This window comes from Ursus arctos, unplaced genomic scaffold (genome assembly GCF_023065955.2).
Source record: "Ursus arctos isolate Adak ecotype North America unplaced genomic scaffold, UrsArc2.0 scaffold_7, whole genome shotgun sequence".
NCBI classification, from domain to species: Eukaryota; Metazoa; Chordata; class Mammalia; order Carnivora; family Ursidae; genus Ursus; species Ursus arctos.
This window is the reverse complement of record NW_026623089.1, coordinates 80,478,964-80,551,052: the sequence shown is the minus strand read 5'-3', so window position 1 is coordinate 80,551,052 and position 72,089 is coordinate 80,478,964. Positions and strand designations below refer to the sequence as shown.

Sequence of the window (72,089 nt, the reverse complement as noted above, 5' to 3'; positions counted from 1 at the left end):
TCAACCGAAAGCAAAAGACTGAAATTATTCCCTGCATATTCTCAGACCACAATGCTTTGAAATTGGAACTCAATCACAAGGAAAAATTTGGAAGAAACTCAAACACTTGTAGACTAAGAACCATCCTGCTCAAGAATGATGCAATAAACCAGGAAATCAAAAAATCAATTTAAACAATTTATGGAAGACCAACGAGAATGAAAACACAATGGTCCAAAACCTATGGGACCGTGCAAAGGCAGACCTAAGGGAAAAATACATAGCCATCCAAACCTCACTCAAAAGAATAGAAAAATCTAAATTGCAGTTTTTATATTCTCACCTCAACAAGCTGGAACAGCAAGAGAGGGACAGGTCTAATCCACGCACAAGAAAGCAGTTGATCAAGATTAGAGCAGAGATCAATGAATTAGAAACCAAGAGCACAGTAGAACAGATCAACAGAGCTAGAAGCTGGTTCTTTGAAAGAATAAATAAAATAGATAAGCCACTGGCAAGACTTATCCAAAAGAATAGAGAAATGATCCAAATTAATAAAATTATGAATGAAAAGGGAGAGGTCACAACCCACACCAATGAAATAGGAAGGATCATTAGAAACTTTTATCAACAGCATTATGCCAATAATTTAAGCAACCGGGAAGAGATGGAGGCCTTCCTGGAAACCTATAAATTACAAAGACTGAAACAGGAAGAAACTGATTTTTTAAACAGGCCAATTAATTTTGAAGAGATTGAAGCAGTGATTAAAAACCTTCCAAAAAACAAAACTCCAGGGCCTGACGGATTCCCTGGGGAATACTACTAAACATTCAAAGAAGAAATAATACCTACTTTCCTAACGCTGTTCCAAAAAATAGAAACAGAAGGAGAACTACCAAACTCATTCTATGAGGCCAATATTACCTCGATCCCCAATCCAGGCAAAGACCCCATGAAAAGGGAGAATTACAGACTGATATCCCTGATGAATATGGATGCCAAAATTCTCAACAAAATTCTAACTAATAGGTTCCAAAAGTACATAAAAAGGATTATCCATCATGACCAAGTGGGATTCATCCCTGGGATGCAAGGGTGCTTCAACATTCGCAAATCTATCAGCGTGATAGATTATATCAACAACAACAACAAAAAAGCCAAGAATCATATGATTCTCTCAATAGATGGAGAAAAAGCATTTGACAAAATACAGCATCCTTTCCTGATTAAAACACTTCAGAGTGTAGGAATAGAGGGCACATTCCTCAATCTCATAAAAACCATCTATGAAAAGACTACAGCAAATATTATTCTCAATGGGGAAAAGCTGGAAGCATTTCCCTTAAGATCAGGAACAAGACAAGGATGCCCACTCTCGCCACTATTATTCAACATGGTACTAGAAGTCCTTGCAACAGCAATCAGACAACAAAAAGGGATAAAAGATATCCAAATCAGCAAAGAAGTCAAACTGTCTCTCTTCGCAGATGACATGATACTCTATATGGAAAACCCAAAAGAAGCCACTTCCAAACTACAAAAACTTATAGAACAATTCAGTAATGTGGCAGGATACAAAATCAATGCTCAGAAATCAGTTGCATTTCTATACACGAGCAATGAGACTGAAGAAAGAGAACTTAGGGAATCCATTCCATTTACAATAGCACCAAAAATCATACTATATCTTGGAATTAACTTAACCAGAGATGTAAAGGATCTATATTCTAGAAACTACAAATCACTCTTGAAAGACATTGAAGAAGACACGAAAAGATGGAAAAATACTCCATGCTCATGGATCGGAAGAATTAACATAGTTAAAATGTCCATGCTACCCAGAGCAATCTACACTTTCAATGCTATCCCGATCAAAATACCGATGACATTTTTCAAAGAACTGGAACAAACAACCCTTAAATTTGTGTGGAACCAGAAAAAGCCCTGAATCACCAAGGAATTGTTGAAAAGGAAAAACAAAGCTGGGGGCATCACAATGCCGGATGTCGAGCTGTACTACAAAGCTGTGATCACAAAGACAGCATGGTACTGGCACAAAAACAGACACATAGACCAATGGAACAGAATAGAGAACCCAGAAATGGACCCTCGGCTCTTTGGGCAACTAATCTTTGATAAAGCAGGATAAAACATCCAGTGGAAAAAAGACAGTCTCTTCAATAAATGGTGCTGGGAAAATTGGACAGCTACATGCAAAAGAATGAAACTTGACCACTCTCTCACACCATACACAAAGATAAACTCCAAATGGATGAAAGACCTCAATGTGAGATAGGAATCCATCAAAATCCTAGAGGAGAACATAGGCAGCAACCTCTACGACATTGGCCAAAGCAAACTTTTTCATGACACATCTCCAAAGGCAAGAAAAACAAAAGATAACATGAACTTGTGGGACTTCATCAAGATAAAAAGCTTCTGCACAGCCAAGGAAACAGTCAAAAAAACTAAGAGGCAGTCCACAGAATGGGAGAATATATTTGCAAATGATACTACAGATCAAAGACTAGTATCCAAGATCTACAAAGAACTTCTCAAACTCAATACACGAGAAACAAATAAACAAATCATAAAATAGGCAGAAGATATGAACAGATACTTTTCCAATGAAGACATACAAATGGCTAACAGACAGATGAAAAAATGTTCAAAATCATTAGCCATCAGGGAAATTCAAATCAAAACCACACTGAGATACCACCTTACGCCAGTTAGAATGACAAAAATTGACAAGGCAAGATACAACAATTGTTGGAGAGGATGTGGAGAAAGGGGATCCCTCCTACATTGTTGGTGGGAATGCAAGCTGGTACAGCCACTCTGGAAAACAGTGTGGAGGTCCCTTAAAAAAGTTAAAAATTGAGCTACTCTATGACCCAGCAATTTCACTACTGGGTATTTACCCCAAAGATACAGATGTAGTGAAGAGAAGGGCCATATACACCCCAATGTTCATAGCAGCAATGTCCACAATAGCTAAATCATGGAAGGAGCCGAGATGCCCTTCAACAGATTACTGGATTAAGAAGTTGTGGTCCATATATACAATGGAATATTACTCAACTATCAGAAAGAACGAGTTCTCAACATTTGCTGCAACATGGACGGCACTGGAGAAGATAATGCTAAGTGAAATAGTGAAGCAGAGAAAGACAATTATCATATGGTTTCACTCATCTATGGAACATAAGAAGTAGGAAGATTGGTAGGAGAAGAAAGGGATAAAGAAAAGGGGGGTAATCAGAAGGGGGAATGAAGCATGAGAGACTATGGACTCTGAGAAACAAACTGAGGGCTTCAGAGGGGAGGAGGGTGGGGGAATGGGATAGGCTGGTAATAGGTAGTAAGGAGGGCATGTATTGCATGGTTCACTGGGTGTTATACACAACTATTGAATCATGGAACTTTAAGACAAAAACCAGGGATGTACTGTATGGTGACTAACATAATATAATAAAAAAAATATTAGTATAAAAAGAAAAAAGAAATCTCCACACCCAGTGTGGAGCCTGATGTGGGGCTTGAACTTATGACCATGAGATCACTACCTGTGCTGAGATCGAGTTGGACACTTAACCAACTGGGCCACCCAGGCACCCCACTTTTTTATAATTTTTTAACTGTGCATTAAGTTCTATTTCTTTTTGTTATGTGTGCTACAATGCAATAAAAGTTTAAATTTAATTATATGCATCATCCAATGATTCAGCAACTACAGTAATAAATCTATGTAGTTCTATGAAGTTCTATGACAGGCACAAAAATATTAGCATCTAAAACAAGAGACACTTACCTAATCCAAAGGGCAGAGGAGGCTGATTCCCTAAAGATTAACAAGATTAGAGAGGTTGAGTAGAAAGAGAGGGCAAGGGTGTAATTTAGAGACATGGTAATAAGAAGCATGACAAGTTGACTTACTTGCAGGGACACAGCTGAGGCATAAATTAGATAGACCCATCCACCAAGTGCTTGAGAAAGTCAGGGGCCAGATAATGCAAAATATTACAGAACATGGTCAAGTTATTTTTAGAAACCATATTTTAAGTTGAAAATCGGTGAGTTTTTACATTATCAGGTTTGCATCTTGAAAGATGATTGGCTGCTGTGTGTGAGCCATTAAAGTAAGGTGAGAATGCTGGTGGGAAGACCCACAGAGGCTATCCTGACCATCCAAAGACAGTGATGATCACTTTTGCTGGTGTGATGGCTGTGAACTTGGCAAGTATTAAGTTCTCTGAAATTAAGATGTACTTTAAAATTTAAGGTGTGCCATAGTTAGTTAGCAGGGTTTTTTTCTTTTTAATTTTAATCTCTTTTAAGGATACATATAATATTTGTGCTTCTTACATGAGGACATCTTATATTCAATGAAAATAACATTTCAGGGGTCATGGACCAGAACTTCAGATTAGATTGGATAGGAAAGATGATGGCAAGCCAGTTATCACAGATTCATCCCAGCCATGGGCAATTGTGACAATGGGGTGGCAGTTTTTGAGTGTGGAAAATTGAGGAGAAAAGCTTAAATAAAAAGTTAATTGGGGATCAGAAGTTACGTTTTGGATGTGCTATGTTTGAGATGCCAGTGCTTCACAAGAGGATGATACCACAGAATCCACTGAGACCCAATAGAACTCAAGAGAATGATCCACTTTACTATCTAAAAAAATTTAACTCTCTGGGCAACAATGAAGGCCTATCTGAGGTAACAATCTAGTTACATATTTGATATTTTGTTGAGGAATTCTCATAATCTGAATGCTGAAAGATATATTTTTATAAATCAATATCTCAGTATATACTAATATATGTTGTGGCATGGTATACAATCATTCCATGTGACCAGAAGTTCCATTTTGATACTTACTGATTGAATCTGTATTATTTTGGTGTTTATCATTTAATAGAGATTTTGAAAATTATTTATAAATTTCTAAATTGTTGCAACTCGAATTATATACCTAATCCTATTTCAGACTTTCTTTTTTGTCCAATGATATTGTTTGTTCTTGTCAATAACACAAATGTTGATAGTTTGGAGTTTGTAATTTTTTGCACTTTCTGTTTTAAAGATTTTATTTTTAAGTAATCTCTACACTCAACATGGGGCTTGAACTCACAACCTTAAGATCAAGAGTTGCATGTTCTACCAACTGAGCCAGCCAGGCGCCCCCTTTCTTGCACTTTTATATTGGCTAATATTGTTCTAATTTTCTTCCCATGTCTATTTTTTTTTAATTTTATTTAAAATTTTTTCTAGCTTTATTGAAGTATAATTGAAAATTAAAAATTGTATATATACATAAGTCACACAATGTGATTTTTTAAGCTGTGAAATGTGATGATTTAATATACATATTTACATCATAAATTAGCACATCCATCACCTCATACACATACCATTTCTTTGTGTGGTGAAACCACTTAAGATCAACTCTTTCAGCCAATTTCAAGTATGTAATACAGTATTATTAACCATAATCAACATTTTGTATATTAGTTCCCCAGAACTTATTTATCTTTGTAAAAGTTTATACTCTGACCAACATCTTCCCATTTCCTCCACCCCTCAGCCCCTGGTAACCACCACTCTACTTTTAAAAGTCCCTATTATAGTAGTCTTTTTATCACACAGCATAGTATATATTTTTTTCACAGGGTCCTACACACTTCTTGTTGACTTTTTTCTAGAAAATTTGAAATCTTTCTTGCTATCAAGGTCAAACATTTTTATTTTTGTCCTTTAAATTTATTTCTATAGGAATGTAGCTATTTATCAAATATGAGTTAAGAAGGAAATTCCTGAAATTTTATAATAAGATTTTAATAACTGTATAAAATGAATCTAAAATGATTTTCTGTGTTTATAAAATAGTTTATAAAAACCTGTTTCTGTTCTTTAAAATTGTGATGAATTTACCTACAATGTTTCTGGTTTGGATTCTGGAACTACTTATTAAGGTTATTCCTTAAAAACTTCTTGAATTTGTGTCAGATTCCAAGATTTGATTCTTCTGAGATTCTTGAATAAGTTTTAATGATACATCTTCCTCTAGAGTAGTAAAGCCCATACTTTGTTCTATAGTCAGCTGTTGAACTGGATGCATACTAATCACCTGGAAAACTCACAAAAAGTGCAGATTATCTGGGGCACCTGGGTGACTCAGTCGATTAAGCACCAGACTCTTGATTTCAGCTCAGGTCGTGATCTCAAGGTTGTGAGGTGAAGCCCCACATAGGGCTCCAGACTCAGTGTGGAATCTACTTGAGATTCTCTCTCTCCCTCTGCCCCCTCCCTGCTTGCTCTCTCTTTCTCAAATAAATAAATACATCTTTTAAAAAAATTACTGCATAGTTTGTCATGCATTAATCATTATTACGATGTGATACTATAAGTAAGGTGCTCCTAGGATGTACTTTTAGGGGCTCTAGGAAGATAAGCCAGGGGGCATGGTATAGAGGATAACTATAATAACTCACTCACCTATAGTCACTGCAAAAAAGTACTATGATGGGAAGCAATCTTTACTCTTTGGAAATATTTGGGAAAAATTCTTAGATGTCTTAACATATCTTAACATCACACACACACACACACACACACACACGTATACACAATATAACATAGATAGAGACATATAAATGTTAATAGACATACCTGTGCTTAGATACACTTCAGTGATAAAGTCACTAGCCCAACAGACATGGTTTTCTTTTTTCCACCATGAGCATAGCAACTCTTTATTTAGAACCTGATTTTAACTGGAGAACAGTTTATTTTTATTCTGGAAATCAAACAAGGAAATTCTAGAATAGTATTAGAAAGCCAACAACTTCAGGAAAATGAATCCAAATTGTCTGGTATGTGTGATTTTGCCTTCAAATCCTAATTTCCTCAGGCTTTTCTAAGAAATTGCATTACTTCCTTTAATCAATGATTTTAACTTAGAAAGGAAAATCAATACAAATTTAACCAATTAAAGTCAAATTAATTTACCTTCAGTTGCTGGTATATTTTAGTGGTTTATGTTTGGATGACCAAGTTTTCCATACGGTCATTTAAATATTCCAGTTTAGAATACAAAATTATTTAAAAAGCATTTAAAAAAACAAAATGTAAAATATTACATAAATAACTCATGTTTAATTTTCCTTGAAGAGTAAAAGATAATTTGGTTTTAGAACTTAGAAAAGTACTCCCAAGACATTTCAAGCCTTTTGGGTTTTTTTTACTGTGTCTCCCTGTCAGTTTTAACATAATCATTTTTAGTTGTCTTTGCCCTGTTGGATTGCTTTCCACGTCAGCTGACCCTAGCCTGAGTCTTTTAAGAACAAAAGCTTCAGAAAGTTCTGTGAATTGCATTTAGGTCAGAAATTAGGATTTCACTGTGGAAAGTATTTACATTTTTGTTTGAGCGAGACCTTATAGGAAACTTTTACTGAAGAGTTTAGCAGGGTAGTAACTCAAATTTGAGCTCTGTAAACTCAATGTTTTAGCTCTGACAGTAGCCAACTTTTCCCCATAAGGATTTATATCTTAAAGTGAGGAGTACTAAATGACATAGAGCAAAAAATGATATAAAGACAAATGCAATTTTAAAATCTGACTAGGCATAATGGTCTTATTCCCCACTTTTTTGCTGGGTCAAAACACTGAGATACTACCAGCTGTTACTTATTTCAGTTACTTAAAGCATGGGACTGATGAAGCCAAGGTGAAAGTATTTTTGGGATCCAGTTATTTTTCTACTTTGCTATAGTCTCCAATCTCAGCTGCCTACAGAGAAAATAGAATATTTAGTCATAAGGGACAGAGTGTTGTACAATTGCTCAAATATATTCTCTTTCCATCTATAAAAAAAGTAATCTTCCATGACTTATAAAAGCTGGGAGCATCACCTTTATTGAGAAGCACCATGCTACAATGGAAGGGGTCATTATTTCAGAGTCTAAAGACATTTGTTTGAGCACTAATGCTATCTCTAAACTAGCTGAGTTCCCTAGGATACATGCAATTTGAGCCTATCTTTTATCATCTGAAAAATAGAGTGTTAGTCATGGTTCTTCAGAGAAACAGGAATATATATATCATTTATAAATAGGGAGATATAGATATATAGATAAATAGGTGGATAGATAGATAGGTAGATAGATAGACAGACAGACATACCCATAGATACATAAAGAGATTTATTATAAGGAATTAGTTCATGTGCTCATGGAGGCTGAGAAGTCCCATGATCTATATCACCTGCAAATTGGAGACACAGGAAAGTTAGTAGTATATTTCTAGTCCAAGTCTGAAGACCTGAAAACCAGGAGCACCTATGTTGTAAGTAACTATCCAAGGGTACAACAATACCAATGCTCCAGCTCAGGCACTCAAGCAGAAAGACAGATTTCTACTTTCCCCCATCTATTTGTTTTACTCAGTCCCTCAGTGGATTGAAAGATGCCCATGCACAGTGGGGGACAGTCTGCTTAAACTCAGTCTACAGATTCAAATGTTAATCTCTTTCAGAAACACACTCACAGAGACACACAGAAATAATACCTAACCATATATCTGAGCAACCTATGACCAAGTCAAGTTCACCTATAAAATTAACCATCACAAACAGGGTTTGATAAAAATTGTAATAAGGGCCATTTTGTTTTTTTCAAGAGTAAGTCAAATGAGATAACATATGTAATTTTATTTCTGTATGTTAAATTTTATAAAAAGGTTACTTTTATTAAAGTATGCAAGTATTCCATAAGATGGTTTCTTTATGGCAGGTTCTAAGCCTGAGGCATGATGTCAATGTAACCACCCAGGGAATGTGATGATTTCTGCTATTCTGCTAAAATATTCCATGTAGGTGAATGAATTATGCTAGATATAATTATAGCAACTCATTATTTTCTGTTAACTAAATATAGATTCTGAAGTTTAATTGATATTTTGATAGATGTGTGGGAGAAAGGGTGATATGTTTAAGAAGCTTTGATTCATATCTCTTTATTTAATTGAGTACTATTGCATTATCAGTACACATTATCATGAAATATCATCATCTTCTTTTAGAATATACTTTTCATTTTACTTCATGGTTATAGCACATGTATTTATCCAGGTAATTTTTTCCCCTGAAGAACTAAGAAAGCATTTATGAAAATATTTAAAATATTTAGTTACAAGGGGAAATACAAATCAATATTTTCTGTGATATGTGCAAAAAATTATGTGAAAGTGGTCTGAATCCTACTATGTAATGCTTTGAAACAGAACGTAGTAAAATATGAGATGATTTCAAAAATAGAAAAATATAATGGAAGAAAATGACATACAATAAATATAGAGTAAAATCAATAGTGCCAAAATTTAGATCAATGATGAAGAGAACGGCATTGAAAAAAATCTCATACACAGAGAGGAAAGTAAGAAAGAGGTGGAAGCCATTATGGAGAAGACATTACTGAAGAATTATAGCCAGTGAAAGGCTAACATATAGATACAAGTTTTCCTGAAGAAGAGGGAAGACCAAATTCACAATATATTTATACTAGAAATATAAATCTTCCTGAACTATAAGTTTGAAGGAGTCCATTGTATAAAATTAATCATCAACAGGTAGCACCTAGATTATAACTTAATAATTAATAAAGTATTTGGTTTCAAAGGCTAATAGAATTAGTGAGGTATAGAGAAAATCTGTTAAATGTGGAAGTTAAAAATAATAAAAGTATTTTCAGATTTCTTTACAAGAGTAGATGCTAGTAGACCTATTCTAAGTCAAACAGATATGACCGGGATAGACATATGGTATAGTAATATATGTATGTAAAAACGTCTCCCAGTAGAAAGTGGGGTGTTCATCAGAAAGATCAGAGTAATGAAGAAGGGCTCAATTATCCCTAAAATAAATCTAAAAATTTAAGATAAATCCAGTTATAATATCAATTTAATTTTGATGAACCTTAAAAATACAGATTAAATTTATGCAAAAGAATAAACAAAAGACAGGAAATTTCTGAAAGTTCAGCTTAAATAATAGGGGATAAGCTCTATTGCTTATTTAAAGTAGAAAACAAATCTAAAGAGTATGTTTTTGGCTCATAATAGGAAAATAGATCAATAAAGTCAAGAAGCAGATTCAAGAATATAGAAATTTTATTCTATAGTAAGTCATCATTTTAGATTAAAAGGAATTGATAACTTGGTCAATATATTTAATTAATAGTGTTCAGTTATGCTATTTTATAAAATACATCTCCAACACCAAAATAATATCCAGATAGACTGATTATTTATATGTAAAATATGAAGACATAGAAGTAGAAGTAAATATATGCAGATTTTTAAATATTATGATAAAAAGGTCTTCTTGAGCATGATTAAAAAGCTAGAAATGAATAAATAAATTCATGGTGTAAAACCCCATGAATAAAACTGAAAGACGAGCTCCTGGTAAAAAGCATTTGTTACATATGTCACAGATAAAAGCTAATAAGTAAATATATGCAGATTTTTAAATATTATGATAAAAAGGTCTTCTTGAGCATGATTAAAAAGCTAGAAATGAATAAATAAATTCATGGTGTAAAACCCCATGAATAAAACTGAAAGACGAGCTCCTGGTAAAAAGCATTTGTTACATATGTCACAGATAAAAGCTAATAACCCTCATAAATCAAGAGATCATACGAATTTGTAAGGAAAGAACAAGTATCCTGTAGAAAAATAGGCAATTAGATAGATCTATCACAAAAGAATAATACAAGTGGTCAATAAACATAAAAAGGTATTTCCATAAACATGCATTGCAATGAATATAAAGAAGGAGGTCATATTTTCAGCCTTCATGTTAGTATAAAATAAACAATCTTAATGTATAAAGCTGGAATAGGTGTATATACATGAGCAAAGTATAACGTATTGACAAAGTTATCTTAGAGGGCCAACATTTCATGTTGTTTCTTTTTCCTTTCGGCTTACTTTATTATCTCTTTGTTTCTTAGATTTGTGTCCATTTAATAAAAATTAAAGGCCTTACTTCAAGTTTTCTATGTAATGGGAATTGTAAAATATTGAATATTAACCAGCAAGTTTTCCAAGAAGACTTGAAAGAATATTTGACATTTGTGATCTGGTATTTCCTATCCTGTCCTACTGTTAACTGAGGGTACTTGATTACACTCTTTACAACCTTTCATGACAATTTGCTTTATCTAATTTCCGTTTGCCCCCTCTTAACTAAGACAGTGTTATAATCACACTTAGAAATACTCTGCAAGCTTTGGAAATAATATAAGAAAAGTAGTATTGTCCCATTTCATCACAGGTCAGTGACAAGCTGTTTTGAGTGATTTATAGCCTAGATGATTCTGAAAGGCTCCCAATGATGTGCTAAGTGGCAGAGTTGCCCTCGGGGGTTAAAACATGAAAGTGGGTAGACTGTGTGTAGCATGTCAGAGGCATGCTTACTCTACCTGTTACATCATGGTCAAGTTTTACTTAGAAGGACAAATGGTAAGAAAAGAATATTAGCAGTTCCTACTGGATTATTTTCACATACACGATTCCCACCAAATCACAACATAAATTTATTGCCTAACTTTGATTCCCTTAAGACTGAACATTGTAGGGAGCACCTGGGAGGCTCAGTCGGTTAAGCTTCATGAGGGATTGAGCCCCAAGTTGGGTTCTCTGATTGGCCAGAGATCCTATTTCTCCCTCTCCCTCTGCTGCTCCCCCTGCATGTGCTCTCACACGTGATCTCTCTGTGTCAAATAAATAAATAAAATCTTTAAAAAAAAGAGAGAGAGACTGAACATTGTAAAAATCTGTAGATTGTTTATCATTTTTCTATATTCAAATACTGCTAAGTACTTTAAGTTACAACTTATGAAAAACATATTTAAAAAATGTAGATTATCGTTCCCTTCAGAGATCTTCAATCTTTTGTTTCTTTAGCAAAATTTGTCTCAAAGAGAGATTTGCCATACAATCCCATCTCTTCTCCAGAAACCCACAAGTTTCTCAGAAGAACTCATACCAGCTCTCAATGATGTGAATACAATCTATTGAGTCATAGGATGTTCTGGTCCTTACCTCCACATATTTTGGTGCCAGCTCTTTTTTTGGCTACGTCAGTGTTACCTTGTATTTCTCAAAAGAGCCAGTCAACACAAAGTGAGTCTCTGTGAACTACATTTTAGACTGATTCAATTCATCATGTAAAACTTATAATATTAAAATTTAATTATTGTTACTGAAAATAATTACATATGGATATAACTTATTGAAATTCTTGGTCTCATCATTAAAAATCTACAAATCTAGGGGCCCCTGAGAGGCTCAGTTGGTTACTGGTCTGGCTTCAGCTCAGATCATGATCCCAGGGTCCTGGGTTCTGCTTTTGCCCCTCCCCACTGACTCATGCTCTCTCTCTCTCTCTCTCTCTCTCTCTCAAATAAATAAATTTAAAAAAAACTTTTAAAAAATTATAAATCTAAGTACTTAAGTGGAGATGTTAATAAAATGATGGATTAAAGTTAAATATCTATTTCTCAAAAAAAATTAACTGATATAATTCGCTGGCTCAATCACCAGATCTCTCAAGCCCTAAGAGCGGTCGGATTGAGGTGAAGCTTTCTACTCCCATTCAAAAATCACAGATTATTTGGTAAGAAAAATGGCTGCCTGAAGATGTCCACACCTTAATCTCTGGAATCTGTAAATTGTTTCATTACAGTGCAAGAGGGGATTTGTAAATGTAATTAAGTATGTGGATCTTAAAATTGAGAGATCATCCTGGATTATTCAAGTGGGCCAAATCTAATCGCATGACCTCTTCAAAGCAGAGAACTTTCTCTAGCTGCAAACAAGATATATGTGACAGAAGGGAAGTCAGAGAGTTTCAAAGTGTGAGAGGAACTTGAACCACCATTGTAGGAGATATGGAAATTTTAAGAAGGAATATGGGCATCCTCCATAAGCAAAGCCTGGCTGACAGCCAGCAAGGAAATTGGACCTACAACTGCCAGAACCTGAGTTTGGCCAACACCCACAATGAGCTTGCAAATGAATTCTTCCCCAGCGCCTTCAGTAAGGAATGCCTGACAGCACCTCCATTTCAGCCTTCAGAGACCCTAAGCAGAGGACCCAGTCCAACCCACCAAGTCTCTTGACTTATATAAACTGTGAGATAATAAATGTGTTGTTTTAAGCCACTAAACCTGTGGTAATATGGCACCAACAGAAAAAAAATGCAAATTATCAAAAGAACATTCCATCCTGGCAAACAGATTTTTGTGCATTTGATCTAAAGCCACACGTTTTGTCCTATTCTATTTTCACTGCAAAATCAGAAACGACTATTTACAATCTCATCTTGCTTTCTAAGAGATTTGTTTTTAAATATGTCCGTTAGAATTCACTGATAAAGTGCGTTTGAATTTTTCAAGCAAGCTTTCATCCCACAGTTTCTGTCTTACACAAATATCTCATATGTCTTACCTTTCATCAAAATATAAACCTTAACTTATTTATCTAGGGGATACTATCAATAAAAATCATTTCTGAATTTGGTAAGTGTTCTTCCCTATTGAACAAAGAGAGTATGTGAGAAAAAGGTGTGACTTCAATGGTTGTAGAATACTTGATGCAGGTCAGGGGACTCTATTATGAAAAATATACACTACTTAATTAAAAACATTCTGGGGCGCCTGGGTAGCTCAGTCAGTTAAGCGTCTGACTCTTCATTTTGGCTCAGGTCATGATCTCAGGGTCATGATATCGAGCCATGAGTTGCGCTCAGCGCTCAGTGGGGAGTCTGCTTGGGATTCTCTTCCTCAGCCCCCCCTCCTGCTTGTGCTCTCTCTTTAAATAAATAAACAAAATATTTTTTAAAAAAGAACATTCTTTCAGATTTGTATTCATTTTGGATATGTTTGTGTTTTTATTACTAATCTCAGAAACATAGTATAAATTAAATATATATGCACAACTACAAAAACAATGTTACCTAAGTAAACTATACAATGTGACATATTGATCTATCCACTGGAAATGATTTATTGACCATTTATGACATGGTCAACACTCTGCTAGGCACTGTCAAAGGGATATAAGACATTATTTCTGGAGGCAGAATCATAGTCAGGGAAAACAAATTCCTACTTAGAAGGACAAACATATGAGTGATTTATTTTATTTATGTGTTGAATGATTAACCAGGTACTTAAGTCCTTTATTCAGCAAACATTTATCACATCCTTACTGTATGCTAGGCATTGTATAAACAATAGGGTGACCACAAGCACGAAGACCAAGTCTGTGCTCTCAAGAATCTAGCCAGGGAGTCAGGTATTAATGAGAGGACTGCATGAGAGAGAAATAAATCAACAGACCTACATACAGCATCACATAGGAGGTCTGGGGGTATCAGGGAATCAGGGGTCAAGAAGAGTTTTCTATAAGAGAAATGTCTGGAAGGAGTCCTGAAGGATGAGCTGAACTATTTCTCTTAAGAGATCAGGGCATTCAAACCAAAAAGAGTTATTGCATTGAAAGGACCAGAGGCAAAAAGAAAATGAAACATTTGTGGTAGCCGGTACATGTTTTAGTGAGGAAAAACACATCTATGAGTGGGGATGGGAGAGACGACAAAGGGCTGAATCCCAAAGGGCCCCTATGGCATTCTAAGCAGGACAGACTTTATCATAAAGGTGACAGGAAGCATATTAAAGAGGTTGCAGTAAGACACCACATGGGCAGATTTGCATTTTAGAAGGTTCATCCTGGTGGCAGAGGAAAAAAATAGTTGGAGAGTGGCAAGATTTTTCAGAGGGAGATATGATTGGACATTGTATAGAAATCAGATAGCAGTGGTGTTATAAAATTATTGTGAAATGTTAAGTACATGGCATGCTGTCTGACAAATCCTATTAAATGAGGAAAAATAGATTGCTCTTTGATATTCAAATTATGAAAGTAACATAGGGGAAGAATTTGGTCAATACCCACTAGTTTGAATAATAACTTGAGTGTGACAAAATAATCACTCCTGAGTCCTGAGTCTGCCAATACGATGTAACATTAGGCAGCCTGCCCTTACTAGCATGTTCAGCTTTCTTATGATATGAGTTCATTTTTATAAATAATGTTATGAATACCCTAAAGGGAAAAAATAAATAAGAAAAGAAGATATCCAAAGAGCACAAGGGGGGAAAAAGGCATAAGTATTTTCTCATTGTGAATTTATTAATAGTCCATCCACTCTAGTTCTCCCTTCTGTCTAACCAAGTCAATTTAAAATATGCACCTGTGAGGTGCCCCCTCTGTTTTGCAGCTGGAGATTTCTGGTATAAATTGGAAAGTTAGGTATGAAACTTAAAAGCTGATGACTGGGACATGAATTTTGGAGCGATCATTGTATAGCTGAAACCAAAGGAGTGAGTAAAGTAACCCAGTGGAGAAAAAGGATCAATTGAGGGAGGTGAATCATTTGAGAGGAGAGGGAGAATCAGGGAGTATAAATAGTAAGACTGCTGTAAAGAGTAGAATAAACAGGAAGTACAGGTTAGGTGAAAGTGATCAGGAATTAACCAAAGCATTAGGTTTGGTTTGAGGTATGTATTCCTTGTAGAGTAGACAGGGTTTAATTCAGAGTAAATATCAGAATTTAAGCATCATCAATATTTGTTCTGGAAGAATACTGGACAGAGGAGTGACATAATTAAAACAATGTTGCAGATTTGAGAAAAAGAATGGCTTGTTCTTACTGTAATATGTCAATGGTCATAAGGACTTGGACATAAGTAACAGTAGCAAAACATTTCTAAAGAAAGAAATAACACAATTCTTAAACTAATTTCACCTCCTGTTTAATTTCCACTTTCTCATATTTTGCTTCTTTTGCTTCAGGGGGAAAGAAGGAAACTAACATTTTTGAGTGTCCCTACATGCTAACATTTGCTCTAACCTAACACTGAGACCTAATTTAACCCACATGACAGCCTAGGAGGAGAATGGCACTGCCAATTTCACAGAACAAAAACTCCATTTCAGTGATTTTAAATTGCTTGGGTCATCAAACCAATTAAGTGACAAAACTTGCATCCAATCCAAGCGAACCCAATTCCCAAGCTCAGACTCTTACCACTATACCTGCTCCCTCTTGCTCAGCTGCTCTGTCTCCCACAAAATGTATCTGGAATTGTCATCACCTCTCTCTTCCATCTCTTCCAATCTCTCTACCTTCCTAAGGTTTACCTGAAGTACTACTTTGTTTGGGAATTCCTGCTGATGACTTTATGTCAAAAGTATTTTTCCATTCCCAGAATTCATATAGAATATTTTTCAAAGTGTTTTCTGAGAACATTTGTTCCCCAAAACTCTACAAAATTGGGTTCTATAATCAAATAAGCTAGAAATCCTGCAACTTAGATCTATTCAGGGAGCAGCCTAGTATTTTTTAAATCTTTTTTAATACAAAAAGAGTACTTTCCAGGCATTCCTATGGTTATATAATATCAACCCAATTCAACTGCTCAAATGTTATTTTACCAATGTTCTGGTAAGTCATATTATGAAATAAATTGTAATCTTGAATGTCATGACCAGAGATTACTTTGCATGTTTAATTATGTGAGAAGTAATTGAAATGTTAATTGATTAATTTGTGGGGGGAAATAAATAAATATAGACTATTCTTTTTGTCTAAAACAGTAAGAAAAGAATTCTGGAAATTTAGAAGGTGGGAGGGGGTTTGACAAGAAAAAAAATGTCTTTTCTGCAAGGTTGCATCCATCTTTTTAAAATTTTGTCACACTAAAACTGAGTAAACAGGTTTTTCTTATGATTCATATGGAGAAGGGTACAAAAGACCTTCACTCATGTGGTAACACCAAGAAAAATCTGGATAAAATAAAAAAGCTTTCTTATGAATAGGACTGTCAAAAGCAGTGGACACAAACACACAAAACAATTCTTTATCAACTGGTTTCCAGAGAGAAGAGACTTTCATAGGTTATCAGCAACTTATGGCAAACTTTGTGGGCAAACATGATGTCAGGTAAAAGAGAAGCCTTGCAAAAGACAAAGAGACAGATGAGCCACTGGCAAAGGGAAGGACAGGCAGTAATGGATTGGAGTCTGATCGACTCCTAAATGCAATTGTTTTTTTACAGCATTACAATTATTCTCCCCTACAACCGTGTCTAAATTTTGCTGAGAAGAAAGCAAGTAATTTGAGATTTTAAAGCAAAATGAATTCACATAGCTCAGTGTTTTTAAACTGCTGCCAGGCCCTAAGAAAATAAAAATTAGGCAAAAATCTGAAAGATCATCACCTTCCTTTATTTTCCACACATAAGAAAAAAACATAACATTCTTTGGAAAAAATAAAAACAAGGTAGTAGTCAACTTCAACCTCCACTATTTTTCATACACAAAGTACTATATATTATCAAATATGATGAAGTATGCAAAGAATACAAATATGCTAAAAAAAAAAAGAATGCACACACACAAAATTTGAAAACCAAACAAGTAACCGAGACACAGCAATATCTTCCATTATCATATTCTATAACAAGACCTTGACACTCTTTCCATCCAAAGGGAGAATCTTTACCCTTTTCACTTGAAGCATGGTAAGCCAGTGACCTATGTTTAATGGAATGTGACAGCAGTGATGCTGCATGACTTCTGAAGGTGGGACAGAAAAGGCAGGAGCTTCTGCCATGTTGCCTGGGACATGCATCTTTGGAACTTGAAGTCACTAAAGAAACAGTCTCACTACCCTGTGACTTCTGTAGCATCAGAAGCCCAAGCCTCCTGGGAAGTCCACATATTGGCATTTCATCAGCAACCCTAATGTCTGAGATATCCCAGGTCCAGTGCAATAAATGGTCTGAATCCAGCCTTCAGCTAACAAGTCACAGCACTATTTGAGTCTTCACAGACGAAGAGCCAGTCCCAGGGGAGCAGATACAGGTTCCTGACTAGATTTTCTCAAATTACTAACCCACAGAATCCATAATCATAATAAAATGATAGTTTTAAACCATTAAAAAATTTTAGGATAATTTGTTACACAGCAATAGCAATTGAAAGAGCTGCCATACATTCCACGGGACACAGATTCACCACCTCCTAGAACTGAAAACAGTTGTCAAATAAGCAACACAAATTCCAGAGATTTCTACAATATGTCATTTACAATCTCTGATTTTTATCCCCGAATCACAAGATATGGAAAAAGGAGGAAAATGTGAACCATATTTAGGTAAGAAACGCATTGGAATAGAAATAGACATTGAATAGTTTCAGATGACAGATTTAGTTGCCAAAGTTTTCAAAGCAGCCATTATTAGTATAAATTAAAGGAAAACATATTTGGTATTCAAACAATGCCAAAAGAAAAATGAAAACATTTTTTAAAACATCAAAATAGGTATTCAAGAACTTGAAAATATAATATCTGTAATAAAAAATTCACTAGACGAGCTGAAGAGCAGATTTGAGATGGCAGAATAAAGAATCAATGAACTTGAAGACAGATGAGTAGGAATGATCTATTTCCTCTCCCGTCCTTCCACTCCCCCACCCCCCCCAAAAAAAACATACAGGAAATAAGACTAAATGAAAAGGAATAAGGCCTCAAAGATCTGAAGTACAATATCAAGTGGTCCAACTCATATATCCCTGGTTGGGGTATATAATGCTACTTTGATTAACTATTTGGATGTTTCTTATAAAATACCCCTACTTATCTATCTGCAAGTCAGTGCCAACATATTAACCCAAAAGAAATTCAAACATGTGCCCACAAAAAGATTTGCACAAGAATGTGCTTTGAAGCTATATTCATGATAACAAAATAATTGAAACAATACAAATCTCCATCAATGGAATTGATAAATCGTGGTATATTTATAAAATAAACTACTTAGATGTAAAAAAAAATGAATTAATGATTCATGCAATAAGGTAGTCAAATCTCACAACCATCATATTAAATAAAAGAATCCCCATATAAAAATGAATGTACTATATAATTCCATCTATGAAGTTCCAGATGGCAGAAGAAATCCATGTGGGTAAAAATTAGGATAACTGTTGGCTCTCAAAGTGAAGGGGATTGTTTAGAATGAAGCACAGGATTTCTGTGGTGATAACAATGTTCTATATCTTGGAAAGAGTAAGGACGAAGCAAGTGTAATTATTTGCCAAATTCATCAAATTATGCACTTATGATCTCTGCATTTTACTCTATGATTTTGCATGATTTTTTAATTCCAGAAATGAACATTTGTATATATTTCTTTTTGTTTATTTCTTCTTAGGAAAATTATTGAATGAACTATTTTTTGGTTCCATAATTCACTTTAATTATTAAAACATCGAGATTGGAAACAGTATAGGAAAATCAGAGTACTGTTGAATAATCTTATTATTAATGAATCATTTTTTGCATTTGGCAAAATCTAAATTGGACACATTTTTATAGTTAATTTTCTTCACAAATATTCAGTTTAAATAAGGAAGTAAAAGGTCTCTGCTTGATAATGGTGTAATAGTTTATTTTAAGCCACTAATGTATTTGAAGGTAACAAAAGTAAATTTTCTTAAATAAAATCTTTATTTCTGTTTTCTATTAATTCAGATTATTGCATTGGTTTCACAGGTCAAGTTAACAAGGTAATGCTTTTTCGATTGGTATAACAAAAATTTATTATATTTTAATTCCTACCACATTTCACTACCTCAAACCTTTTTTAGAAATGTTACATAGATCTAAATCAGTAGGCACTTGTCTTAATATTGTTTCATTTGTTGGTTCTTACATAATACAAAGTATGGGACTGAATAAAAAGTGGAGGTAATACTAAATGTAAGGTGACCAAAGATGTTGGTAATTTGAAGTAGATGAATAGGGATCTGTGTACTATGGAAGCGTAGCCCTCAACAATAGTTTCTTTTCCACTCTCTTTCACTTATAACTTGGAGATAACTTCTTTAAAAAAAAAAAAGAAACTTGAGGCCCCAGGGTGGCACAATCAGTTAAGTGTGTGACTCTTGGGACAGCTGGGTGGCTCAGTCATTAAGCGTCTGCCTTCGGCTCAGGGCATGATCCCGGCATTCCAGGATCGAGCCCCGCATCGGGCTCCTTGCTCCACTGGGAGCCTGCTTCTTCCTCTCCCACACCCCCAGCTAGTGTTACCTCTCTCGCTGGCTGTCTCTCTCTCTGTCAAATAAATAAATAAAATCTTTTAAAAAAAAGTGTGCGACTCTTGATTTTGATTCAGGTCATGATCTCAGGGTCTTGAGATTGAGCCCCACATTGGGCTCCAAGCTCAGAGAGGCATCTGCTAGAGGTTCTCTTTCTCTCCCTCTGCCCCACCCTGCACATGCATGCACTAACTCTCTGTCTCAAATAAATAAATAAATCTAAGAAAGAAAGAAAAAGAAAGAAAGAAAGAAAGAAAGAAAGAAAGAAAAGAAAAGAAAGAAAAAAAGAAAGAAACTCAACTTAAAATTATTCTAGATACCTCTAACTCATGAGATTTGGGTAATGATTATAGTATGTGCTATTTTCTTTTAGTCATAAAAAAATGGTAAATATCTTTATCATGTCCAGACAGGTTGAAAACATAGAACTGCCTGTCACTTAATAACTATTCAGTTAAGGAGGAAAAGGTTCAGTTTTCTCAATCTTGAAAAGATTTTTTTTTGTTGAAAAGATTTTAGGGACGCCTGGGTGGCTGAGTTGCTTAAGCATCTGCCTTTGGCTCAGTCATGATCCCAGGGTCCTTGGGCTCCCTGCTCAGGGGGAAGACTGCTTCTCCCTCTGCCTGCTGCTCTCCCTCTCTGACAAATAAATAAATAAAATCTTTTTAAAAAGATTTTAACATTATAATTTTATAGAATGCATGAGAAATACTACATATAATACTCCTTATAAAGAAGATGGTTGTGTATATGTAACTACATATAAATAAAACTTTTAATTCTTATTATTTTCACTATAATGGCCCATCAGGAAAATGGTACAGAGGGTCCCACACCTTCTCATTTCATGGCCCCCTGACTGTCTCTGAAGCCCAATGGCAAAGTAAACATCTGTTTCTTCATTAAGTAGATGACACTAAACAACTTAATAATATTTATGTCATAACAATTTAGTATTTTAAAGAGGGACGCCTGGGTGGCTCAGTAGGTTAAGCATCTGCCTTCAGCTCCAGTTGGGAACCCCCGAGTCCTGGGATCGAGTCCTGCATCAGGCTCCTGCTCAACAGGGAGTCTGCTTCTACCGCTCCCTCTGTCCCTCCACCCCCACTCGTGCTTGCTCTCTCACTCTCTCTCTCTCAAATTAATAAATACAATTTTTAAAAACATATATAGTACAGATGAATTAAACACAAAATATTATTTTACTTTCACTCTGAAAAAAATCCCAATTACTAAAATATGAGATGTGGGCATTTGCGACTTCTCAAACGTCAGAATCAGACTGTACAGCATTGTCCCCATTTCCTAGTCCACGTCAACTCGTGCATGGCCCTTGTTATTCATCAGAGCAACTGCCAAAATTCAGCTTTGTAAAGATATATTCTAATCAAAAGAATGTAGCACAGTCTAATGTTGAAATTTTGAACTAGCTCAAGCTAGCAGCTCACACAGTGTTCAAAATGGCTAGAATCACTGTGATTCTTTATAATTTAAAAAGATTCCATGGTGCCCCATGAGTTTGCCGTGATGCCCCTCGGCACTCTGTCACAAAGTTTGCAGGAATGTAAATATAAATAAAAATAAAATAATAAAAACCTCTGATTATAAAGTACAAATTGAAGGAACATACTCTGGAATTAGTATGAGAAAATCTGTAACATATGAACAAGTATTAGACTGAGAAATTAGTAATTAATGAGTAAGTAATTGCCCTACAGGGAGAATGAATAAAATATAGTTTTTTTACTTTCATGAGAGTTAGAGCAATTAGAAGAACTATAAACCAGAAACAAGGCTGCCACGCTGGAAAAGAGTGTTTTAGAAACACAGAATGTTACTTTAAGATTTTGCCACATAATACAAGTGTTTGACAAGAAATAATCCTGAAAATTCCATGACTTACTCTTACATTTTGAAAAGAATTTGTAATGATCCCCTGAACTACCTTCAGCTAAAGAAATAGATTTAATAACCCTTTAAGATACTTCCCTCACAGAAATATACAACAAGATTATAAAATACTATTGGGAGATGATTGAGAAATGTCATCAATTTTTTATAAATGCTTTCAGGGAGAAAATATATAGTTTATATAAAAATGAATAAGATATTTTCATGGAGTGGAAATGACAACAAATGTACTTTGTACTGATCCTATGATGTGAAATTGTGATGGTAAGAAATAAATACATCAGAGCACATGTATTCTCCAGCATGAGATTTGACTGCGCCTTAGCAATTTGTAGCCTATGTGTTAGACCAAGTGAAGAATACAGCAGTCCACAATCCTTCATTGATAATTCCAAAACAGAAAGGCTCTAGGGAAATTTCTTTATAAATTCGGTGCTAAAGCTTTCTTGGGAAGGAATTTGTGTCTATAGTCAAGAAGGAATAACAGAGACCAATTTACCTTCCTGCCTAAAACAAACCAAAAGTTCTAAGTAGAATTGTTGTACCTTTTTTTTCCTTTAAAGCCTGTTCATTATTGGGTTATATTTTTTTCGGCATTCCATGACAACCTGACAACAATTTTTCATTGGTTTTCTTACTTACATATTAAAAATGACAAAAACTCACTGTCATTCATCTAAATATCTTGAAACATCCATGCCATTTTGAGAAATGCATTCCTGTGATTCTATGTGCCAGTTAATTCTTCTCAGATTTCTGCAATAGTCCATTGAGAATCAAAAGATGGTCAACTCCCTTAGGATATCATCCTTACTGGCTTCTGGCTATTGATAATGAAGCAATGTTCCCAATGGAGACATCACGGATTTGAAATTCCACCATATGCGTTCTACCACATGCATTATGGAGGTCAATAAGTGATTATTTTTTTGTCCTACAGATCCCTCCTAGCAGCAATTTACCATGTGCTATGTGTAAGGCACCATCCTAGAGTTGAGGGATAAAATGGTGAAAAGATCATAAGGGTCTCCTTTTCACAGAACTTACAAACTATCCCAAGGAAAAAAAAGAACAAATAAGTAAATAATCAAATGCACGTAATCAGAGCTTATAAATGTGGAATCTGGGGCCAAAGAAGGGTTCCCTGAGGAGGTGGCATTCACACTGAATACAGAAAAATGAGTCATACACAGCTTAACAAAAAAAAGGGGGAGAGAAAATGAAAATTAATGGACACAGGCATGACAAAATTAAATAAAAATTATGAGTGTGTTTTGAGAGTTTTTGAGTTGAAATATTATGTTTAGCTTTACTTTAATTGCTATATAAGTACTTATAAGTAGGATTGTCAATCCCAGAGTAAAAACAATGAAGAGACATAAAGTTTAACCATCACAAAGATATGTGTAGACATTTGGTCACAAAAGATAAATGAAAAATATTACTAAAATTTTTAAATTTAGAAAATTTTCTTTCTTGGCTCTTCAAATTCCAATTAATAATTCATTGTGGGGGGAGGTGCCTGGGTGGCTCAGTCGGTTAAGCGTCTGCCTTCAACTCAGGTCATGATCTCAGGGTTCTGGGATTGGCCCCATGTCAGGCTCCCTGCTCAGCAGGGTGCCGGCTTCTCCCTCTCCCTGCCACTCCCCCTGTGTGCTCTCTCTCTCTCTCAAATAAATACATAAAATCTTTAAAAGAAATAATTCATTGGGGGAAAAGACAGTTTATAATATCTTTTGTAGAAAGGATAGTAAAATACCACATTACTTGCCTGTATTATTTTGAATAATATTCAGAAATCAGTCTTCAAGAAGCTCTAAGAAAAATGGTAATTGATAAAATGAGAACATTTTAAAATCTGGCATAAATATTAGCACAAAATAAATGGCTCTGAAAATTTTTCTTCTCTTAATTCAGGATAATCTTCAATATATCATCAGCATGAATTTAAATTTTGAAGAATGCAGCCATAAAACTGGCATAATAAGTGAAGGAAATGCTATTTCCTAAGTAGCAATAACTCAGGTATATGTGTATAAATAGAGGTATATATGCGTGTGTGTTCATTATGTATTCACTTTATATATTCATATACATGTATATTCACTTTAAGTACACTTGTTTTCTGTGTACTAACCAATTAATTTTCCTTTAAACTCTGAGTAAGCCTGCATGGAAACCAATAAAATGACCTTTTTTTTTGTTGTTGTTTCTTGAGCACAGTTACGAAACCAGTGTTTAAATGTAAAAGTACAAAACAAACAAAAACAAATGGCCTTTACCAAGGGAAAACTAAATGCCTCAGCCTATGATCAGATTCATGTCCTGGCTGAATATTGACAGATAACCGTAAAGAGGCATTTGGTCTGGAAGACTCTTCTGTAGTGAACAGCAAATCACTGGAGTATGAGACAGAAACAAGAGTGATAATAGATATTCAAATTCAGTTCCACACTCTTTTTCAATTAATCTCCCTGAATACTCAGGTACGAATGAGAAATTACCTTGAGTGCAAACACATCTGAAAAGTACTTCCTGAAGTACAGCCCATAGTTCAAAATTTCCTAAGACCAGTTGATCACAGTACAAAATTGTCATTTGGAAGTAAGGATAGCTGCCTGACTGAACGAATTTACCACCAGTCAGAATGCTCTGACAAGGAAAGATCGAACAAACTCATCGGCCACTTTATGTTTGGAAATGGGATACCTTGAGCCACGCTTATTGCCAAACATCCAGGAAAATTGAACAGAGCCAGCAGTCATGCAAAGAAGGAGCCTACAGTGATCACATGTCAGGATTTTTGCAGCACAAAGAAAAACAACAACTAGACTAGATAGCAAAAACCTTTCTATCCACAAAGAGAAAGTTTATAAGGAAATAGTGACGTATAAAAATTAAGAATACTGTTAACACAGGCTCACCTATGAAATTGTTGAAATATTTGAAACAGGCATTCTTCAACACTGAGTCTACAAAAAGATCCAATAACTTAAAGGAAAGCATCAGTCACTAACAGATAGTGAAATTATTAAAGTTCAATTGCTGAAAGAGGTGAGAAAAGATTCTTGACATTTGTAAGCTCAAAGTTCATAGGGAAAAAATTTCACCCCCCTGACAAGTAGACCATTTTTTTTTAAGTATGATGATTTAGAAATAATTCCAGGTGTGAGCTGTGCCAGAACACTTCAAATAATTCTACAGCATGTGGTTCAAGCCCACTATCAGAGTACTGAGTTCACAGGTCCAATTTCCCAAGTCTACATTTCTTTGGTGTTATAAATACTGTTAGTACTACCATTCCTTTAGTAGGGTTTCCCTTATATGACACACTATTTCCATAAAATGTAAATGTTTTCCTGTTAAAATGAAAAATTGTGTTATGGATTAAAGTCTGTGCACTGAGTTTAAATGAGAGAGGACAGGAGTGCTGTCCTTTAATGGATGGTACCTGTACAAGAATGTGAGCCTTGCTCTGCACTGAAGGGTAATCTGCCTGAGGAGATAGAAAAATACATCAGGCTGACAGAAGCTAAGAGACAAGTAATAGATTCTGTTATGAAGAGAAGGTACCTTTTCCTTGCGTACGCTTCTTAACTAGGTTAGTGAATGCCGCATTAGTAGGAAAAAATAATAATTTGCTGTTCAGTTCAGCTAGTGTGATTGTCAAATCCAGACAGGCAGAAGTCAGAGTCAGGGATTCATTAGAGCCCTTTCTAGAAAGCACATTACCAAAACTTTTCTGTAAAATAAATAACTATATTTTTAGAAGACCTCATAAACACAGTAAAAGTAGTTTTCCTCTTCTGTGTACAGTTTGTTCAGAGAAAGGAAGTTAATTAGCACATATGGAACATCTACTAAGAACCCGGAGCTGTTAGGTGCTTCACGTTCTCTGTCACTGGACTCTCTAAACAAACCCTATAGGTAAATCTCGTCTTCTCTCCAAATCGAAGATCAGGAAGTAGGCATCATGTATTCAATGTCTCACTAAGTCAGTTACCCAAAAAGTCTTATGTATTGGGCATGGCGCTAACTTCTAAGAGTCTTGCAGTGAATCGTATGGGTACATTGGGTTTACATCTGTCAGTGAAGAAATGCATGTACAAATTATTGTTTTAAATTTTTTGTTGTTTTTAAAATGGCTTTGTATATGATGAATATGTCAATAGAAGATATGACAAAAGCAGATATAAAGATGACCTGGTCTGATTCAGGGAGTATGGAAAATTCTCCCAGAGAAAATAACCTTATGACTCAGATGATTAACTTGCCCTACATTGTAGAGCAGCGTGTGGAAGAAACACCATTTGAATTTGTCAGTCTGACACCACAGTCTATGTACTTCACTGTCATATGCTGGCATAGCTAGTGAGTCAGATAGCCACTTAGTTGGCTATTCAAGAAGAGTTTGTGTGCACTTGCTGTGTTAAGTGTTCTTGCAGAATCTGTGTCCAGGAGTATATCATATGTGCCTTAACCACAAAGGAAATAATATGCAGTGAGGGGACCCTGCTCCCTCACCCAGTAATGGAGACTCCAGGGAACACCTCAGGAGAAATCTAGACCAAGGGGAATGAGCCAAGAACTAGCAACGCCGACAGTCTTCAAGTCAGGTCAGTTTGCACTGATGTTGGGTGACCTCAAGCTACATAGTTCAAAGCAGCAACCAATAGCTAGACTTCAGCTGCATACCTTCCTCCTCTGGGACCAAATAGTAGCCTGTCTTCCATTCATCCATGACCTCAGCCAAGTCCCCCAATTTGTCAGATCTGAACTCAGTGAGATAACAGGGGTAGCTTGGTCCACTCATACTGTAGATTTGCTTCCTATCTGATGTCTGCAGCCCGCTGCCCTCACTGAGGCACTGGGGCTCACATCCTGCTCCTTTCTCATCAGTCCCAGCCCAAATATCTGAGTGACCCAGAACAAGCATACAGATAGCAGCCCACATACGATAGTCCTAATATTTAAAGTATGTATGTCTCAAGCCAATAAACCAAGCCAGCCAAATCCAAAGTCAATCTGTAATACTTCCTTTCGGACCCACTATGTGTTAAGTTCTATTTGTCTAAGTTTGAAGATTGTTTTTACTTTGCAACTAAATAAGTTTTGATGTGAGAAACCAAGGCAGAAGAAAAATGATTAAATCTCCTTACTACCTAGAGCCCACTGACAAGTCCTTGAAACAGGCAGAGTGACACTCCTCTAGGGAATCAACTGCCTCAATGTTAATACTTTGCTAAGGGCAAAAGGCAATCCTAGCCTGACACCCCCCCCCCCCCACACACACACCTGGGATAAGTGTACTTTAACATATAAAAATTCCTTTGGAAATTTCCTGTATCTCTAAACCCCCCAAGATACATGTTGGCAATCACCACCCCCCCCCAAGCATACGGCCCACTGATATACATCTGAAGGGTCTCATGATTAAGTTTCATTAGATGGTAATAAATGACCTTTTCCCAACAACAGCTAGCTCCCCTCAAGGTCCTTGAAACCTTGTTTCCAAAATTTCTTAGAGACTGATGCTCACCCTAACTGCCTCCCGACTTGAGAGTATATAATGGGCCACTCCTCATGGCCCCGGTGCAGCTCTTTCTGCTTATGGGTCCTGTCCCCATGCTTTGATAAAATCACCTTTTCACACCAAAGACATCTCAAGAATTCTTTCTTGGCCATTGGCTTTGAACCCTAACATCTTTCCTACATCAAGTTTCATCTAATGGAAGCATTAGCTGACATTTTAGATGACATTATTAATTAACACATTAGAAGACTAGTTTAACACCACCTCAAACACAGTAACTGAACTCTATATAATTCCAGACAAGAGTAAAACCAAATGGCTAAAGCCAAAATGATAAATGAATGTGCCATAGAATTTATGCTGCTCCTTGGTGGGGGACACTTTTTCAGCTTTAACTCAGCTTTGAGCTTATACTTCTCTTACAAGAGGAGCAAATTTAAATTTCACCCACTGCCAGGATCAGGCCACAGCAGCAGCAGGAGGAAGGATGGGGAGGAGGAGAAAGGCCAGAGGGTAAGGCCCACTAGAGAAACACCTTGGGGCACTGAGTAGATAGCATTAGGGATTTGACAAACGCCATGACTTTGAAATAACAGAACTCAAGAGGCAGTAAGGTTGAAAAACCCGAACTTTGAGAAATGACGTGTGCAGAGTGAGACGTCTCTATCACCAGTAAATAATGCTGTTTTTACCAAGAAAAGATAGTACTGGCCAGTCTGATGAGGGCCTGAAACAACATACAACACCCCGAAGAGGAACAACTTTATATGGATGTCAAAATAAAACAGATCAGCACACTACAGAGTGTCCCTTTGGCTACAGTGGGCCAATTCTTAATAGGAAACATTATGTTAAGATAAGCCTATCTTTATATTATTTTAAATGTTTGTACAAAATTACATTTAGCCAGAAAATGAACCATATCCAATTTTCATTCCAACGACATTTGTGTGTATAGGCAGTTTTCAATTTGTTCTTTTATTTATGATGAGTATTTATAACTATGTTTGAAAACTGGATTTAAATTAGCACAAATAGTTATTTCAATAAACATTCCCAGGCATGGAGTGTGTGGACCAAATAAATACTTCTCTTTAAAGAAAGTGAAATTAGCCAGGCTTCTCTCTGGCTGATTTGTTACACCTGCCATTAGCATATCGTACCCCATTTTAACTAATTTATTCCGGAAGAGGCCCTGTTAATAGCCTCTTATGTGTGTTGACACATTAATAATAATAGTAATAACCTTCTGAGAAATAAGACTGCTTTTTCAAACAGCTACAGAGGAGGTCCCATATAAGGAAATCATCACAAAAATTACAAATCCAAATGCTGAACAAGGGTCAAAGCCAAGCAGCATACACATTTTTTTTAAAGAAAGCAATATGGAAAAAAAAAAAAAGCAAAATATGCCAAATAAAAGTGCTTTCGTTCCTATTTCTATGCTAATTTAGAGGGTTTGCATAATAAAATAAAGAGCATCAACAGGGTGTTTCGTTCCTGAGAGCATAAAGAGAGACACCTCACTACCTACAGGAGACTACAGATGATAAAGACTTTTATCTTGCATAGATTTTGATGACAATAGCATTTTGTATTTTAACGAATTTCAAGTTCACAGTTGTATCCTTAATAATCTTGCCGGTGACAATGTGCTACTCAAAGGTAATTAAAACCTGCTTCTCTGAATATTATTTTTTACACATGCTACGGAGGCAGACAAAGCCATTGGATGGTTGTATTGAGACCTTTTGTTTCACGATAAAATAATTTTTGAAAAGGGAAAAGATAGAACATCCCAATATAATGAAATTCTATGAAGGAAAATTCTGCAGAGAGACAACTGATATTTAATTTAGTGAATACTGAGAATTGCTTATCTTTAAAGTTTGACCTGTAATTACAGTGCACAAGATACAAATGAAATCTTAAGCAACTGCCGAAGGGACAGTCCCTGGAAGCTGAATTTATTAAGCCTGATATCACCTTTGTTTCAATGAAGTAGAAATTTAGAAAACTTAATCTTTAAATGTTGGAATAAGATTATTTATATATAGTCAGTATCTAACTGCACATGTTTACCACCCAAGTTACCAGAATGTGGAAGTCAAAAATTGCTAGTCATTTTTTTTAATGTGGTCTCTCCTTTCCACTGAAAAAACTGATAGCAATTTAAACTAGGATTGCAGTTGGGGAAAAGCTGTCGAGTACAATTTGCATCATAAATAGAAAACATGTAATTAGAGATACCCAGATAGAAATGCTGACAGGTCATCTGTCTGTGTTAGGTTGATGGTCATGTAGAGGAGGGAAACTTGCATGATACAGGCTATTAGTAAGATGCTTTACATCATTTGTATGGGAACAAAACAAAAAGTGGAATGGACAACATAAACCCCAAGACAGGTGAACCTCCATATTGCATTACATCTGTTCTTGAATACAATGAGAAACAGTCAGCGTATGATTTCCAAACAGTTACCCTTATCACAACAAGAAATATGTTATATGCTGTGTGTGAAAGGTAACTCCAGATCAGTCCCGTTAATGGACTCTTCTTCCAATCCCATCACTTCTACCCTAGTGCTGTGTTCTCACTCTTCGGTGGATCATACCTACAATGCTTTCAACTGCCATCAGTTTGCTGTTGGCACTCGGATCAAGATCCCCATCTCTGTCCAGTGCCCTGAGATCCTGGAGCATACATCCAACAGCTCGGTGCATGTTTCCATGTGCTGGTGATACAAACTCCTTAAGTCTTTCTGTCCCCAAGTCAGTTCCCCCTCCACCATTTCCCAACCATTTCTGCTTTCAGTGCTCCCACCCCTCCACCTACTCATTTATTCTTGAATCATCTTTGACATATCCCCCCTATTTTCCCTTCACACTTAATCTACTGCCAGAGTCTTTTGGATCTACCTCCAGCATGTACCTCGATGACATTTTCTTCATACCACCTCCACGATCACATTATTCGTCCTAGCTATTATCAGTGTTTGGCCACACCAGTGTGATGTGGCACTCCTGCTCCTTTCCAAGTCATTCTCCACAAATAAGCCAGAGCAATACCTCATGAAACAATGCCCTCATGAGTGCTTGAAAACCTGAACTGCTTCTAATTAATCTTACGTGACAACTGGAGGATACAAGTCATTCTTTCAGAAAGTCATACTGGGTCAGATAGGGTGACAAGCAAAAGCAAAGGTGTCTAGCAGGCCTCAGATCATTCTCTCTTCTCTGTTTCAGGTCATTTTAACAACCTTCTAGCCCTATTGGTCAAGAAGAGCCCCAGGTTCTCTACTAGATGCTTGGATGTGTACCTACAGGGGAAGCATCTACACAGAGACAATGGATTCCCATAATCCTCCCTGCAATCTTCCCATTTTGTCCCATCTACAGTGGCTGAACCTGGTTGTTTTCTCAGATTTTCTCATTATTCAACTACTAAAAACCAAAATAGAGGGCAAATCGTGAAAGCAGCAAGGGGAAAATGAAAGATTATAAACAGGGGAACAATGGGAAAATTAGTAACTTTTTTTTGATAAGAAACCATGGATATCTGAGTACAGATCCTTTGCCCGTTTGGTTAGGTTTATTTCTACGTATCCTATGGTTTTTGGTGTAATTGTAAATGGGATCAACTCCTTAATTTCTCTTTCTTCTGTCTCATTGTTAGTGCATAGAAAAACTCATGAAAGAAACTGAGGAAGACAAAAAGAAAATGAAAAACATTCCATGCTCATGGATTGGAAGAACAAATATTGTTAAAATGTCTATGCTACCTAGAGCAATCTGTAAGTTCAATGCAATCCCTACCAAAATATCATCAACTTTTTTCACAGAGCTGGAACAAATAATCCTAAAATTTATATGGAACCAGAAAAGACCCCAAATAGCCAGAGAAATGTTGAAAAAGAAAACCAAAGCTGATGGCATCACACTGCCAGACTTTAAGCTCTATTACAAAGCTGTGACCATCAAGACAGTATGGTACTAGACAAAAACAGACACATAGATCAGTGAAACAGAATAGGCAACCCAGAAATGGACCCTCAACTCTGGTCAACTAATCTTCGACAAAGCAGGAAAGACTATCCAATGGAAAAAAGACAGTCTCTTCAACAAATGGTGCTGGGAAAATCGGACAGCCATATGCAGAAGAATTAAACTGGACCATTTTCTTACACCATACACAAAAGTAGACTCAAAATAGATGAAAGACCTAAATGTGAAACAGGAATCCACCAAAATCCTAGAGAAGAACACAGGCAGCAAACTCTGTGACGTTGGTTGCAGCACCTTCTTGCTGGATATGTCTCCAAAGGCAAGGGGAACAAAGGTAAAATTGAACTATTGGGAATTTATCAAGATAAAAAGCTTTTGCACAGCAAAGGAAACAGCTGACAAAACCAGAAGACCACCAATAGAATGGCAGAAGATAGTTGCAAATTTCTTATCAGATAGAGGGCTAGTATCCAAAATCTATAAGGAACTTATCAAACTCAACACTCAAAGAACAAATAATCCAATCAAGAAATGTACAGAAAACACGAACAGACATTTCTCCAAAGAAGACAAATGGCTAACAGACATGAAAAAATACTCAACATCACTTGGTATCAGGGAAATACAAATCAAAACCACAATGAGATACCATCTCACACCAGTCAGAATGGCTAAAATTAACAAGTCAGGAAATGACAGATGTTGGCAAGGATGCGGAGAAAGGGGAACCCTCTTACACTGTTAGTGGGAATGCAAACTGGTGCAGCCACTCTGGAAAACAGTATGGAGCTTCCTCAAAAAGTTGAAAATAGAGCTACCCTAAGACCCAGCAATTGCACTACTAGGTATTTACCCCAAAGATACAAATGTAGTTATTCAAAGGGGCACCTGCATCCCAACATTTATAGCAGCAATGTCCACAATAGCCAAACCATGGAAAGAGCCCCGATGTCCATCAACAGATGAATGGATAAAGAAGATGTGCTATATATAAACAATGAATATTATGTAGCCATCAAAAAAATGAGATCTTGCCATTTGCAACGACGTGGATGGAACTAGAGGGTATTATGCTAAGTGAAATGAGTCGATCAGAGAAAGACAATTATATGATCTCACTCATGTGGAATTTAAAAAACAAAATGGAGGATCATAGGGAAAGGGAGGGAAAAAACAAGACGAAATCAGAGAGTAAGACAAACCATAAGAGACTCTTAATCATAGGAAACAAACTGAGGGTTGCTGGAGGGGAGAGGTGGGGATGGATTAACTGGGTGATGGTCATTAAGGAGGGCAGGTGAAGTAATGAGCACTGGGTATTATATAAGACCAATGAATCACTGAATTACACCCCTGAAACTAATAATGCACTATATGTTAATTAATTGAATTTAAATTTTAAACAAAAGCAGAAATTGAAAAAAAAACACACAAAAAGAAATCATGGATATCAGCTTAGAGTAGAACAACAACTATAAAATGTTAAGAGAGGGGGGCCTGCTGACTCAGTTGGTAGAGCATGCAACTCTTGATCTCAGAGTTGTGAGCTCAAGCCCCACAATGGGCTTAGACCCTACTGTTAAATGCTAAAAGAAATCTACCAAGAATTCTATATCTTAATGAAAATATTCTTCAAAAATGAAGGCAAAATAAAGGAATTTTCTGAGAAAAGAAAATGGACAGAATTCTTTGCCAGCATATCTGCTTTATATGAGATGATAAAAGAAGTTCTTCAGGATTAATGGAAATTATATCAGACAAAAACTCAGATCCACAGAATAGCCAAAACATACTAAAAACGGTAAATGTCAAAGTAAATTTGAAAAGTGAAAGAATTTTTTTTATTCTTCTTCATTTCTGTATAAATCACCTAAGTGTTTCAAGCAAAAATTATAACATTTTCTTCAGGGTTTATAATCTATGTGGATAAGATACATATAATAATTACAACATGAAAAATTAAGGATAGTCATGGCAATATGCAATTGCAAGGTTTGCTATGTTTTACATGAACTGATACAGTATTAATAGTAGTTAGAATTAAATGTTAAGGACATATGTTTTATATGGGAGAGCATCCTCTTTTTAAAAAAAGAATTTAGCTGAAGAGTCAATAGAAAAATTAAAGTGAAATTCTGAAAATATTCAAATAATCCACTAAAAGTCAGAAAAGGAGAAACTGAGGAATGAAAACAAAATAGAAGAGAGAAGTGGACAATAAATAATAAAATGGTAGCCCCAAAATCAAGTATACAAACAATTATATCAGATATAATGGACAACAACAGAAAGAGATTTCAGAATGGAATTAAAAACTAGTCCCAACTATAGGATGTCTATAAGAGTCACACTTCAAATGTAAAGAGAGGCAACATGGAAGGAAATATATGGAAAAAACACCTGTTATGCAAACATTAAGCACAGGGAGGCTGCAGTGGCTAAATTAGTAGGTGCTACAGTCCCCTGTGTGGGCAGATGAATCTTACCCCAAAATTTGATTCAGTGGTTGAGACTGCTGAGGCCATATGCACACACCAAAAGGGTAGGAAATGGTTTATTACCTACATAATTGAGGTCTTGCAGAAGCAGGGGCAGACCACTAACGCAGGTCCAACAGGGATGATCTGGGTCTTTATGTAGTCAGGGGCTGGGGTGGGAGTCACTGGGCTCAGGAAGTTCAGTGAGATTTCAGTTTCCTACCTGCACCAAGGAGGAAGCAGTCACACTTGCTTTTCTCTAAGGAAAAAAGAAAAATTGAGCACTAATGATCTGTCGCCCACCCTAAGGAATAGGAAAGAGAAGAAAAATTATCCAAAGTATGTTGAGGGAGGGGGAAAATAAAGTTAAGAGCAGAATTCCATCAGAGAGAAAATTTTTAAAATAGAGAAAATCCATGAACCCAACCAGATGTGACTATTGAAATTCAAACGTAAGTTAATTAAAATTAAATAATATCCAAGTTTAGTTTTCTCAGTCACACTAGCCACTTTTCCAGTTCCAAATAGCCATGCATGGCTGGGGACTACCATATTGCACAATGTGGCTACAGGGACACTTCCATGATCACAGAACACTGTATTACATTGTGCTTCATTAAAGATATTACCCAAGAGAAACCCAAGAAAACATATGTCTCCACAAAAACTTATCTCGTGATGTTCACAGTAGCATTATTCCTAATAATACAAAATTAGAGGCAACCCAATTGTTGATTAACTGATAAAGGGATAAGCAAACTGTGGTATATTCATATTATGGAATACCACTCAACAATACAAAAGACCCAAATACAAATAGACACAACGGTAAGGATGATTCTCAGAAATATGCTAGAGAAATAAGTCTAATACTGAAGACTTTACACAGTATGAACATATGTATATGAAATTCTTGAAAATGCAAAATTATAGTGACAGGAAGCAGATCAATGACTGTGTGTGGCTGGTAGTCTGGAGGGAGCTGGCTGCAAAGGGGTCTGAGGAAACTTTGTAGAGTGACAGAACTTCTCTTATCTAGAATTTGACGGGGCTCCTATGAATGTATATGATTAGTGAAATCCATATCTAATATCAGCGAATTTTTTCATATATAAAGTATATTTCAGTAGAACCAAAACAAACATGCACACGTACATACACACACATACAAAACCACTAAATACTACTTAGTTTACCTGAGTTTCATATTTTCAAAAGAGAGAGCAACCACACACCTGCATGGGTACTTTGACAAAGATGATACTGCAATGCAGGAAGAACTTTTTTAAAAATAAATATCGCTGTGCCAATTGGATATGCATTTGGAAAAAGTGACTCTTGATCCCAGCCTCACACAACATATCAAAATTAACACCATGTTCATTGCAGATCTAACTGAAAAAGGTAAAACATATAATATCTTTGGGACTTTGGAGAGGCACAGATTTCTTTCACAGGACATGAAAATAAATAATCATAAATAATAACAAAAAGTTTAATGAGTCAGAACATATTATAATTAAGGATTATCATGGGTAGGGAGGAAAAGGTTTGTCATAGAATGGGAAAAGGTGTTTGTGATATCTGACAAAGGATCGAATCCATAATATAAAGAATTTTTACAAGGTGCTAAGCAGTCAAGATGAAACTTAAATATTGGCCAAAAAACTTGTTAAGGAAATTCATACAAGTATACTCCAATGGCCAAAGGGCATATAATGTGTACTCAACCTTTCAGACATTAGGAAACTGCAAAAATCACTCCATAGAATTATATTCCTATTAGAATGGATACAATTTGAAAAGAAGATGAAGGAAAAGGAGAAGAAGAAGAAAATATATACCAAGTTTAGGTGAGAATGTAGTAAAACTATGACTCTCATGTATTGCTGAAGGTGCTTATATTGATGCACTCACTTTGGAAAACTATCGGAGAGTGACTAATAGAACTGAATATGTGTGAGGCCTATGACCCAGCAATTCCACCCATAGGTATATGTCCAACAGGTTTGCATTCGCGTTTACCAGAAGCCATGCAAAAAAATGTTCAGGTAAACATTATTTGTCAAAACAAAAGAAATAGAAACCAAAAAAAAAAAATTCTCAATAGTTGAGAGAGAAAATAGCCTTTACTGTTATCAGACAATGGACTTCTATAGCAGTTGGAATGAATAATCTGCAACTATATGCAAAGAAATAGATGAATCTCATAAACTCAATGTTCAGTGAAAGAATCCAGACAAGGGGCGCCTGGGTGGCTCAGCGGGTTAAGCGTCTGCCTTCAGCTCAGGTCATGATCTCAGGGTCCTGGGATGGAGCCCCCCATCCGGCTACCTGTTTGGCGAGGAATGTGCTTCTCCCTCTCCCTTTGACTCTCCCCGCTGTTCTTGCTCGCACACACACACTCTCTCTCTCCCAAATGAATAAGTAAAATCTTAAAAAAAAAAAAAAGAAAGAAAAAAAAAGAATCTAGACAAAAAAGGAGTACATAGCGTATAATTCCAATTCCTAGAAATATCAAAAAACAAGCAAAACTATTCCATGCTGTTAAGAGATCAGGACAGTAGTTGCTCTTGGCAGAGAAAGTCACTAGACATTAAGGCGAGTTTGTGTTTTGTTTCTTTATCTCTATGCTCTTTATAAAGATGTGAGCAATTTGTGAAGATTTTATTAAACTGCACACTATTTGAATGTTTACTATATTTTAAGAAAAGTTGCTTTTAAAAACAGCAATCCAAGGAAAAGAAAGAAGTAGTTTATTATTAAAAGCACGACATCAAAAGCCCGAAGGGGTAAAGATGGGACAGAAAAGAGGAATTTTCAAGCTACCCAGAGAAACATTATTTATGGAGGTATGAAAAGTAGTTTTCTAGATTCTCATCCCAGCTTCCTCAGAGATGCATTATCTTGTCGAACAGCATCGTTTGTTCTGCTTTCATTTTATGAAGCTGGTCCTAAAAACTAAAAGATCTCTGGATCTTCACACTGCAAGTGCTCAAGATGTCCACATTAGTACCAGACGGCCGACAATGTGAGCGTACAGGAACGGCTCTCCGTGATAGCCAGTAACATCATGTGAAATACAAACAAATATCTGCTTATTTGTCGCTTTGTGCAGAGCGCTTTCAATTCCTTATAACATTTTTCTTTCAAATTGTAGCTTCCTTTCTGTAAGAGCCTGGCAAAACTTGGAGAAAACAGTATGGCTTTCAGGTTCAGAAGGAGATAAAACACCCTGTATAGTAAAGAAACAAAGGGAAAAAAAATTGTCCTTAGATTGAGTCATTTGCATGATGGTATGAAGAGAAAACTCAGAATCTTATTCATGAAAAGTGAAGGATCGTTGCAAATAAATGAAAAGGGCATGCAAGTGATATGAGCTTGAAAAACCTATGAAAACATATTAACCAAATACAATGGTTCCTATAAATAGAACAAAGCCAAATGGATTCTCCCCTTGTGAAACTGACATAGCAGATTTTCCACACAAATGGGAATCACATAAATTTTTGTCTATTTTAAAGTTGATGAGTAGGATAAAATATTAAAATGTAGGCAATCCATAGTAAAAATCAAATGGCAATGCTATTTCTGTCAAAGTAAAATGTCTTCCAATTTACATGTGAATTACCTGTGGTAAAGAAAGGGAAATTCACATGCACACAAAAGAAAAAGTTTCCTTGATGTCCATTATCTGCACAAGCATGGTTCCCAGTTTATTTGTAACCATCCTTCCTGTTAAATTATTCAAACACTTGCCAGACGATACAGAATTTAATTTGAATATACGGCGAGCACTACAATTCCTATACTAATGTCTTTGGCAAACATGCTCAGATTACTCTCTCCACCTCTACCGCTCACTCACTATCCAATATTTTGAAGACGCCTTCAGAAACAAAAGTGCTAAGTGTAATTTTTTCAGAAAGATTTTCCCTATTAAAAGAAATTTAACAATTAAATCTTCGGAAATATACGTTAAGTCTACTGAAAATGAATTTCACAAAACAAAGGAACAGTGCTTGAGATCCTTGAAGAAAAAAAAAGCAAATAAAAGGAATCCCTGAGAAAAGAAATGAGGCTTAAGTTTCAAGGAACACACACAAGAGTTTTTGAAGTATTTTATACTATTTTTTCCATCATGGTGGTAGAATTTTTGAGAGCTTAAAATTCACGGTAAGCCCCCTCAGTTCAACTTCAGTTTAAACAAGTGGGAAATGGATGACCAGCAGAGTTAAATCAAGTTCTCAAATCACATAATAAGCCTGTTTCAGAGGCAGCGCTGGCCCCCAGCCTCCTGATTGTCTCATCCATGGTTCATGGACTCTTCCACACCTCATGTCTTTAGGAATACTCCTTCCAATCGTGAGTTATATCGGCTTGCTATGTACGCATTGCTATAAGAAAATGAATGTAATTTTTCCAAAACTCCCAGTGCCCTGGATCAAACCTTGCCAGCTATAAAAATCAAATTATTCTCCCCAGGCTTTGATTTCATGACATTAACTAGTGTGTAATTTCACTGTGATTCTTGGGAGGTCAGTCTCCTTTCTTGTAAATAATTCCTTAAATATGAGAGCTCTATATCTCCAGTTTGTCAACCCACTCTATCATGCCTTCAGTAGTATATTTGTGAGTGCCTATAAAATCCTGTTTTTATTCCCTAAGAAGTAGCCCTACACTATGCTGAGTACAAAAGCTGACAGCAGGGTAAAGGTTAAGTGCCAGTGTTTGAGTTTAGACTAATTGAACAAGAAAGCCGTCTACTGGATGAAACATTGCACTTGAGATCTAGTCCCTTCTTGCCAGTGAGTGACGGTCCCCTGCAGCAGCTCTCTTTCCCTCCTTTGTTCCCCAGATAAATGAGATTCGGTAATAACATTTGAGAGCAGAATGGCAAGGATTGAAGAAGCAAGCAGTTCCTTTCACGTACTTCCCATTTATCAAAGATACACGGAAGCTGGCATAAATAGTCCAATTTCTGGATTCCTTCTACCTGAAATGAGCAGGAAGAAATAACAAATAGATTCTGTGTTCACCCTTGACTCTTTAATCTCTTCACTAGACAGCTGGAATACCCCAAAGTATGTCTCAAACTCTCAAACTACCTTTCTGTTGATGGTGACTATTCCTCTACCCACCTCTTAAGTGTAGATACTGCTTACTATTCTCTCCTAAACAGTCCCATGTTGTAAGGATCAATAGAATCATATCGTTGCCATGCTCAAAGATTGTTGAAAGTCTGCTCACCCTAAAATACACAACAAAGTCATTGGTATGGCATCCAAAGCCATGTACCAACTGGTCCCAACGTCTTTCTATCTGCCAATATACTCTCAACCCACCATGGAAGTTCGCATTATTTTACAAGTATTTCAAACACCTCTAAAACACTATCCTTCTATTGAAGTCTCTTTTTTAAGGAGGCTCTTCGCCCAGCATGGACCCCAACACAGGGCTTGAACTCAAGACCCTGAGATCGAGAGCTGAGCTGAGATCAAGAGTCAGACGCTCAACCCACTGAGCCACCTAGGTGCCCCCTTCCTTTTCTTGAATTCTAACTGCATCCCTTTGTCAGCTTTTAACAAATAAATTCCATGTTTCTTATGAAACTTTCCCAAACCTCCCTTGTTCAAGTATTTTTAATTTCTTTTTTTTTAAAGATTTTATTTATTTATGTGACAGAGAGACAGCCAGCGAGAGAGGGAACACAGCAGAGGAGTGGGAGAGGAAGAAGCAGGCTCCCAGTAGAGAAGCCCGATGTGGGACTCGATCCCGGAACGCCGGGATCACGCCCTGAGCCGAAGGCAGACGCTTAACGACCGCGCTACCCAGACGCCCCAAATATTTTTAATTTCTATTTGTATTCCCTCTATTCTGCCTCTCAGATCATGTCGCAGTCTGTCTTCTATAAGCCGTGTGCCTTTTCTCTTCCAGCACGTGTTCTTTAAGCTCCTGAATCTTATCTTCATGCTTGATCAGAACCACAAGCAATACTCCTCATAAGTAGTACACACACACTATACAGGCGTACAGAAGTGTGTATGCCACACTAACAGAGAAGTGAATACAATAAGGCCTCGTCTGACTTGGCAAAAATAGAAGGACTTACTCTAGAAAGAAATTTGACATCAGTTTTTTTTTTCCAGAAATGAAGAAAATTAGTATATCAGTGTTTCATTCTGGAAACGGACATTATAGCAGCTATTCCAAGAAGGAAAATATTTGATACAGAAAATTAGCAGCTCTCAAAACCATTTGGAGACCTAGCGAGCAAGGTCAGGAAAAATCTACTGCTGTTCAAGATATCAGGAACTGCAGGAGACAACGGCCAGGGAGGTCAGCTACCTGCTGCTCCGCATGAGTGACTGACTCGCAGGGGGATGCCCAGAATCACTGGAAATGCCTCCCGGCTTCCAAGGCCAAGGCCTGCACTCCTGCCCCAACCTGCCAAGAGGCATCAGGCCTTCTGTTTGTTTTCCACCTCCCAAATTTCAGACAAGTGTCTCCAATTGATTTCTCCGAGTGCTGGCAGAGGTTCTGGGAAATGTAGTTACAGGATTCTAGGCCCTATTATGTAAGAGGCAATATTGAAAAGGCAAAAGATTGTTAAATATTTAATGGCTAATTGGGCACACAAAGACCCAGAGGTCACCATGAGTCAGGACTGTTTTTCTGAGCTGTGGAATTTTGATACAAACATACATGACTAAGTGAGAGAATTGTATGCAACAGCCCAGAATTTTAACCCAGTCGAGCTAAACGAGTTGACCCAGGATGTCACAGTGTAGTTATTTAGCTGACAGAGACCCAATTAAAGACTTAAAAAACAATAAATTATGTATTTCTTGAAATGTGTCTTATTGCAAAGTCTAAGTGATACCATTTAAAAAGAGGGGAAATAAAATTAATTGATAAGAAAAAACACTTTAAAATTTCATTATTTTCATGTGAAAGAAAGACTGTTTTTACCATTAACAGGGATCTCAATATTTTAAGAGGCTGAAAAAGTTGCCAAATCAGTAGTAAAAACTATTACTTCGATGTGGAAGAAAAAATAGAGCCCTTGACATGAACTCCACCAGGAAGCTACCAATGTTCCATAATTGGCTAGAAGGAAACCCACATTTCCCATGCTTCTTTCTTTCATATAACCACATTTATATTTTTAATGCAGCAACTTCTGGAACATTAAAATTCTGTCAATTTTCACTCATTTCTTTAGCCTGCCTTTTTATTTCTCTGTTCTCTGTATTTGCATATGAGCATGTTTTAGGAGCAAATAAGACCTGGATTATAAGAAGACCATGAAACCCACAGCTGTGAAGTTAGGCATGAGTCATATTGGAAGCAAATATTGTCAACATATAGGATGGCACATTTTTAGGAAAACTTCCCCCTTGCCGAAAAGGATGGGGCTAAAGCGGTGTAGAAGAAACAAAAATGAGAAAATATACATGATGTAGGTAAGTCTGTAAAGCATTATGAAACGTTAGTGGTTCTCCTGCTAAGAGCTGTGTGACATTCGACAAATTGTATAATCTCTCTGTTCCTCCATTGTGTTTGTTCTTTAACCATACAGGTGATGTAAAAACTGTGTTGGCATTCCTCTGACAGGAGCACCCCAAACTGTGAGGCTTGTGGTCCTCCCTCTGCTTCAACCTGAGCAATCATTCCCCCTGCAAAGTCTGCATCAGATTCCACTGGAGCTGAGGATGGCTAAGCTGAAGGACAATTTGAGAAACACTGGTTTAGTGAACTACAAAAGGTGATGCCCTAGGACTGTGATGTTTTCTTTTTGTCGGGTGGCATGAGATGAAACCTCTCAAGGGATATAAACATCTGTCTATTTTAAAAGGTATCCAGGAAAGACTTCATTATGGCTTTTGTGCTATATTCCCCAGCCTTACTTTCATCCTGAATTTCTCTTTGGGGGATTTAGTTCTGCTTCACCAGTAATCAAAGAAATAAATTAATGCCCATATAAAAGACCATTTTTAACCTATCAGATGAGAAAAAAACTCAAAAGGAGAAACTTTTTAAAGGATGTGTATAGATAACAATTTCTCGTATTTCCGAAGAAGTTCTCACTTGGGATGGACTTGCGGGAAAGAAAGCAAATTGGCAATATATGTCAAAACCATAACATGTTTCTGCGCTTTGAATCCATAATGTCACTTCTACAAATGAAGCCTAAAAAAATAGTCCAATGAATGAAATTATTTGTCAATCCAGATATTCGTTTCTGTACTATTCTCTAGCAAGTACATCAGAACTAATACAGATTAAAGGTATCATATTAACTGTGCTACATACATGCATATATTGGTATATGTAGGCAATAAATACAGGCTTTTGAGAATTGCTAATGACACAGGAGACTCTTTTGTGATATAATGTTAATTGTAAGAAAACAGAAAAATGCATAGCAGAAATGCTACAATGTACTAACAGTGGCTAAGGGTGGTGAATATATGTAATATTTTCCATTTATAATATGTTCTGTATTTTCCAAAGGATAAATATTAAGTCCATCATAAACAAAAGACTATTTATATAGAAGTTGAGCAATTTTATACGCAGTGGAGGTACAGAAAAAAAAATGTTTGCTCTCTCAGAGAAAACATTTTACATAATGAATGTATTTTAGACTGTGTCTATCCTTGCAAGTAAAAGTGGAGAACATTGCTGGTCTACTTTATATTATCTCAATTTCGATATGATGCAAATCATTCTTCCTTTCAGCAATCTATTATTTTACATGAGAGTTGACATTTCACCTCAGAATACTGACTCATCTACATTCAGTTTCCCAATACCTGAGTTTAAAGATGATCACTTGTTTGCTAAGCTATTGTCAAAGATAAACAAAGCTGGACACCAGTTAAAGTGACGACAGATTTTAATTAGTAATAGCTATTGCAATGGGGAAAAGAATGCATCTTGCACTGAACCCTCCTTTGATTTGTAGAGATGACTGGACATACTGAAGGAAGAATCATGGATTAGAAAAGGGGGCAAGTGGGTGCTCAGTAGACTCTGGGAAGTGAAGAATCACCAAGGGTTGGTCAGTGTAGATGCAATTGGGCCAGCTGGGTCTGCTAGCTGGCAATTATCAAGCTTAGGATTCTATCCTCCTGCAGAAATTGGGAGACAGAGGCTGTGTCTCAAGTCACTGTAGGGCAGAGTTTAGACCTAGCAGAGACAAGAGCTCAGAGAACCCTGGCTGGAATTTGGTCAAAGAGAATCTTTGTCAGTATCAACATCTTCCAGGTGGAATCTGACTGCCTCAAGTACATCACACATGAAAGAAGAAAGTTCTTGCAACTTAGAAAGTCCTTCCATGTACTTACCTCCTTATCCATATATCTAGCAGCAGTTTTGGTTTTTTTTAGCTCCCAATGATCGACATATATGCCAGTTGAGTAATATTGAGAGCTTAAGTATGATCTATTTAAGTAATTATTACTCTTTGTTTTTACTAGAGAATCCCAGAAAAAGTACTTAAAGCAATCAATAATACATATTAATTAAGTTCATACTACAAATTCAGCTTGTAAGGACAATATTTATATATCAAAAGTGATTTGGGGAAAATGGCAAAAGTTTTAACTCACATACCTATGCATAATTCATCTATTACCTTCAATTCAACAATAATTTATTGAGAGTCTGCTTATAACAGGCAATGTGTTTCATAACTTACTCACTACGCATCTCAACAAGCTGTTCTCAGTGGCTAAGACAGTAATTGAAGATGAATGTTTTTGTGTAAGATTTTTCATGAATCTTTTAGAAATAAAATTTGTAGTGGGGCAGACTTCATCCTGATCTTTAGTGTGAATATTCCCATACTAAGCTGGGGTACCATAGCTATATTTTCAAACACAACTGTATTTCAAGTTGTATTTTCAAGCTGTATATATCTGTACTTTCCAGAAAGATATATTGGAAACTGACCAAAGGCATGTATAATTTAATAACTTTCCAGAAGTAAGATCACCTTAAAAGAAACATCTAATATTGTGTTTAGAAGAAAGATCTTGGAAGTTAGGTAAACCAACGATTGATTCCTCAATTGTTCTCTAGCTTTGTGACCTTGGACAAGTCACCAGGCTTCTCTGGGACTCCATTTCATCTGTAAATTAAGGATAATTCTTATCACATAGAATGTTGCTCTAAGGTTAGATAAGATAATGTAAATACAACTCCTGATACATAATAAAGTCTCAGTAATAATTGTTATGTAGACTTTTTTTATTTATTACAAGCATGCCTTGGAGATATGCCAGGTTCAATTCCAGACCACCCACAATAAACCAAATACTGCAATTAAGTGAGTCAAATGAATTTTTTGGTTTCTTGGTACATGTAAAAGTTATGTTTAGGGGCACCTGGGTGGCTCAGTGGGTTAAGCATCTGCCTTCAGCTCAGGTCATGGGATTGAGTCCTGCCTGGGGCTCCTGGATCAGCAGGGAGTCTGCTTCTCCTTCTCCCTCAGAACATGAAATTAGTGTCATTGAGGTAGAGACTTGGTTGGGGGGGGGTTGCAGCGGGTTGGGGAGATTAAAGCTTCATTTGGGACTCATTATGCAGGTGTTGACCTATAGTTGTTTCTTTTACATAGTAGGTACCCAAATGAAGAATTATTATATGCACATCTGTGTTTTAGGATAATGGCTTGGACTTTCCTCCATACAGTATGCAAATCCTAAGTTTTCTCTCAATAGACATACATTTTGAACAAGTTCATGAGTTACAGAGAGGCAGGGAGAGCTCTCATTTAGCAAACTACTAATAACAAATGAGAATTATTTAATTTGTTTGCCTTGAGGTTTACAATACCTAGCCTTACTTTTGGGCCTAGAAAAAGTGCAAGTCCCCTCTCTTAAGTGCCCCACCAGAGAATCCACAACAAATCTGCAGCTGAGGGTCTCTGCCACATATTCAATTGCTCCTGTAAAGAAAGAATCAACATACATGAAAACAGTGGTCAGTGCTAAGCGAATGTATTCTACATTAGGAAGGCAAGAAACCGTGCCATCGGTACACGAGTAGGCTTAAATTGGAGAAGAGCTTTCCATGTTTGTCTACACCTTATTGCTACTCTGATGGACATTTGGGATAATACCTGAGGAACATTTCTCCATTTAAATCATCCTTTTGTTAATGATATTTATTTATTTATTTATTTATTTATTTATTTATTTATTTATTTTAGAGAGAGAGAGAGCCAGGGAGAGGCAGAGGGAGAGGGAGGACAGAATCTCAAGCAGACTCCCCACTGAGCGTGGCACCCAATGTGGGGTCTGATCTCACGACCCTGAGATCATGACCTGAGTGGAAATCAAGAGTCAGAAGCTTAACCGACTGCACCACCCAGGTGCTCCTGAATTGTCCTTTCATTATTGCACCAAAATAAGCTGTCAAGTATTCAACAGTACTGCACCATGTTTCTATGTTTCCAAGTTTATTTCCTAACATAAATACAGGGACTTTTCCACATTTCAGAGTGTAAAAATTCATCAGGATAAATGGCTTTGTAAACATACTGTGCAGGGCAGATCACCTTGATGGTCAGCAAAACGCTATTACAAGATTTATTTTAAAATTATAAACTGTTGAAGATAATGCTACACACTCTTCAGGCCTAATAGTCATTTCACAAATGTAGGTTCATCAAAAGGACTGATTTAATATTTATTAACATGATCATTGAGAACTAGTGACCATGATGACAATCTGGCGATGTTCAAAATCAAATCCTTGATATATCTGCCAACCACACCAAACCTGATTGTAGTCCTATTGTTTTTACTTCTGTTAATAGGACCATTACCCTTCTAGATATCCAAGCTTTAAACCTCAAAATTGTGTTTAAATTCCTCTCTCCCTTATCCCTTCAAAATCTGGTTGGTCACAAAGCCCTATAGATTAAAATATACTACTTCTAAGATATCTGTGATTCAATACATATATATACAGACACATATACATATATGTTGTATATATATTCTGTGTGTGTGTATATATCTATATATCTATATATCTATATCTATATATAGATATATATTTGCCATCTCACTAGTTTAAATCCTTATTACCTTATCTGGACTATTCCAATAACTTCTAAATTGCCTTATTGCCTTCAGGCTCTCTCTGCTCAAGCCAAACCACACAGTGTTGTCATAGGAACTTTACTCCCTTCGCTCCCTGATCAAACACTTTCAACAGACTCCCCTTCGCCTACAAGATAACTCATTAGCATTACATACCAGACTCTCCAGATACTGTTTTCTTTTTTTTTTTCAAATACTGTTTTCAAACTGTCTTTCACTAAACCTTTTCACTCAGTGACTGTGTATTCCTCCCAAATAGGACCTCACCATGGTCTAACAATCATCAGGTGCATTTTGAGAATATTTTTGTTTACATGATGCATATCAATAGATAATGCTTCCCTCTTGAAGGGCTATAAAATTTGCTTCTAAATATTGTTGCATTTTCTAGCGTGCATGACACACACACACTCACACACACATAACTTTATGTTATGTTCTCCATAATAGCATTTTTCCCCATAATATCATTTTAAAGCTTTGTTCATAGGATCTAATTGGAAGGCACAGGGATGACTATAAGGGAAGATAGAGGCCTGGAGAGGACTAACAATAGCAAGCTCTTAGCACACCCACCCACTACTTCAATCCAATAGCTAGGATTTTAGATTTTTATTTAATGAAGTATCATATGGTATTCAATTTTATTTTTTAAGTAGATTTATTTATTTATTTATTTATTTATTTATTTATTTATTATTTTTTTATTTGAGAGAGAGATAGAGAGTGCAAGAGTGCAAACACAGGGTAGGGAACAGAAGGAGAGGGAGAGAGAGAATCTTAAGCAAGCTCTGCGCTGGGCTTGGGCTTGATCTCAGGACCCTGAGATCATGACCTGAGGGGAAATTCAGAGTCCACTGCTTAACCGACTGAGGCATCTCCCTTTTTTAAGTAGTTTCTACTGCTTTTTTTTTAAAGTTTGGATTCTTGTTTCTAACTTTAAGAGATGTTCTACCCTGACCTCCTAAATATCCATATTGACAGGAGATCTAACACAGAAACTCGCAGGATTCTCCAGAATCAAACTTCATCTGGAAGGAGGTAGCTCTCCCAAGAGCTTCAAATCTAGCATCAAAGGAGATTATTAGACTGAGATCCCCACACTCCAAGCCTCTGACTGCCAGCCTACTTACTCTTTCCACCATTTTCTTCCCATTGTCATTTCCCCCCTTTCTCTTGCATTAACATTTTTGATTGCTAGCATGAAGTTCTGAAAGTTTCTTCTCCTAACCCTGGTTGTCTGGGCTAATCTAGGGAATGAACACAGAGTCATGGGTATCAAACTTGCCTTATGTAAAAATTCCAGAAAGAATGGGATCTATTCTCCTGGCTGATTCCAACTGGGGCAGAATTTGTTCTAAGAGGCATGGTCCCAAGCTTCCTGATAATTATCCTGTCCATGCTTGGGTTTTTTGTTGTTGGTTTTCCTTGTTGGTGTTTTTTTTACCACAGTTTACTGTGTTTTCTCCTGATTCTTAAATGCTTCTCTACCATTACTTACTCAACCAATGACTGAAATCCAACCTACAAATGACAGCAGTCACGCCCAGCTAGTCGGAGATCACACTGGATGGAAGTGAGATTGCTATTTCAGAGGTCAGATTAGAGCAAGTTTTCCTGCTGACCAAGAGGACAGCCCATAAGAGACCTTGAAAGATTAAAAATTTCTACAGTGGCATTAGCATTACTTTGATCCCTGGAGCTTTCTCTTCCCACCATTTTTATAAATGACTTTAGCATCTGCTACATTTCCTATTCCACCTTCTAGCTAAACCTAAACTGTCCAACCAGCACCTGCCAACTACTACAGTAATTCCTCCCTTTTCCAAAAATCATTTTGACCCACTCTTCCTTACACTAGCTGAATTTCTGCTTATACCTCTGGCTAAAGCTTCGTAAAAACCCCACCTTTCTTTCCCAAGGTAAAACACTACTTCAGAGTTCTCATGCCAGAGTATTACAAATAAAGGCTTATGTTTAACATGCCCTGGTTCATCTTCTTCCATATTACCTTGCTCGAATCAAATAAGAACTGGCAGAGCCCCAGCTCACACTCAGGTCTTCTGCCAACCAGCATACTTCTCTTAGTGACATGTGACACCAACTCACAATCGCAACTGTCATATCAACACAAAGAAGAGAGAGATTTTTTTCCTGGTGATATGTGAAGGGGCAAATGCCTAGGAAAATACAAAATCAAGCCTGATGCTCTGGACATGAACATGTAATGAGATATCCTTCTTGAAGGCGTGTATGCAACAAATACCGAGCAAGCTATGACAATTTCACAACAGCCTATCCTATTTACCTCATGAAGGAGGAACAGGATCCCTCACTGAAGTCCTTCATTTAAAAATTCTGCTTCTCTGCTTTTTCACATGTAGAGATCAGGAAGAACCTTGCCTTTAGTGTCCAAAATAAGCCAAAACAATGTTGACATTTCCTTTCTTCAAGGATCAACAATTTCTGCTCAAAGCAATGGAAGTACAGGTTAGAACACTCTTGAAGCTTGCTGGAATGGTCACTGGCTACTCTGAGTAGGAACTCAGGGGAAGCTGCTGTCTAGAGTTGACCCCTTCCCTATCACCCCCATCACAATCAAGGAATAAAAAATACCAACTGTAGAGCTCCGGAGGGTGAAGACAGTTAACATTTTCCACCCTCAGGAAAATTGCTAGAAGCAGGGCAGGGTAAACATGAGTGTAATGTAATAGGTGCTCTTTATATTAACTGATGTGCTGCTTTTAATGAAGAAAGACCTTTGACTGATTTTCTGGCTTTTGGTCCCCTTGTATTGTAATTAAAGAACCAAAGCACAGCACAGTTCAGAGAAGTAGGAAGTGCTAAATTCAGCAGACTACACAAGATGTGGTTAGAAAGAAGGCATATACAGAGATGAGAACAATGCGGAGCCTTGGCAGACTGTAAGGAATGGTTAAACAGGCAGTTTCTCACAGTTGGATAGAGGGTAACATCTCTGGAATGAGGAGACACCCAAAAGGATAAATACTATTGATCACCTCTGCTTGAAACTACGAATCAGTGAGCAGCTGTATTAGCTGTTATGCTACCCAGATCCCCTCCTCAGAACCAAGACGCTCATTCCCCTGTTGGTGAGTCCCTCTGTAGGTAAGATCTTCAGGCCAAAGGGAGCAGCCTTGATCGAGGATATAACTCTGTCCAGGAACACCCAGCATTCGTTGATTGGTGGTATAAGGACCAAATCTGGTCTCTGATTAGAGCAGTTCTGAAATTGCTGAGACCTTTGCTCTCATTTTATAATAGGTCAGCTTCTCCATCAGCCCAGTCCTATGTCCTTTACTGCCTTCCAGGTGTTAAAGCACCCACAGAATACTCCACAATAAACCTCCTACACACACTACTTCTTAGGAAAACTGGCCTAAGACAACAACTTTCCTAGCGACAAACTTCTCAAATGACCAGTTCCTTCATAGATGTTATAAAACCACCAGTAATAGAAACTTTGATTTTAAAAACAGAGACAACTGGATGAATGATCAGAATACATTTAACTCCAACGGAAAAATTTGTATCCTGAGCTTAATTTTCCTGATCTTACATGGGACACTCTGGGAGCCATAGTTCTATTTTTAGAGCTCACTGGTTTAGACAAATGTGCATAATTTGGATAGGTTTCAAAGGCAAGTCAAATGATTAAATAATGAGAATGAAATTAGTATAAAAAGTGCTAGGAATATTTAGGCTTTTGCAAGAAAGGGGAAAGGGCTCTCTTAAAAATAGCCTTCAAATAATGCCTATTTATTCAAGCGAGTTGAGGATAGCACGTCGTGAAGTCAAACTGGAGGGACAGACCAAGATGGGGATTACCATGGACCCGGATTTCCACACTGGCCTCTGGACGTGGCACCTGGTCTCCAGTCTTGACCCCTTACATTTCATTCTCTTTACAACATCCAGAGAAATCCACTAAAAAGCATCAAGACAAATCATGCCTTTCTTCCTCTCAAATCTGTCTTTTTGCTTCCCATCTCACCTAGAATAAAATTCTAGGCCCTTATCATGACTTAGAGATATTCAGGGATCAGGCCCTGGCTGTGTTTGTGGCCCATCTCCTGCCATCGGCCCTGCACTGGGATTCGTGGGGGCCTCCAACAGGCCAGCCACAGTTGGGCTCAGGGATCACTCCCTGGCTGTGCTGGTAGACCAGACGTTCTTCACACAGCCGCCACACACCCACCACTCTGTCACTTGCCCCCCTGTTAAGTGGCTCCTAAGAAGGGATTTAAAGTAGGACTGCTACTTACACTTTATTCTCTTTCCCTGCTTTCCAATTCTTCAGAGAATGTATTAGTTCTCTAATAAGCTCAGAGCATTTTCTTCTCCATCTTCTAATATAGGTATTTATATATTTCTCTATAAATATCATTATAGATTACTGCATATATATTACTGCGTATATATTTTTAATTTAGACTAATTCATTTAGACTCATTTAAACTTGTTTAGCACCCCCACCAAAATGTAATCTTCCTAAGAGTAGAGTCCCCTACTCTCACTTAACTGCTGTATGACCAGTGTCTAGAAACATGCCATACATTTGGTAGATAATAAATAATTGGTAGCTGGATGAATGCATGAATGTGATTGCTATACTCTGTATCCTCACTGTTCCAGCCCCCATAAGTATCCAGTAGATAATTAACCCAAACTTTGTTTATTTACTCAAGTTGGGTGTGGGCCTGGTCTTTCCCACCTCCTCAACCTAGTACTATGGACAGCCACACAGCGGTCCTACACTGCCAGCCTCCTTTCTCTGTTTGCTGGAATAGAAGGAGGATTATTTATAAAAAATGGTCTAGTCCTAGTATCTTTTTGAGGGGTTTTGTACTAAGGGAGAGGTATTGGAAAATTTAAATCTACATCCAATCTATAGTTAGGAACACTTGATCATGTGCAGGCAGAGCAAAAGAGACCAACATGCTGAAACACCTTCACATTAAAACTACAGCTGCTGCTACAAACAGAGAAAGGAGGCTGGCAGTGTAGGACCGCTGTGTGGCTATAATCTTGCATTATCTACTGACCTGATGATGCATGTAATCAGTTTCCTCCCAAATAGTCCTAATTTACCTGTTGTTCCAGCATCCTGTTCCATTTAGTACTAATGGTTAGGGTACCATTGCTGCCCTTGGAAGCCACTTGGCTTACCGGCCAGCTGTTCCTTTACCAGCATGAAGTCTGCAGAATGTAAAAGCTTTCAGGACACCAATTAGGGGGTCAGTGGAAAAGTAAGAAATTATAGTTCAAATAGTTGTGAAATATATGTTTTTTTTAAAAGGCTGAGCCATCCTGCCATAAAATCTCCTTTTTTTTAAAGATTTATTTATTTTAGAGAGAGACAGACTGTGCATGTATGTGGGGGGAGGGGCAGACAGAGAGAGAGAGAATCTCAATCAGACTTCCCTGCTGAGTGTGGAGACCGACATGGGGCTCGATCTCATGACGCTGAGATCATGACCTGAGCCGAAATCAAGAGTTGGATGCTTAATTGACTGAGCCAGCCTGGTGCCCCCAAAATTTCTAACTAATAAACTGAATGCTATTGCTACAGCACTTTTGGTATTTATCATAAGCTGTACATCTATAACTATTTTATTTATTCTGATGTTTGATAATATTTTATTTTTATTTTGTAATAATCTCTTTCAGAATAAATGGCTCAAAAGTCAAAAATTACATATAAAATGCAAGTAATATAAACTGAACACATGAACTATGGATTTTCATTTCTTAGAAAACTGAAATGGACAAACATTTCACAAAATGTTTATAATGTTTATGATTTTCTTACATGTTAGAGTGATATTGTTGTCAATTTTTTTTAAATAAATAAGACACAATCCTGTGGAAGGATACTCAACATCCACTTTAAAAGTTAGTAAAGTTAACACAACCACCCCAAAAATGGTGATTTAACACACAAAACTGAAGAAGATGCATGTTTTTGAGAGAGCGAGTACACATGTGTGGGGGGCTAAGGGGTTGCACAGGTGGAGAGAGAATCTTAAGCTGGTTTCTCACCGAGCATGGAGCCCAGCATCAGGCTCAATCTCTCGACCCTGAAGTCATGACCTGAGCTGAAATCAAGTCTGTTGCTTTACAAACTGAGCCACCCAGGCACCCCAGAAGATGCATTTACATATGAAACATGTAAGCCTGTGAAGCATGACTTTTCATTTAGATCAGATGGCTAATCTCTTAAATAAATTTTTCTCATATCAATGAAGTATTGTGAAAAATTACAAAATGAATTGACACCTGTTAATGTGATGACTCCAGTAGTTTCATCAGATGCTTTAAATAGAAATCAGCTATTTCCAATAGCATTTTTTTTTATTTTTTTTTAAATGATTTTTTATTATATTATGTTAGTCACCATACAGTACATCCCCGGTTTCCGATGTAAGGCTCGATGATTCATTAGTTGCGTATAACACCCAGTGCACCATGCAATACGTGCCCTCCTTACTACCCATCACCGGTCTATCCCATTCCCCCACCCCCCTCCCCTCTGAAGTCCTCAGTTTGTTTCTCAGAGTCCATAGTCTCTCATGTTTCATTCCCCCTTCTGATTACTCCCCCTTTCTTTATCCCTTTCTTCCCCTACCGATCATCCTAGTTCTTATGTTCCATAGATGAGAGAAATCATATGATAGTTGTCTTTCTCTGCTTGACTTATTTCACTTAGCATTATCTCCTCCAGTGCTGTCCATGCTGTAGCAAATGTTGAGAACTCGTTCTTTCTGATAGCTGAGTAATATTCCATTGTATATATGGACCACAACTTCTTAATCCAGTCATCTGTTGAAGGGCATCTCGGCTCCCTCCACAATTTAGCTATTGTGGACATTGCTGCTATGAACATTGGGGTGCATATGGCCCTTCTCTTCACTACGTCTGTATCTTTGGGGTAAATACCCAGTAGTGCAATGGCTGGATCATAGGGTAGCTCAATTTTTAACTTTTTAAGGGACCTCCACAGTGTTTTCCAGAGTGGCTGTACCAACTTGCATTCCCACCAACAATGTAGGAGGGATCCCCTTTCTCCACATCCTCTCCAACAATTGTTGTTTCTTGCCTTGTCTATTTTTGCCATTCTAACTGGCGTAAGGTGGTATCTCAGTGTGGTTTTGATTTGAATTTCCTTGATGGCTAATGATTTTGAACATTTTTTCATGTGTCTGTTAGCCATTTGTATGTCTTCATTGGAAAAGTGTCTGTTCATATCTTCTGCCCATTTTTTGATTTGTTTATTTGTTTCTCGTGTATTGAGTTTGAGAAGTTCTTTGTAGATCTTGGATACCAGTCCTTTATCTGTAGTGTCATTTGCAAATATATATTCTCCCATTCCATGGGCTGCCTCTTAGTTTTTCTGACTGTTTCCTTGGATGTGCAGAAACTTTTAATCTTGATGAAGTCCCATAAATTCATTTTATCTTTTGTTTCTCTTGCCTTTGGGGATGTGTCATGAAAAAGGTTGCTTTGGCCGATGTCGTAGAGGTTGTTGCCTATGTTCTCCTCTAGGATTTTGATGGATTCCTGTCTCACATCGAGGTCTTTCATCCATTTGGAGTTTATTTTTGTGTATGGTGTGAGATAGTGGTCAAGTTTCATTCTTTTGCATGTAGCTGTCCAATTTTCCCAGCACCATTTATTGAAGAGACTGTCTTTTTCCCACCGGATGTTTTTTCCTGCTTTATCAAATATTAGTTGCCCAAAGAGCCTAGGGTCCATTTCTGGGCTCTCTATTCTGTTCCATTGGTCTGTGTGTCTGTTTTTGTGCCAGTACCATGCTGTCTTTGTGATCACAGCTTTGTAGTACAGCTCGAAATCTGGCATTGTGATGCCCCCAGCTTTGTTTTTCCTTTTCAACAGTTCCTTGGAGATTCGGGGCCTTTTCTGTTTCCATACAAATTTAAGGACTGTTTGTTCCAGTTCTTTGAAAAATGTCCTTGGTATTTTGATCGGGATAGCATTGAAAGTGTAGATTGCTCTGGGTAGCATGGACATTTTAACTATGTTAATTCTTCCGATCCATGAGCATGGAATATCTTTCCATCTTTTTATGTCTTCCTCAATGTCTTTTAAGAGTGATTTATAGTTTCTAGAATATAGGTCCTTTACGTCTCTGGTTAAGTTAATTCCAAGGTTCCAATAGCATTTTTTTCATTGAAATTAAAGAGTCAAAGTTAAGTGTTTAGAAATTCATTCTGACAAAGGTAAAACATGCGACTTTCTAATAAATGCTTTTGTGAACTTATTAAAAAGTTTAAAGATAAAACTGCTTGCTTTGTGGTGATAATAGAAATACAAATGTTCATGGACCATCGCACCATGGTGAACAGAAAGTTCTCACAAAATTAACAAACCTGGGTAACAGAAATGCTCTCGGATCTGTGGTGCATACATAAGTGCATCTAAATAAATTGTAATATTCCAATGACCTAGACAGAAGCCATAGTGTCGAGTTGTACAATATACATGATTTGAGTAAATAAACTATGAAGTTTTATAATAAAGTTGATGTTGAAAACAAACAAACAAAATCCTTCAGTGCCTTAGTATGCACCACACATGGGATTTTACAAATGTCTGAGTCTTTGGGGTACCTGATTGGCTCAGCTGGTTAAGCATCTGACTCTTGATTTTGGCTCAGGTCCTGATCTCAGGGTTGTGAGATCAAACCCCACATCTGCTGAGTGTGGAACCTGCTTAAGGGTCTCTGTCTCCCTCTCTTTCTGCCACTCCCCCCACTCTGTCTCCCACCCTCTCTAAAACATAGATAAATAAAAGAAAAAAGAAGGAAAAAAAAAAGAAATGTCTGAGCCTTTGAAGAATTATTTCTTAAATAGACCTAAGTGTACTACAATTGTATTGAACCTTTTTTTTTTTTTTTGGATAAATGGGTCCTCCGAACTTAGAGAACCTTTGTTTTTCTAACACCAATAAAAATATTCAAATTATTTAATAAATTTAGTACCAAAAATCTTTGACACTTTTACTGAATTAGTTATTGAAAATAAAGTATATGGACATTCCCCAACTTATGATAGTTGGACTTAGGATATTTTGAATCTACAATGGTGTGAAAGTGATACGCATTCATAGAAACATTCTTCAAATTTTGAATTTTGATCTTTCCCCAGGTGTGACATGCAGTATGATACTCTCTCAGGATGCTGAGTGGCAGCAGCACCCAGGCAGCCACGCCATCACAAGGGTAAACAACCGATATATTTAACCATTGTGTACCCATACAACCATTTTGCTTTTCACTTCCAGCACAGTATTTAATGTTGTATATCAGCTTTGTGTTTGATATTTTGCCCAACTGTAGACTAATGGAAGAGTTCTGAACATGTTTAAGGTAGGCTAGGCTAAGGTGTGATATTTAGTTAAAGTTAAGTGTATTAAATGCATTTCCGACTTACAATATTTTCAATTTATGGGTTTATCAGGACATAATCCCACCGTTAAGTCAAGGAAGATCTACACAAACAAAGATACATCACAAGATCAAGAGACAAACGGAAAAAATTAAATAAAGAGCATCACCTGTTCATAAAATTTCATTTTTAAATAATATAATCCCTTTCTATAGAATCTTCTCTTGCAGGAGGAAATTTATCATGGAGTTTCTATTTTTAATAGGATAAGTGCATTTTTTTTACTAGAATGGAATGAAATTAAAAAGGCCTATAATTTTGTAACTTAAACAATTTGAGAGGGTTTTTTCCCTAATGAAACTATTTGGAAAAAGAAAAAGATTCTTAGTAGAGCCTAAAAGACAGTATCTGTGAAAATAGTGTAAAACAATGAAAATTTTCAATAAAAATATTCTCCAGTGAGCAATATTTTTTCTGAGTTTAGATTTATGTTACCCCTTTCAGGTAGGATATCTTTCTCAATTACAGAGAAGAGTGGAAAATTTAGATTTATTAACCCACTAAATAAAATTTCAAGGAACACTTACTGCAATAGTGGAAGAGACTTGAAAATATTAAGACTACATTAAAAAAATACATTCAACATGCAAATAGTGATCCATTAATGAACTGGTTAATAAAAGTTATTTTACCTAAATCTAAGATTATTCTGCTTATTTATTTAAATGCTTAAATAATAAGCACAAAGGCTTTTTTCAATTTTATATTCATTGTACACAGATATTATCCTTATTTTTCAGAACTAATTTTATTTCTAAAAACTGTTTTAGGACAGGACTATTTAACTAGCCAACCAGTATATTATAACCTATTTGTCAGTCAATAAATATCAAAAATAAAATTAAAATTATACAATTTTTTTAAGAACACCTTTAACTCTCCAAGTGTCCCAGTGTCTATAACAGCTTGTATGGTAACCTTGCCTATGACTAATATCTTTCTTATTATTCACCCAAAAGAACAGGAATCCAAAGTGACAGATTCAAAAATGTTCACAGCTCTATTATGAGGTTAAAATTTTAAAAAATCCAATTGTTTAAATAGTGTGATATACAGAAAAGTCTTGAAGAGAATAAATCCTAAGAGTTCCCATCACAACGAGAAATTTTTTTTCCTTTTTTTTTTTCTTCTTTCTTTCTTTCAAGTTGTATCCATATGAGATGACGAATGTTGGCTGAACTTACTGTGGTAATCACCTCACAACATATGTAAGTTAAACCATCACACTGTATGCCTTAAATTTATACAGTAATATATGTCAATTATTTCTCAATAAAATTGGGGGAAAATCCAATTGCTCAAAACTGGAAGGATGAATAAATATAGTTTGTTATAGATTACTATATTACTAATGAAAACAAAAAAATGCAACAACACAGATGAATCATACCAACATAAAACTAAGGAAAAGGAGACATACATAAGGGGATACATACTCTATGAGTATACTCACAAAACTTCAAAAACAGATTAACATTATTAGTCAGATATTCACAGGAGACAAAACGATAAAGAAATTTCAAGAGTGTTATTACTTATAAAGAGAAGAAAGAATCAAGGTTTTAGGGGTTCTGGAAATATTCTATTTCTTGACCTTGATGGAGTTTAGACAAATGTCTCCTTTATAACAATTCATAAAGCCTACATTTGGATTTCATTTGTTTTACTGTATATGTGTCAAATTTTCATTTTAAGGAATACCAATGAACATTCTGAAAAATATTTTGAAAATTTTTATTCTAAAAGCCTCCTTTTTCATTTGCCAGAATCATTGATACTTTTGAAATATAAAGTTGTTACAAATTTTAAAATATATTTATATCAAGGTGATTTTCCTAATCTCAGTGAGCATGTGTGTGTATGTATGAGTCGTACTCATGTGTATGTTTCTGTGTGTATATATGTGCACCTCTGCGTGTGTTTGTCTGCGTGAGTGCACGTGTGTGTGTGTGTGTGTGTGTGTGTGTCTACATATGCATTTGCCTGTGAGAGTGGTTTGTATGCTTTGGGGTAAGGTAAGGATACAGTTTTTGGCATGGGAAAATATGATGATCACAGAAAAATTAAGATGAACTGGGAATCTGAAAATGAAAACTCCAAAACAGAAAGAGAAGTTCAAGTAAAGAAAATAAAAGAAATAAGTATATTGTTTTCATCAACTTTGGTGTTTTAAAATACATGCTAAATTAATATTAGCTTATTCCCAGATTTTTGTTTTCTCAGTGTGTAGTTCATGCAACTATAATGACTTTGTGAAAATAGAGCCCTTAGCTAGGAGAGGAAGAGCTCCACCTGCTATTCTCAGATTACTCTCATTTCATACTTCTTTTCACTACCTCCTTATGAGTATTATGCCCAAACAAAAACAAGAAACACCTGCTATATTATACACAACTTTCAATCAATTCATCAGTAGCTTTAGCATAAAAAAAGAGAAATCAAGCAAATTATTAGTCTGTTTGGGAACTGTAAGAACAGATTTAAAGGATGTGAATATTTTCATTTCAAAGTAATTCGGTTTCTTCACCTTTTGTAATTATGGAACACAAAATTCTTTTTGCCTTGCCACTTACAATCTTTATCATTGCTTTTTATAATATGTATTGAAAAAGTCTCTAAATATTAGGCACCACCAAATACAAAGACACGCACACACACCCCAATCCCACATATGCAGATAACATGACCCAGCATTTTCCAAGAGATTCAAGTTTCATTATAATCATTCTGCCATTCTCTCAAATTCTGAATTCACTTCTTTAATCCTCTCAGCCTTTAATTTGGTACTTTGATTCTCAGGTAGCAACATTCACTTAAATTAAACAAAGATTTATTGATTGGCTGTTACATAATATATTGGATAAGTGCACTAACTCTGAAGCTTACAGATTTGGCTTTGAATAGTATCAAATGATAATTAACTATATTTTGGGGGCACATTAGTTAACCTGCATTATTTCCTCTTCCTCACCAGTAAAATGGTCATAATATCCTGAGATAAAACTTTAGTAATGTAGAAGTTAGCTAACAAAATCAAGAAAAATGAAGTCATTATTAGAAAGGTAGTCAAATAAGATTATTGAGTAATTGTCAATTCCCCAGCTTTATCTAGTAATGCAAATATTTGGTGAACACTTTTTTTGGTTGCTTGGTTTCACCTTAAATGAATGGAATGCAAATCAAAATATTTCTAGTGTTATATAAAATTTTGTGTATCTATTCTAAAAGTTGAAAAAATAATAAATAATTGAACTTTATCACCAAAACAAGTCATTTGTATTGCATTTTTGCATAATCAAATACATACACAAGTGCCAACCATTTGCCAATATCAGTAAATACAATATAGCAAATAACCTCACTGGTCCTCATCACCCTCCAGGTTGGAAAGCCTAGGGAAAACATACAACCCATTTTCATTCTATAGGATTGGCTGAGTGAAGGAAGGAAGGAAGGAAGGAAGGAAGGAAGGAAGGAAGAAAGAAAGAAAGAAAGAAAGAAAGAAAGAAAGAAAGAAAGAAAGAAAGAAAGAAAGAAAAGAAAGAACTAAATGTCCTCATTTACCATCATTAAATATTACTTTTTTAATTTTTAAAATATTTGGAGGTTCATTTTCAAATTACATAGTATGATCTCTCCACAGGGTAGTAAAGTTAAAATAAAATAATTGTTTGGCTGTGAATTATATTACCATGTTCAAGGTATATTTTGATTTTGAAAATGTCTGACCCGATCCTTCTAGTCATATAGGCTATTTACTATAATAGTCTAAGTTATTAGTACTTCTATTCCCTTGTACAACACAATAGATCCATAAAATGGTGCAAGTTTGGGTAGCAGATGAAGGAAGCTCAATGGAAGGCTATAAGCAACCAAATGGATGAACACCATGATGAACAGAGCAGTGCTGGGAGCAAAGAGATAACTTTTCTTTCTTTCTTTTTTTCTTTTCTTCTTCTTCTTCTTCTTCTTTTTTTTGTGTTTTTTTGTTTGTTTGTTTTGCTTTGTTTTGTTTTTTTGTTTTTTTGTTTTTTTTGGAATCAGATAACTTTTTACTTCCCCGTATCTATGAGAACAAGTCCAGCTAATTCCCTCAGGTTGGTGGTTTTCTCTGTGAAATAGAAGGGAGAAATAAAGTGGCAGTAGTATGGTCTGCTTTTTAATTTGAAGAGTGAATTTGCTACATTCAGAGCAATTATGGGTTTAATGCTCAGGACTGTGAACACTGAGATCCCAGTGCAGATACAAATTAATGTCTTCTCACAGGCTGGGGCATGGCTAATGGACAGACTTGGCCTGAGGGCCTGGGAGCTACGAATGCACATGTATTAATGGAAGGAGAGAGCAAGTGTGAGGCAATATGGAATCCAGTGTTCTGACCTTATACTTGAAAAAAAAAGAAGCTACAGGAGTGGCAGTAATTCTGGTGGAGTCATGGCAAAAGAGCACTTTGAGTGACCCTATTGTTCCTGCATGATCCATAGAACGAACCTCTAACCTCAGTCCACAGGGGGTATGACAAGCAAGGAAGCAGTCAGATGTGGCTGGTGTCTAATCCCTTGAACTGGATGGGTCCTGGATCATCTATCAAACAAAGACTTGTCTATCCCACTGAAAAAAAATATCAGCCTTCAGGGAATTAGCCAGGACTTGCTGTCACTGATGTATGGAGGTGAAAAGTTGTCTGTTTTCTCTCCAATATTGGTTGGTTCACAGTTCTCATTCATTCATTCAACAAATATATATTTAGAAATGGCTATACCAGGCTTTGATTTAGGTATTCAATTGCAGGTGAAACAGACATATTCTCTGTTAGAGCTTACTATCTAAAGGCAGAGAGAAATAACATAGAGTAAACAATCAAACACAAATATGAAATGATGATCTGAGAATGATGCTATGGTATAATCAGACATTTTAACAATATGAATTCTTCCAATTCATGAGTGTGGTATCTTTCCATTTTCTGTGTCATCTTCAATTTCTTTCACCAATGTCTATGGTTACAGGGTACAGGTCCTTCAACACTTTACTTAAATTTATTCCTAAGTATCTTATTCTTTTTGGTGCATTTGTAAAAGGGGTTGTTTATTTAATTTCTCTTTCTGCTAGGTCCTTATTAGTGATAGAAATGCGTCTGATTTCTGTATATTAATTTTGTATCCTGCAACTTTACTGAATTCATTGGTTAGTTCTAATAGTTTTTTGGTTGAGTGAAAATAAGTTTTAGCTTGAATGTTATTAATTTTTCAAAACTTCTCTTAATTTTTTATGCTTCTTTATTTGATTTAGAGAATCCCTCACAAGCCCAAGGTTAATTTTCTGTTAAAATTTTTAAATTTTGTTTTTCATTTGTCTTTAACCTATCTGGAATTTATTTCTGTGTATTGTAGGAAATAAAGATCCCATTAATTCTTTCAAAGTCCTATTCCTGAACAGTCTGCCCAGTCACTACTGATCTGCAATACCATCTCATTCATATACACCCATGAATCTGATCTTGGGTTCTTTCCTCTGTTTTGTTTTTGTTTTTGATTTTTTGAGAGAGAGAGAGAGACAGGTGGAAGAGGGGTAGAAGGGGAAGGGGAAGGGAAAGAGAATCTCAAGCAGGCTCAAAAATGGAATCCGATGCTGGGCTGAATCTCATGACCCTGAGATTATAACCTGAAATCAAGAGTAGGACACTTAACCGACTGAACCACCCAGATGTCCCTGTTTCATTTTTTCACTTTTCCTATCATTTAACCAAAAGAACACACCACTAGTTACTACAAATATATATATTTGTATATATACACACACACCAAGTACAAATGTTCCTCCTATTCACTCTTACATGTACATTTTAGAATCAGCTTTTCAAATTGAAAATAAACATTATTGGCATTCTCATTGGAATTATACAAAATAGATCTAATGTTTTCAGAAAAATTGACAATGTATGACATTTAATGAGCATTTTATATCTTTCTAGTCAATTTCAATCTTATTTAACATCTTTCATTAAAGTTTTCCTGTTTTCTCTGTAAAAGTTTACATAAATTTGTCATATATATTCATAGGTCATTATTGTTGTTTTGCAAAATAGATTTTGTTTTGTTGAGGAATGTTCACATACTTTTAATAGCATTCAGACGTAATCTTTGGTAATTTATTTTTTATTTAACTTAATTAATTTATTTATTTGAAAGTGAGAAAGAGCATGAGCAGCGGGAGCAGCAGGGGGAGAAGCAGACTCCCCACTGAGCAGGGAGCTCAATGTGGGGCTCGATCCCAGGACCCTGAGATCATGACCTGAACTAAAGGCAGTAGCTTAACGGAGCCACACAGGCACCCCAATCTTTGGTACTTTAGTATTCTATTGTCATTGCTATGCTAGGTAAAATTTTTCTTTGTATAACATTAGGAGAAATGAATTTCATTATCTAATCCTGCTCTTACTTTCAGTAAATTTGCTATTTTATTCATGTAAGTAATTTCTAAGTCTTGCAGGATTTCTCTTGGAAGTGTTCTCACATCTTACTCTTCCTCCTGTCTGTCCAGCTTGCACACAATAGCACTTTCTTACCCCAGCCCCTCCATCACATCAAGCCTGAACTTCCAGAGTCGCTCCTCAAGTCAATCCATTGTCTAAGCTCCACCAAGCCCCAAATAGCTTATAATCTCTTGATGAATGAAATGGGTCATTTTCCCTAATAAAAATGTTTAATGGCTAAAATTCTTACCCTACTAGATTCTCCCTGCCTCTCATTTAACTTCCTCTAGAAGGACTTCTGTAATGTATACTTACAATCTGCTGTTCCATCTTGGTATCCTTCTCTCCCCTCAAACCAGCAGGCATCTTTGCCACCTCTCTCCCCTTATTCCAACATGCCACGTTCACTCATATCTCTGAAAGCTTCTGTCATATTGGTCCCTGTCTTCCAATGTTTTCCACACTTCTCACATAAAAAACAATACTCTCACCTTTGACATCCAAGTTAAGCCTCACTTTGATTTTAGGTTTTCTCTTGTTACTCAACCCACATTCATAACTCACGATCCTGAATTCTTTAGTAATTATTCTTTGCACATGTGTGTTGTTAGAATACCATATAATGTGCCGTTTTCCCATTTTTATATTTCATCTGTCAGCAATAATGGATCGAGTTTATAATATGGTCAGACACTGTTTCTGCAACCAAAACTCTTTGATATATTTCAAATGGGACTTTTTGCATCCTCAAAAGGAAATGCGTTAACCTGAAAGTAATAACTCCTCAATCAATATTTAATTAATTTCCCTTATTTACTCTTCAATTCCTGTAACAGAACAATTGTGCACACATTAAACATTGAATGTACAAAGTTATGCACATTATGTACCTCTCCTGAAGGTAAAGTGTGTAGTATTTTTTCTCTTTCTAACTTAGGAAGTTTTTATACAAAAGATGGGGTTTCTATGAAAAAAATCCATATATAGTGTCATGAAAATGCCAGAATCTTAATTTAGTTTTTGTCTGATTTGCCTAATTTTTATTATTATAGTTTGGCTTATTCCAAATCAACTTAACGGAATAAGAATTCGGAATAAATTTAGAATAAAGCAACAGCACTTTAGTGTTAACATTAAGTGGGCTCTGTTAACACTTCATTATAAGTATATATTATTTATTTCTCTCTCATAAGCCTATCATTAATGAGTATAAATGATGATCCAACTCCTCATCTATAAAAGAGGATATTTTCCTATGGTTATCACTAGCCATTTACAAGGTACAATTCTACAGTCCACCTATTTACTTAGAAGTCAATTAATTTGCTTCCAACCACCTCTTTTAAAGACTGCAGTATTTCTAACTTCATCTACAGTTTAATCTGTTTGAACTTTGAGTTGTGAAAAGCTGTCATGAGTGAAGCCATTTTAAAATGGAACTGGAGGAGCGACTGCAGAGAAACTGCCTTACCCACCTGTGTTTGAGCTGGGCTCAAACCTTGGGACTGGGCAAATGGCAACTGTTGTGAGCAATTACTTGAGGAGTCAGAAGGAGCTTGGTCACAAGACTGATAGACGTGGGGTTTCTATAGGTATGGGGTTTCTGAAGATAAAATCAGTCGTCAGTTGATGTCTAACCAAGTTACCGTGTTAAAACCCAGAGAAAAACTTTTTTTTTCTTTTCTTCAACTTATGTAATTAATCCCCTTCCTTTTCCTCATAAAAAACCCTTGCCTTCACCCTAGAAGCAGGAACACTATTCGGGTAACCACCTGGATCGGTGCAATGCTTTAACCCCAAATAAACACTCATTTGCCTCTCATTGTGGCTCTTTATCTCCAGGGTGACAAAATAAAGACAGGACGCAGCCATTAATGATGCAACACTTTGAATAAACTCCCATTTAGGGAAACAGATTTTGTAAATCTAAATACAGAAGTTTGTAATTTAATTGAATGGCAAGTATTTTTAAAGATTTATTTATTTATTTGAGAGAGAGAGCAAGGGGGAGGGGGGAATAGGGCAGAGGGAGACAGAACGAATCCGAAGCAGACTCCGTGCTGAGTGCAGAGCCCAATGCCGGGCTCAATCCCAGGACTCTGAGATAATGACCTGAGCTGAAACTGAGTCGGATGCTTAACTGACTGAGCCATGCAGGCGACCCTTGAATGACAAGTATTTGAACCGATAAAGGAAAAATAATCCATTTCTCCTGTCCATTTTATTTCAGAGAAGTAGTAGACGCTAAAAAAATTGGAAGTATGTTTCCAATTATAAGTCCTATTATTCTGGGAATACGGATATAGATAACTAATTAAGCTCTACATAAATACCCTTATGAGTAGCGAAAACATAAAGTCTCAGTTTTTACTCTCTTAATAGCTTCTTATAATCTAATCTTATTTTCTTCCAGAATGTATTGACTATGATATTTCATCATGTTTGTTTATCAATGATATAATTTCTTTTACTATTATGGATAGTAAACATTTCCTGCCATTTTCCTCCCACCCTTCAAAAAATATGCCATCTAAAAAAGAAATAAAAGGGCCACACACTCAGGCGTGTGTGGCTCAGTTGGTTAAGCATCTGCCTTCAACTCAGGTCATGATCTCAGAGTCCTGGATTGAGCCCCACGTGGGGCTGCCTGCTCAGTAGGAGCCTGCTTCTCCTTCACTCTCTGCCCCTCTTCCCCACTTGTGCTCTCTCTCACTCGCTGTCTCTGAAATTAAAAAAAATCTTAAAAAAAAAAACTGCAATAAACCACCTCTGAGAAATTCTGACAAAAACAAAGTTCAAACAATGCTTAACTAAAAGTCTTATCCGAGCTTTCTGCCTGTGGACGCTGCCGTGTAAGCTTCCCTAAAGTCTCCCTTCCCGCCACTGTCGATCTAAGTTAGAATCTCCTAAAGAGCCTGAACAGCTGCAGAAGCTCTTCATCGGAAGTCTGAGCTTTGAAGAAACTCAGGAGGAGCCATTATGAGCCATGGGGAACATTTATGGACTGTGTGGTAGTGACAGATCCAAACATCAAGGCCCTAGACGTTCTGGGTTTGTCAGGTGTGCCACTGTGGAGAAGGTGGATGCCGCCATGAATGCGAGGCCACACAAGGTGGATGGAAGCGTTGTGGAACCAAAGAGCACTGTCTCAAGAGAAGATTTCTGAAAGACTTGGTAACCATTTAAATGAGAAAAGGATTTTTGTTGGTGGCATTGAAGAAGACACTGAAGAACATTATTCTTAACAGTATGGGAAAATTGAAGTGATTGAAATCATGACCCACTGAGGCAGTGGCAAGAAGAGAGGATTTGCTTCTGTAACATTTGATGACCATGACTCCGTAGACAAGATTGTCATTCAAAAATCACATACTGTGGGGGCGCCTGGGTGGCACAGCGGTTAAGCGTCTGCCTTCGGCTCAGGGCGTGATCCCGGCGTTATGGGATCGAGCCCCACATCAGGCTCCTCTGCTATGAGCCTGCTTCTTCCTCTCCCACTCCCCCTGCTTGTGTTCCCTCTCTCGCTGGCTGTCTCTATCTCTGTCAAATAAATAAATAAAATCTTTAAAAAAAAATCACATACTGTGAAAGGCCCCAACTGTAAAATAAGGAAAGCCCCATTTAAGCAAGAGATGGCAAGTGCTTCATCCAGCCAAAGAGGTCAAAATGCTTCTGTAAATGTTGGTGGTGGTCATGGATGTGATTTTGGTGGGAATGACACCTTTGGTTGTGGAGGAGACTTCAGTAGGCAAGGTGGCTTTGGTGGCAGTCAGTGTGGCAGTGGATATGGTGGCCATGAGGATGGCTATAACAGATTTGATAATGAAGGAAGCAATTTTAGAAGTGGAGGAAGCTATAATGATTTTGGCAATGACAACAGTCAATCTTCAAATTTTGGACCCATGAAAGGAGGGAATTTTGGAGGCAGAAGCTCTGGCCGCTATGGTGGTGGAGGCAAATACCTTGCCAAGCCATGAAACCAAGGCAGCTATGGTGGTTCCTGCAGCAGCAGTAGCTATGACAATAGTAGAAGGTTTTAATTACTGCTGGGAAACAGAGCTTAGCATGAGAGGAGAGCCAAAGAAGTGACAAGAAAGCTACAGGTTACAACAGATTTGTGAACTCAGCCAAGCACAGTGGTGGCAGCACTGAGCTGCTACAAAGAAGACATATTTTAGACAATACTCGTATGTATGGGCAAAAAACTCAAGGAGTGTATTTGTGACTAATTGTACAAAAGCTTACTTTAGTTTCTGTTCTGTGGAAAATTTAAATCATTCTAACAAAGGGTTTTAATGCAGATTTTTTTCTGCATCCATATCATTGATTGCTAAATGTAATAGTCTGATCATGATGCTGGATAAATTGTGTTTAAATAAGTAAATAAATAAATAAAAGTTCTATCAGAGATTTTAATATTTTAATATGCCATATGAAATTTTAGGAAGGATGATACTCTGTACAGGATTTCCTAAAAATCTGTAACCATGGAACTGAAGGACAGAAAATTCTTCCACCTCAGATATGGTTCTTTGGCATGTTGATTATTTTAAGCTGTTTTTTTTTTAAGATTTATGCATTTATTTTAGAGAGAGAGAGAGACAGCATGAGTAGGACAGGCAGAGAGACAGGGAGAGAGAGAATCTCAAGCAGATTCCATAGTGAGCATGGAGCCTGACACAGGGTTTGATCCCAAGACTCTGAAATCCTGACCTGAGCTGAAACCAAGTATCAGACACTTAACCAACTGCACCACCTAAGTGCCCCTGGTTTTGTTTTGTTTTGTTTTGTTTTGTTTTGTTTCTTAAGTTAGCTCTACACCCAGTGTGGGGCTTGAACTCATGACCCTGAGATCGAGAGTTGCATCTTCTATCAACTAAGCCAGCCAAGCACCCCTTAAGATGGTTATTTTTAAGAAACAGCAGACACAAGAGAAGCTCTGAAAACTGAGTAGAAGTTACTCCTTTGTGAGAAACATTTACATTTATAATAGAAATCTCCATTTCTAAGGATGTCTCCCTTACTATATCTGGAAGGCAGAATGGCCCAATCTCTAGAAATTTATCAATGGAGAAGGTAATGAGTGAAATCTGGGTAACAACCTTATCTTTGTTGACTGTGCTTTTCCTAGCAACCTCCCATAAAGAACACCCCATCTCCAATACCTTCTTTTGTCTTTAGCTGAAGAGGGTATTTAAGGTGATGGGTTCAGTCATTTTTAGGTGTTACTCAGTTTTTGGGTCTTTCCCATGTATACATATTATTACACTTTTGTTTGTTTTCCTCTTGTTGATCTGCCTCATGCAAATTTAATTATTAGATCAGCCAAAGAACTTAGAAAGGTAGAAGGATTTTTTTTCCCCCAACAGAACTGTTCCTTTTTCAACTTCACCATAGGATTGAAGACATTTTGAAAAATCTTGTTATAGTGGAAACATTGTGGGTTTTTGGATTCCTGGAAACTACATTTAAATCCCAATCCCTTCCAGCTCTGCCTCTGTTAATTAAATATTTGAGCTTTGATATCATCATATGTAAGCAAGAAATATTACTGACCTAATGGGCCATTGTATAAATGCAATAAGCTAATTCAGATAACTCATTTCAACATTTACTTAGGTCCTAGGCAAAGACCAGCAATTGGATAGAAGCTAGAGATAAAGAGATAATTAAGACATAACCTCTAACCTCAAGGAGTTCACAATTTTCAAACTTACTGGCCATTTGTTACTATGGGAATTCCCTCTGGCCACATTCTTCTTATTTTCTACATTCTTCTCTGTATCTTTCAGTCACTCTTTCGTGGCTGCCAGCTCCAAACTATCACATTCCTAAATCAGAGCTTTAAGCTCTCTATTTCCCCAAACTTTCCTCGAATATCTAAAGCCCCAAAATGGAAAACAAAAGCCCATATATTCTGGATATCTATCCTTACAAATACAAAGGATGGAAAAATATTTGAAATCAGAAATTTTTCTTGAACAGACTTCAGATTGGATTCATAACAATTATCTCATCCAGTCTTGACATAGGTAGAGTGAAGCAATGTCACTGTATTTTCTTGAAGGCTCTGAGATCATCTGGAGGTGTTTGTCACTATTATTTTGTCCATCTTCACTTAGTCCTATTTACAATAAAAGCTTTTTCAAAAAAATAAAATAAAAATAAAAGCTTTTTCAGCCAAATAATATATATACAAAGAGTAGATCTTTTATCTTTAAGAATCAGCAGCTGTTCTGATGAATATAGCAGTGCATTCAAATGTGGAAAGAAAAAATAGATATAAAACTGCAAATTCACAAAAAGAACATATTCATATGAATATTAAATGTTTCTTTTTTAAAGATTTTATTTACTTATTTACTTATTTATTTATTTAAAGAGCACATGAGTTAGGGGAGGGACAGAGGAAGAAGGAGAGAGAGAATCTCATGCAGACTCTGCACTGAGAGAAGAGCCCGACACCAGGCTTGGGGCTCGATCTCAAGGCCCTGAGCTGAAATCAAGAGTTGGATGCTTAACCAACTGAGCCACGCAGGTGCCCCAAATATTAAATGTTTCTTAAGTAATAGATGAGTTAAGAAAAATAACTTACTCCAATACAAAATAAATATTTGAGTAACTAGTATATCAAAGCAATAAAGGCAGTTGCAAAAAAATTTTAAAAAGGGAAAACCTCAACATTAAAATAATTTACATTTTGTACTAATGACAATTAAGCATTTTTTGAACCACTGCTGTGTGTTTAGCATTGTTATAGGTCTTTTTGTTTTTGTTTTGCTTTGGATGTGAAGGAAAAGATCAGAAGCTGAAGCTTCTGATTAGAATTTGCAGGAAGGAAAAAAGTATCTTGTAATTTTGGGCAGGCAATCCTTACTTCTACCTGTTAGATAGTAATAATCATAGAACCCATGAGATATATTTCCTCAGGGAAAAATTCATTCAGGTAGTCTGTAAGTTTGGGTTGATTTTTGTTTTCAAAGCCGGTTACTGTAATTGACCATATTAGAGGCAAATCTAATTTTTTTAGATTATGTTTTGCCAAAAAAAAATAAAATAAGGTAAAATGAAACACACCAAATAAGGAGTAACAAAGTTAAATTTTTAAATCTGGTCTGAGTTGGCTCAAAAATATTTCCAACAGTGTTTCCTTCTACTCCATAGCCTGTTCGAATTTGGATAGTAGAATAAGCTTTGGACACCCATGTTTTTATCCCAATCCATAAAAATCCAGAAATGAGAATATACAGAAGAATAAAGATTGTAAGGGCAAAATTGGTTTCTTGAATCAACTAAGGATTTAGAAAATAAGGGTGTTTTTTTTTACATTTCATGAATAATTTTATTCCCAAATTTATAAAAATGTTGTAACATCATCTTGTCTTATCTTCTAATTTTTCACCTTGCAAAAGGAAAATATTGCTACTCACTTCTTTCTATGGAAATAATATATAGAAGGAAAACCTCTCCTTCACCCTATTAACTGTAATGACCAGGGCCTAAGAATTAAATTGACAAAAGACAGATTAACAGGAGAAAGGGCATACACATTTCATTGATGTTAATATTCTTTCATTCATGGGAATTTCACAGAAAAGAAGTGAAAATCCAAAGAGATGGTTAGACCTGAGTGTTTATATACCATTTTAACAAAGGGTGGTATATTCTGGAGAAGTAACTAGATAAGAGAAAAGGGGTTTGGGGCTCCTAAGGACAATAAAGTGTGGGGAGGTATGTATATGGAGAAACTAGTGGGAAATGAGGGTGGTTTTGTTTGTGCAGATTCATTTCCCTGTTTTCTGTCATCTCCATGGCCATAAAATTCCCCTAAAGAAGGGATTTACGGCAGTCTTCATTTCTTAGAAATTTCTGCTTTTCATCAGATAAGGGAAGCTCCAAGAAGACCTTTCTGAATCTGTTAATTCTCAGCTGCCGTCAGCACAAAATAATCCACATTCCAAAGTGGCATATTTCGAGGTGACATATTCAGATCCCCTTCAGTAGCAGTTTCAAATGGCAGCCTCAAACAAAAGCCTTGTCACTACACTTTTACAGTTTCTGTTACTGGAAATTAAAGTCAATTAACATTTGATCATGAGCAGTTGTCAGGAGTCATCCGCAGTCAGGATTCCAGCTGTAGTTTCATTTCCTGGCAGAGCTTCAGCTCAAGGTAGAAAGCCAGATTCCCTCCAGCACTTGGCATGTGGAAGATTCTTCCTACCTTTGGCAATGCTAGAGATTCCTTCCCTCACGAGTTTCACTTAAATTTTCAAAGATCTTCCAATGAACAAATGTACCCACCTATTCAGAACTTAAGCTCCCAATTTCTGAAAATGCATTATTTCTATAATGTAAATACCCAGGAAAAGGAGCCTACTCTGTCTTGTTTCACACATCCTACGTGATGCTGTGGCTTCCAGAATAGGAGCCATTAATCGAATCAGTTACCACATAAAAATCAGAGATTAATTGCTTCCCTTTGTCTTTCATCTTTGCATCTTGTTCAAATGCCAAATACCTCTTGTTAACAGAATCCAGGTAGAATATTGCTGGCAAGTAAGTCAGAGAAAAATAGTTTCCAGGGTTTACCTTCCTTTAGTAAATGGGAGACTTTAAAAAGGTGAGCATAATAAATACATCCTGATATGTTACATGTAGGTATGATTTAGAGTTATCTGAACAATTCACAAATATTATCAAGTAGCTCCCTTGGCAGTTTTTGTTCTACTCAACATCACATTAGAGTTGTTTTCCTTCAGATTATTTTATCTGCTATGGAAACTTTTATTTTTTTTTAATTGTGCAATCACCAAAATAAGTCTTCCAGAGTTAAGTTCTGACTAATAAGATTAGTGAAATGACTGAAGCATTCTCTACATTTACCCCAAAAGAGTACTGTCTTTTGACCAAGGAAATAAGGCTTACATTCCAAAACAATTACATGCAGGTTTCAGAGTTGGGTAAATATAGAAAGTAACTTAGTACTAAATCCAATGTCCCTTATTTTAGGCAATAAATAAACCAAAGGATGGTGTTCTTTCAGGTGGTCCTCAAGACTTTCCCTAATCTTAGCATTAAGAAGCATGTTAAATGTCACCTATACTTCCAAAATATTCATGCCCATATTTGCAAAAACACTGTTTGCTATTAGACTATATATTTAAAAAGTAAGAATAATTCCATAAATTACCATATCCTGTCATGTTGGGCTATCTCTTATGTGTCGTAACAACAAATGTGAAAACTGAAAGACAATGTGTGAGGCCAGTTCTCTATCATCTTCGGGTCAAAGAAGTCTTTCTCAGATGGCGCACTCAAACTAAAAAAGGATAATAGAGGAAACTCTACTCATATCTTATTTGTGTATAGGAACAGAAAGTAAACTACAGCTCCCAGACCAGGCCACAGTGTATATTTTACTCATATGTCTAGATAAGTGCACTGTACATGCTATATGATATGACACGGAATCTATATCTGTATACACTTTTAAAAATGCCATTTCTGTTACTTTATTTTTTTTTAAGATTTTATTTATTTATTTGACAGAAGGAGAGACAACCAGCGAGAGAGGGAACACAAGCAGGGGGAGTGGGAGAGGAAGAAGCAGGCTCCCAGCAGAGGAACCTGATGTGGGGCTCGATCCCAGGACCCCGGGATCATGCCTTGAGCCGAAGGCAGACGCTTAATGACTGAGCCACCCAGGCGCCCCCATTTCTGTTACTTTAAATCAAAATGCAATTGCCTTGGATGAGAGAGAAGATCAAGTGCAGGATGAATTATCAGAGTCTGACTACAGGGGCAACACACTGCAAAATAAATACAAAATTTAGTTTTGGGTAATGACTTTACTAATC

The 72,089-nt window shown here is 36.5% G+C and overlaps 1 pseudogene; it reads left to right on the top strand.

Annotated features, from left to right (window-relative positions):
* The first annotated feature begins 36,105 nt into the window (after window positions 1-36,105).
* LOC113259269 (heterogeneous nuclear ribonucleoprotein A1-like) lies at window positions 36,106-66,272 on the top strand (annotated as a pseudogene).
* Window positions 66,273-72,089: the final 5,817 nt, after the last annotated feature.